This window comes from Prosopis cineraria, unplaced genomic scaffold (genome assembly GCF_029017545.1).
Source record: "Prosopis cineraria cultivar Desert tree isolate PC_DT_omini unplaced genomic scaffold, ASM2901754v1 PC5, whole genome shotgun sequence".
Classification (NCBI taxonomy): domain Eukaryota; kingdom Viridiplantae; phylum Streptophyta; class Magnoliopsida; order Fabales; family Fabaceae; genus Prosopis; species Prosopis cineraria.
Window position 1 is genome coordinate 25,850,301 of NW_026555336.1, and position 72,089 is coordinate 25,922,389.

The window sequence follows — 72,089 nt, forward strand, 5'->3', positions numbered from 1 at the left end:
AAAGTCAAAAGACAATCAAGTAGCAACATAAAACTAAAATTACAACATAAAGTAAAATGAGAAGAATCTAGGTTTAGAGAGCCCTTAGCTAAGTATAGAGTATGTGGACTCCATCTCATTCATCATCCTCTTAGGAATTTTCCATGATCTCTAGCTTTCCATCTCCATTGTTGAAATCTCCAAGTTCTTCATGAAGTAGCCAAACCTATGACCTCTTCTATAGTTGATATAAGTCTTCAATCCTTGAATAATTGGTAGGGTTTAGATGAGAATGATGAGAGGAGAAGAATGAGATAGGTTTTGTGTGATTTGGCAAAGAAATGAGAGAGATATAAATGGTTGAATGGATGAGAAAATTGATGAATAAGTGAGAAAGTGAGAGAAAATGTTTAAAGGTGAGAAAATTAGAGAGAATATGATTAGAAAAAGTGAATACATGAAATGAATGGCAGGAAAATGAAGGAAAGTATGGGAAACATGTCAAGTGGTTGTGGTCCTCCAAGTAAAGTGTAAATGGCCAAAACTACTTCTCATTTTTTGATGGAAATTGTGATAATTCCAAAGCTAGATTTGATCCAATATAATACACCATTTCCAAGCTTAGTTTACACATTCATGAGTCTTCTTATTCAAACCATAATTTTTCCTTGAGAGCCTCTTTGGCTTGCTTTGAACTATGTCTTCACATTTCCCATTTATTACACTTATGTTATAATTCAATCAAATAGTCAATTTATCACAGTATGACATTTATTTAATAGGACTAATGTAAGAAATATTTAATTAGACGTAGGTGAGAAAATGATTAAGGGAAAATGAATATAAAAGCTTTGCAAGACACAAGTCTAGAGATGCACACACTTGGACCAAAACCTAAAGCTAAATTAAAACCTCTTAAAGGGGCACAAAAAAAATGCCTTTTCTTAATAACTCCTAACATAGGATGAATCAATTAAAACTAATTTGAACAATCATCTTAACCCATTAAAAGATGTATTCAAATGCATAATCTCATAATTGTGAAAAAATACTTTTATGACCAAAATACCCTTAATGCATGTAATTCTACACTTAGGTAATGTTTAATTAAGAATGCAATATGAATGTTAAAGGTCATGTAAAGTGGTCCTCTTAAACTATTAAATGTGTGTAAATAATGAGTCTTATTAGTTGTTCTGGAATATTTACTGTGTTTGTATTAGTAACACCTTATTTAAAAGAACTAGCCATATAGGATGGTTATGGCCACAAACATCTTATATATGGTATAAAGTGTGGAAAAGCAATGAAGTATGTGTAAAAAGCATGATCATAGAGGGTGAGGTTCACCTAGAGAATGTGGGATATGTATCTGTTGATATGTGAGTGAAGAAATCCATATAGTTGGGTTAGCACCTGGGACATCCAGTGCATCATTTTAAGGGCTGTTGTAATGGGTAATCTGTTACAGCATTAAATTAAGACTATTGCCATGGGACATCTAAATAGTCTGGCAACTCCCTAGTGCCTGTGTAACATCCTGAAATTTTAAAAATTGAATTTATTTTAAAAAATAAAATAAAATATTTATAATTAAATTAAAATTAAGAATAGTATGATAAAGGTCCCGATTTTGAATTTTTCTAAGCAAAAGTTTAGTTTTACTTTATTTTTAACTATGGAAAAATTACCAAAGTTGACCCGAGCTTTTGTGCTATAATTAAGAAATGTTGGGCCCTTCCTTATATTTTTTTCCAAAGTATTTGGATTAGTTTTTTTAAGAGCCATTTCACACAGAAATGAAACAAAGAAAGTAAAGAAACAAAGAGAAAGAAAGTGAGAGAGTGAATAGGAGAAGAGAGGAGGAAGAGAGGGAGTTAGGCTTAGATTTAGGAGGCTTTACAATCATTGCAAGCTTTGCTACATGATAGGTAAACTTCCTACTTCAATCCTCTTCCTTCCCTCTTAATTTTTTTCAATTTTTGTAAGAGAAAATTTTTAGATTTTGATCCCAAAGGCTTTGCTCTTATAAGCTTTGGTTTCTTTGGATCCTTGGGAGGTTATTTTGAGTTTCTATATGGTGCTCTGATGTTTTGAGCAAGCAATTGGATGACAAATGGAGTTTTAAGGTAATAGTCAAACCCCAAGAAGTTGGGTTTTGCTCCTCAATGGTTTAAGCCTATTGATTTAGTTATAATTGTGCTATTTGAATCCAATAAGATTTAAATTAACCTTTGGTTTCATTATAAGGGTTAATGGTGAAAGTTGGTGACACTAAGTGAAGGTTTTTAATTGATTAAAAATTATGTGAATTGAAAATTAGCCTAGTGGTGGCTAATAAATGGTTTTAGTGGTTAAATGGTATTATGTGAATGGTTGGTTTAATATATAGACCATTAGAATAGATTCTGGCTCATTGACTCAAGTTGTGTAGTATAAGTTATAGTCTTCATTAATGCTATTTGCCATGAAAAGTGATATGGATTACTTATATGTTGTAGGGAATTATTGGTAAAACTTATTGAGAAGTTAAGGAACAAGCCAAATCCTATTTTGTATAAGAGGAATTCTTTTGGTACCAAAAGGTTGAGGTAACAGGGAAATTTATATTTCTTATTACTTTATTTATCTATTTTTGAATAAATATTATTACCTATCATGCATGACATATTTTAAAAGATTAAATGTGTTTTATAAGGAATTATAGCGTGCTACTTTGATTATAGTGCAAATATGTTTTCTATTTGTTTAACAACAATGTTTTTATGGAAACGAGATTGTTTGCATGTATTGTAATCATAAAAAATAGAAGTTACACTTAAGGAAGTGTAACTAAGTTAGGTACCTTAGATAGGCTAAGGAACCATTTAAGGGAGATTATAAATGTTATACTACATTAGAGTGTTGAAGTGCTCAATACTTAGAAAAGGTAGATAAGAGTAAAAGGCATGATCTCAGTGGGAGTTCACCAATGAGAAGGTGTAGACTTGTGATATTCTATGGCACACTGCCAGTATTGTGGGCTTAGTGTACTAAAGTGGTTAGTGTATTGAGTGTTCGACACCTCTCAATGAGGGAGGGAATCTGATATATAAAGTGTGAGGTTGAGTGCCTAGGTTAAGGTAGCCCTCACATGAAGAGTAAGTCGAGCTGGCTCTAGGAGGGAATTAGCTTCAATTGCTTAGGATTCACATCGAAAGGGCATAAGCGGTTCGGTGAATTAAATCATGCCTTAGATTATGTTTTGGGCCAATGGAGATACAAGTAGGTATAAGGTTTACTTGTGAGTTAAAGAGTGCCAGGGGGCATTTTATTGGTCATGAAAGGCTATACCGGCCTATGTCATGCATTCATGCATTTTAATTGGCTAAATTATATACTATGGTTATTTTATTATTCATTTATTCAATTATGGCTTACTTTGTAATAATTAATGTAGATTTCTATATTACTGAGACTGTGGTTGTCTCACCCCTTTCTTTTCAATATTTTTAGGTCCAGGAGAAGGAATCAGTGGTGGACGGGAAAAGGAGCAGAGCTAGGGATTATTTGTGAATTGTAAAGAACTACAACCCCTTTCTTTTGAGCAAATCTATTATAATGTATTAAGGATTAGGGTGCCAGTAAGATGTGATTATATATGTGTGTGTGTGAATATGTGTGAATTCTATGGCTTGTGTATGAATTTCTGTTTCCTTGTAGACTTATAGCTAGGAAACTTGGTTATGGTGTGTGGTTTTGATAGATTTATTTGGTAGACCAAGTTTCCACTACAAGCAAATATTTATTTTAGTATATATGTGATTCTACAAGCAAATACAAAGTGGTTTCATATAGTGTTTGAATTGATTTTTAGCCACTCTTGTGTGATTTGTGAATTTTGAGGACTTAAGGTTCATTTTGGGAAATGACACCCGGGTGGTCAAATTTTGGTATAAAGGGTTTTTCTATCATTTAAATATTCTATCAGGTATTTTTAGTCATATTTGATGTGTCCAAAGTATTCCCACATGTTTGTGACCATTAGGATGAGATTTGAAAAATTTTGAAAATGGTTTTTACCCAAAAGCTGTATTTTTGCATCCGGGTGTCTAAATTTTAATCTGACCATTGGATTTTCCTGAGATTTGGGTTCCAAGTAAAATTTTTTATATTTTTCATATGGGCTTTGGAATCACCTTGATCAGACATCGTACGGAGAAATAGTGCACTCTGAAAGTTGGTCCGAAGGTGCTGTCATGACAGCTATTAATAGCTGTCATGACAGCAAAGTTGCTGAATTTGCAATATGCACAAATTTTGATCTAACCATTAGATCTTTTTAAAATTTGGTACACTTGTAGTACCCTTTGAATGTGACGTGTGGGCTCTAGAATCGCTCTGATCGGAGGTCGGATGATGAAATCGTACATTATGGAAGTTGGTCTGAATGTGCTATCATGACAGCAAAAATGACAAACTTGTAATGTGTCTAATTTTTAATCCAACCGTTAGATATTTTTAAAATTTGGTGTACTATTAGTAATCATTAAGAATGACATGTAAGATTTAAAATTACGTTGATCGAAGCTAGACGACGGAACGACGCCTTCTAAATGTTGGCCTGGGAGGGCTATCGTGACAACAATTTAATGCTGTCATGACAGCATCTTTTTACCTGCTTTTGCCTAGCTTGCTTTCATACGCTATAGGTAGAACTTATAAAATTTTTTAAAGGTTTTAAATGTTTATTTTGTGATAGTATGTCTATTTAGTGATTTAAATGATTTTTTTTCCTAAGTTAGTTTTAGGATCAATTCCTTAACCACACTTAGTTTATTTGAATTGTGTGATTTTTCGATAACACTCGGGGCAAGTGTTACAGCCTGCTAGGGTATGGTTAGGAGTCAATGATGGCTCTATCACAATTGTGTCAAATTAGAGTAACTATAGTTTGTAGGTGGGATAGATTACTTTTGGCCAGGTGTTTCTACCATCGAAAGTGTGCTTGGGTCGATGAGTCATTAATCCAGTAAAGCTTATAGTTTTATATCATGGAGCTTTCACGTAGTTATACTTTTGTTTTATTACTTTGACATGGTTGTTCATGCTAATAGACATTAAATGAACTATATTGGTTACTGAGATTTTGATATCACCTGTGGTTATTTACACTTTTCAAGTTCTAATAGTAGTGGTGCTAGAGGGAAAGATTCTAATCAAGAACCGTGATTTTCTTGATAAAACCTTATAAGAATTGGTGTAATAAATTTGTATTTAAGTAGTTATGAATATGCATGTAAGTTTACATAGGAAAATGTATAGATGCATATGCATGTTTGGCCATTAATGTGATTGAAGTGTTGTTATCCTAGCCCAGTATATATATATAAGTGTGCATATGGTGAAAATGGCAGTGTGACCTAATAGATGTATATATGAGTTTATGGATAGACAGTATGTGTGATATGTGTAAAGTTGGCCAGTGTTTGGTGAAGTGAAATGAGATAATGTGTATATGCCTAAGTTTATGTAAAATGGGCAATTTTTAGGCCAAATATATGTACGTGTATTATATTACTTATATAATTGGTCAATCAGGTGTACCATAAAGTCCTTACTCATATTGGACCTTAGCATCCTAATACACACAAACAAATCAATCACCAAACTAATATTAGAGTAATAGCCCTTTATTTGTTTTCAAAATGCGAGATCCCGATTTCTTAAAACATATATTTAAAAAAGGGAAGCACAAACACAATCCTATGACTAAAAAAGGCACAACACTTTTCCTTTGGAAAAGTGCCATGCATTGCGGCATATGGTATAGGGCCACAACTCTATTTTTCTCTGTGCCATACACCACAGTGCATATGACAGTAAAATTTACTGTCATATGACAGTTTGGAAGAAAACTTTTGCCATGCGCCATTTCCACATTCGACATTCGATCGAAGTAAATCAAGTGCCCACGCGAAGCTTATAACATAATCTATCTAAAGAGATAAGTTTGGACTCAATCTAACACTCCAATCTAAAATTGGACACCCATATGCTAAAAGTCACATTTCTTTTAAAAACTTGCAGTCTAAGTGCTCAATTCTCATTCCTTGTCCTATTAAACCATTTTAGGCCTTGAATCAAGTCCAAAAGAACTATATACACCTGATTAACACTTCTAATCACATACTTCACATCATTTACACAAATTGACCTCTCAATGCCCTATACACAATTGTGGACTTATATGAGTCACAGACATACAACACATATACACATAGACTTATTTCACTTTTAATTATCCGACTCTTACATATAGGGTTTTGCCTTACCATATGGTCGAGAATCACAAACATACTCGACTCTTCCAAATAGGGCTCTGTCTTACGATTTGTGTTAAGTTCTTACATATATATATATATATACATAAATCACAATCAATTTCACATTCAACACATGTATACAAGTTACATATTAATATATACTTACTTGATTAGCATCTAAGGCTACTCACATACCCTTTACTGGGGCACCCTTGGCGAGATGCAATACCAAAACATACAAGCAAGTTTCCATAACACAGTTCATATACACATTCACTTATGCATCCTAGTTGGAACTTAAATTCTAAATTCAACTTTATACATTTATTTACACTAATTGTAGTCATACCACTACCAATCGATACTACTCTTTCCTCACTTCCCTTTCTGACCTTCTTGTGCTCTCTTCACTTTTGTAAAAAGGTAATGGAGTAAGACATACATCCCAGTAACTCAAAGGTAACCCCAATTACTGGTTTGTAAGCAAAATCATAAATAAGAGATAAAGTAGCATGTGTTTCATTAAAAGCAATATAATATGCATATACAAGAATTTATTCTCATCAATCTCATTATACTCATGCTAATGCATTCCTGGTTTAACCCTAACAGAGTAATGTCTATGCTCAAACCAGGACTTTTAGTCATAAGGAACAGGGCCCACCATACCACTGCTCAAACTAAGTAATCCTCTTCACATATGAGTAGTCTCCTAGGTCAGTCATGACAGATTAAAGCTCCACGCTTTAGATTATCAGGACATCCTAGCTTTATAGAGTAGGACCACGGCCTACTACCCTAGTCTAAGGTAACCTCATAAATCATTTCATATCCTAGGTTTATCATGGCGGAGTCAAGCTCTATGCTTTAGATCATTAGGATTCTCTTAGGTTTGTCCTAGCAGAGTCAAGCTCTACACTCTAGATCATCAAGATTTCCTGAACTTCCTCATAGTAGGGCTGTGTCCCCCTACCATAATCAAAGGTATACTCGTGAATGTGATACATGTCAATGCACATGTCATCTCAAATTCATTTCATACATTACTCACACCCATGCATGCATATCATTTCACAATACAACTATTCTATTAGTTCACAACACAATGCACACATTATATAAAATACTTGTAAATAATTTCACAAATGAACAAGTAAAAAGGTTACTCCAGTTACCTTTAACCCTTACTACTAAGGGTTACCAATCACTATGGATTCCCAATGATGTAGATTCCCACAAGCAATATCACAGGTGCTCAATCTACACAATATCGTGTCTTTGAGTCAATTCTCAACATTTCACATAGGTATTGATTTAGCTAAACTGAATCCCATAACACACAAAATAGTTTAATTAACACCTTTGGAATTCATAAATCCATTATCTATAGTCATTAGTCCTATAAGTTATTTAAATGACTATAACAACCTCTTAACACATTATTTCACCATTTTCTATCATTTTAACCTAACTTTTTAGGCTAAATGAGCCTAAATCCTTAAAGTTTAACCATTCAACTCTATAATAGTAACAAAACCTTAGTTCTATATTTGATAGCCCTTTTTAGACCTTTCTTTTAGATTCCAATACATTAAAACTTGTTGATTAGATTTCTTAATCGATAAAATTAGGGCAGCACGTTACTTACCTAACAAGTCACTAGTTGAAGTAGGCTCTCGAGCTCCTACAAATTGATGCCCTAACAGAGCTGAACTTCTCCTCCTCCTCATATATGCTTTTCTCACTTTCTTCTTCTGATTTCACGAGCTGTTCACATTAGCTTTAAGTGATTTTTAGGCAATGAGCCTCGATGTGTAGCATAGTGAGTTCAATCTCACTTGTGCTCAAATGTTCCACCCTAAATTGTCGTTCTACCCTTCAATCCATTAACAGAACATCCAAACAATACCAATTATCAACTTCATATCTAGACCATAATCAATCCATTAACTACTAATTTATCCCTAATTAGTAACTAGTTTTCTTGGATTAAAATTCAGGATGTTACAATTCTCCCCTCCTTTAAAGGAATTTTGCCCTCAAAATTTAAATACAACTATAAACTCACCTTATGAAACAAATGAGGGTACTGCTTCTTCATACTCTCCTTTGTCTCTCACGCCATGTCACTGAGAGATATTCCTTACCAAAACACTTTAACCAATCATATAGTCTTTTATGCAACTGCTTTTCTTTAACATCTACTAACCAAACTAATTCAGCCCAATAAGTGATATTCTCTTGAAGTTTTACTTATTCAAGCTCAATTACATGTGATGGATTCGGTTGATATTTCTTTAACTATGACACGTGGAACACGTCATGTATTCCAGACAATGGAAGAGGTAAAGTGATCCTGTAAGCCATAGGCCCTACTCTACTTATAATCTGATACGATCTCATATATCGAGGTGATAACTTTTTAGCTCATATGGACCTACCAATTCTGATCAATAAAGAAACTCTTAGAAACACATGGTCTCCCATTTTAAACTCTAATGGTCGATGCCACCTATCAACATAACTCTTCTAATGGCTTTGAATAGTAAGATCCTTTTTCCTGATCACTTTGATATTCTCTGTGGTTTGTTTCATAAGATCTAGACCAATCACGCTTCTTTCACTCAATTCAACCTAACATAAAGGCGATCTACACTTTTTTCCATAAAGTACTTCATAGGGTGCCATCTGAATACTTGAGTGAAAGTTGTTATTGTAGGTGAACTCAACCAAAGGCAAGTGGTTGTCTTATATGCTTTTCCATTCAAGGGCATATGACTAAAGCATATCCTTAAAGTTTATATTGTGTGTTCAATCTGTCCATTAGTTTATGAATGATAGAAGGTACTAAATCTCAACTCAATACCCATAGCCTTTTCTAGTGCACCTTAGAACCTTGAAGTAAACTGGCGATCTTGATCTGAGACTATGTTATTTAGTACTCTATGCAGTCTTACCACCTTTCTCATGTACACCTTTGCATACTTTTTCATATCGTAGGTGGTCTTAATTGGTAAAAAGTATGCTAACTTTATCAATCAATCCACAACAACCCACACAAAGTCACATCCTAACTAAGTTCTTGGCAAACCAGACACAAAGTCCATTGACATGCTATCCCATTTTCACTAAGGAATCTTTAAGGGTTGAAGCATCCTAACTTGTCTTTGATACTCAATCTTTACTTTTGAACATATGAGACACTGTTTCACAAACTTGGTAACATCCTTCTTCATAGTTTGCCACCACCAATGCTTCCTCATGTCATGATACATCTTAGTCACACTAGGATGCATTGTATACTTACTCTAGTGAGCCTCTTCTAAAAGTTTCTTTTTAATTCCTTCATTTGCAAGCATATAAATTCAGTCTTTATATAAGATGAAACCATCATCAATAAACTAGAAATGAGTAGTACGACCCTCTTCTACATCCTCTTGTATACTTGACAAAAATTTATCTTTCAATTGAGTTTCCCGTATCTCTTTCCAAAACTCATTGGAAATAGTTGTCGAGTGAACTACATTCGAGGTGTAATCTAATGCCTCAGGTTGCACCTCCAGTAAACATAGCAATAACCGGTGCTCTTGAACCATTAACCTAGCTGCATAGAACAACTTTCAACTCAAAGCATTTGCTACTACGTTAGATTTTCAAGATGGTATTTAAACTCAAAATTGTAATCTTTCGGGAATTTCATCTATTGTTTTTGCCGCAAGTTAAGCTCTTTTTGATCCATAAGATATTTCAGACTCTTATGATCGTTGCACATATTAAACTCTACACCATAGAGATAATGTCACCAAATCTTGAGAGCAAACACCATAGCTGTTGATTTAAGGTCATGTATGAGATAACTCTCCTCGTGAGGTTGCAACTATCTAGGCACATATGCAACTACTCGATCCTCTTGCATCAACACACATCCTATACCCTTCAAAGAAGCATCTGTATAAACCTCAAAGGCAACCATGGATTAGGAATAATCAACACCGGCATTGAGGTTAACTTTTCTTTAAGCTTCATATAAGCAACTTCACACCGATCATCCCATATGAAAGGTTGATCCTTTCTCATCAATCGAGTTAAAGGGATAGCAGTTTGTGAAAATCCTTGAATGAGTCTTTAGTAATAGCTTGCCAAACCCAAAAAACTTCGTACCTCAGTTATTGAACTTGGCTGTTACTATTACAATACCGCATCCACCTTATGTAGATCTACCAAAATCCCCTCAACTGATACCATATGTCTGAGAAATCTCACTTCCTGTGGCCAAAATTCACATTTACTTAACTTGGCATACAAGTGGTTATCCCTAAGAATCCTTAGTGCAATCCTTAAATGTCTCACATGTTCTTCCTCATCCTTAAAATATATCAACATGTCGTCTAAGAACATAACAACAAACTAATCTAAGAAAGGACACAATATGTAGTTCATGTAGTCCATGAAAATTGCAGGCACATCTATTAAGCTGAACAGCATCACCAAGAACTTAAAGTGACCGCATCAAGTACAAAACACTATCTTAGGCACATCCTCTACACTCATCCTTAACTAATGGTTACCTGTAATGTCTGCCTTGATATTACCAGAACAATATACTAACACACCATTGTGATAACCTGGATTAATTAAAATCCCAAGTAAAAGTTATCACAACCAAGGGTTTAAAAGTAATTATTTTAAAACATTAGAATTCCAAGAAAAACCCTATTTAAAATATTATTTGAGCTCAAAGTAAAGTTTAAAATTAATCAAATATGATAATGAAAGCATAGGTAACAATCAACACTTGAAAACAAGTAAAAGAAGACTAGAATTTCTCCAAAAATTGGCCTATCCGCTGCGATAAATGGCACAAAGGGATGAGTCTCTCATCGAGTATTACGCCATCACACAACTACTATATGCCATGGCATGCACCTACTATCATGATAGCATATTGCTATTATGGTAGCACTTTGAACTTTTGGAGCATCCTATTTTGCCATCCAACATTCGGTTTAAGTAGTTCGAGTGTCCACACGAACTTTTCAAGCCTTTTAACAAATGGCACCAGTCTTCTACCTAGATTCTCAATCGTTAAAAAGATGGACACCTAAATCCAAAATAGTCCGTTTTCACCTTAAAATATATTCATAGGTGTCTAACTCACTCCACCAAGTAGTATTAGCCCTAAAATCACATTGACTACCTCAAATAGACCACACATAACATACATGGCCAATCATATCACATAAATACCATTCATACTCAAAATGACCACCAAAACCCTAATTTTTAATATTAAAATTCATTAAAAATATAATTTTTAGTCATTTCAACATTTAGTTAACACAAGAAATCACTTCTATCAGTATCTAGGCCATTCACACACATTTAATCACAATCACCAAGCTTAGGCCAAGATGCATTCACACTCCACAATTCATACAAGTGATTATCAAAACAAATGAAATGCTCCTAAGTTGGCATTACAACATAGCATATTCATTACAAACCTAAAAAAGAGGAAAGAGAAGAGCTATACAATAATGCTCTTTGCTCTTCAGTCGCCCCTTCCTTTTCCTTGCCTCTACCGGAGCCCTCACTTATAAAATATAATCACAGGGTGAGATAAACATCTTAGTAATAGAATAATTCACTACTATCAATTCACATGCACAACTAAATGTGAGTAAAGCTAAAATACTTTAAAAATACTCTTTTAGTATATTCAACATATCATTTCCATGAATACAAGTCATTTACCACTAGCATGATCATTTTACCATCCGAGCCTTTATATCACCTTGATTGAAACCATAAGCTCTTGAACCAAGTGCACATTCATAATAGTCTAAGCTCACCTTCAGTGTAGGATCACCCAACCAAAGGTATCATATCCTACTTTTGAACTATGGTCTCCCTTTGTCACACATAAAATGAGGTGTCATTACTCCAATACCACATCACTAATGCTAAGGAGCACTAATCTCTAATGTTGTATCTTGCATGGATACTAAGGAGACATTCTCTAATACTGTGCCTCACTAAGCACTAAGGAGATACATTCTATATGGACTTCCATTACTCCTTCTTATAGTGAACTCCCACCCCCTAACATGATCATGCTCACATGTCTCATATATAACATATATATCAAATTCCTCAACCAATTCATATAAAACTTTCACCAACTTTATCATTTTCAAAATCATTTCACATGCACAAAAATCATATTTCACAATATACAATATTATCAAATCACAAGTAGTAAACATGCATATCTACTCACAAACAGTTAAGCAATATAATTAAATAGTATAAATTATTTTATTACCTCAACCCTTTGTCACAAAAGGGTTACTGTGGTTCAACATTAGCTCCACACATTCCTACTCATACAATAATGCTTGAACAATCCTTAAGCTACATAGTTAAGTGACAATTATCAATTGTCACTTTGAATAAACCCTAAATTCACTAGGTTCTAAGTACTCATAACTCTCAAATTCCTTATTTAACAATATCAACCTTCCAAAACACTTCAAAATTCCATTTAATATCTAAACACTCTATCAGAGCCAACTATCTATCTAAATTGCCCCAAAACTTAAATTCTCATATAAGGTTCATTTATACCCTAGCCAAAAATTTCAAATCTCCCTAAAACCCATAAACTTAAGGTTACAAGCTTGATTTAACTCTCCAAGACCTTGTCTCAGATAATGGGTTCATCCATTACCTAAGAACAAGAAAAAAAGCCCTAACCATACCCAAAAGCATCAAAATTTGCATAAAATAGAGAAGGGAAAGAAAGGGAAGCTTACTCAAGGTGTAATAAGCCCAATATGCCTCCAAGATGCCCTTAAGATCATGCCCTAACTTCCTTTGGGTCTCCTTTATTGTTCTCTCTCATTTTCCCTTCTTTCTTTCCTCTACTTTTAGTTGATCATGTATCTGATATACATAAATTTTTGTACATGCATGGTGGCGCATTGGCATATCAGTTGTGACACATGGCACAGAGAACTTCTTACACAAATTGAGCCTTTCTCCATGCCACAGCCTACTTGATCTCTGATCGAGCCCTCTTCTAAGGCTATCCAATGATCTAAAAACTATATTAGCCTTCCTTAACAACACCAAGCAATAATTTATCTAATTTAACCAAAATACTCTTAAAAACACTAATAATTCCCAGATTGAAAACTTTAAATGTTTTAATTCTCCCTTGTTTTTAAGAATTTTGTCCTAAAAATTCATAATCTCATACAATTACGTACTTGTGAGAATAATTGGGGATATAACTACCTTATTTTGTCCTCGATCTCCCACGTCACATCACCAAGGGTATACCTTTTCAAAAGACCTTAACCAAATGAATAGTCTTATTCCTCAACTATCGGTATTTCACATCTACAATTCACTCTGGTTCAGTTTAATAGGTTAGATTTTCCTGAAGTTCCACATCTTTCGGTTTAATAACATGAGAAGGATCAAGGTGATACTTCTTCAATTGACTTACGTGGAACACATCATGAACACTCGATAAAATTGACGGTAAGGAAATTCCATAGGCAGCAGGTCCTAACTTCTTTAAAATCTTAAAGGGACCAATAAACTTAGGAGTCAATTTCTTTTCTTTTATTGACCTCCCATGCCAATCATTGGCGTGACCCTCAAACACACATGATCATCAATCAAGAATTCCAACGGTTTAGGAGTTTGCATTTAAATTGCTTTTGGTTTACATTAATATGTATTATTTAGAATTTTAACATATCTTTTAAAGTTTTTTTGGGATCACAACCATTTTCAAAGATATTTTCATTATCACTTTTGTTAATTATGGTAAGTTTATGAGTTTTAGTGACTCCTAACTACCTTTGTATGATAAATGTGATTATTATTTGGTAATATCAAGACAGACATTATAGAAAAGATTTCCTTATTGCCAAGAGAAATATTCTCTTGTGGAAATACTCATTGGTATAGTGAGATATTTGTAGTGGTTCATAAGTACCCAAAGTAAACTTGTGGTTTGTACTAAGGTGGCAAGCATTTATTGAAGCTTGTAATATAGTGGAGAAATTTTTGAGAGATTTTAAGGACTGGATGTTGGCCTAATGGTTAATTGAACCAAGATAAATCATTTTTATAGTATCTCTATCCCTTAAAAATTCTCCATATTATTCTCAAAAATTAATAAATAAATTACTAAATTTTTATCTTCTTCCAAAATGGTTAAATGTTTCCCATTCTCTTCTTACAAGTAAATTTTATCTACAATTTTTCAATTATTTTTAAAATTATTTTAATAAAAAATAATTTCACCATACAAATTTTGTTAATTATCATTTTGAACAATTTTTTGATTTTTTAATAAATACTATTAAATTTTAAAATACAAAATATATTTATTTTAAATATATTTATATGAATTTTTGTATTTAAAAATTATTTTTAAAAAATTATTTTTTATCAAATTCATTTAATATAGAAAAAATTTAAAATCTAAAATCTTATAAATATGTATACTTTATTCTATTTATCATAAATTAAATATTATTTTATTTATATAATTTTAAGTTATACTATATATTAAGAAAATAATTATTTTCTTATATACTTCAAAATTTATTTTTCTTTTCTCCTTCCTATGCTGAAATTCTAGTTGCATAAATATTATTTAGAGTCATTTCAAATGTATTTTTATTAATTCATCTTAATATTCAATTTCATAAATGTTTTGGATTTTAATTTTATTTTCTTATTTTAATATAGTTATAAAATAGGGAAAATGACAAAAAATCATTTAAATTATGTAAATGACATATTGGTCCCATTAAATGGCATAATTCCCCTAGAGTTTCATATGATTTTTCTATCATTAGTGAATCAAAAGAAATAACCAAATTGCCCTCAAATAAAACAAAAATTTCAAGCATGAATGCAAAAAAACTCGTGTGCATTCTTGCCTCTGCTTTATCATCTTCTTGTTCTCCTCTTCTTCACTTCTTTGTGGTATTCTTCTGGTCCATCTCCTTCTCCTTCTCCTTCTCCTTCTTGTCTGTCATTTTTTTTTTGAGTTTTTGTACATGAGTGATTTGTTTTGTTGAGCTATTGTAGTGGGTATATATAAGCAATTATTCTTCCTTTGTTAGATATACTGTACGTGGGTAAATTTCTTCTCCTCCTTCAAAATGTCTCTTCCCATACATGGTAGTTGAAGTTGATGTGGGTTAATGTGAGTAATGAAAGTCTTCATTTTCTCTTCATGCGTAAGGCTAAATAACATGGGTATTGATGCTTACTCTACATGGATAAATGATAAATGATAAATGATATAACATTTTCAATTGTATTATAAATGTATAAACCAAAGTTGTGAATAACTAATACAAAGTTGTGAATATAAGAATAGTTGTTGTTGGATAAAACATAACATATATTTGATCATGATGTTTAGGAAATAGACATGTTGATGAATGATTATTTTATTGTTTTAGGTTAGCATGAGAAATTGCTTCTTGTGCTTCTAGTTTTGAAAATGAACTATTTTGTTATTCTCATATAAGGGGACATTTTGTAAAAAATATTGAAGATAAAATACAATATGATGGGGCGAATGTGAGGGGAAAATGATAAGAGAAGAGATGACACTTGAAGAATTTAGAATAACGATATCATCTTGTTCATGCATTGACACTAATTTGAGTGACATGAAATACACTGTGAGATTTAATGAAATAACCCTTATAGACCTTGTTGATTATGGTAGAATTGCTACCCTATTTGAGCATAATTTTGGAAGCAATCATGTATATATAAGTTGTAAAGGAAATGGCAATGTAGAAACAGCAATTAAGGAAGCACCAATGTAAGTTACTATGTTTAACTCCTCTAAACAAAGTTATTACTTGCTATAGAATAGTTGTTATTTTAGTAACTAAAGTTGTGATTGTCAATGTAAATGTAAATGAGACATAAAGTTAGATGGATTGTGAATACAATATGGAGCAATTCTTGTCACTTTTAGATCTAAACTATCCTTCTCCTACTAGTAAAGATCATGATTTCAAACATGTAGCCTATGAAAGTAGTGGAGAACATCTAACACACCAAACTTTTGAAGAATGTCTAACATTATCATATGGAGTACAAAGTGCACTTATACTGATACTAGAGCTTAATTCTTCTAAGTGGAGGGATTTGTTATCAGGTATAAGGTAGATCTTTCCCCATGCTAAAGCTTTTAGAAAAGCATTGTATAAATATAGCATTGCCCAAAGTTTCCATACAAATATGAAAACAATAGTACAAAGATGATGAGAGTGATATGTGACATTAAAGGTTGCCCTTGGAAGGTTATAGCATATGTAGTAGGAAAGGAAACTTCATTTCTATGTGTGAAGACATTTAAAAATGAACATATACATTATGCACAAGACAGTCTGATGGTTATTTATAGGGAAAGTTCAAGTCTAACATCATCTATTATAATTGAGGATATGAGGTCTCATGTAGACAAGCGTCCTAATGACATTAGGAGAGAGTTGCAAATAGAATATGGTGTGGATATGACACCCTTTTTGCGTATATTTTATGAATTCAATTGGCTTTTGTCTTGCATAGTGTGCAAAGATGACTATTATTTTTTTGGATTGTAAATATGACATAGCTAAAACATCTTATATATAGAAGATTCAACCCTTTCTATATTTTTGTCAAAAAGGTTATAGGGTATTTTGATGCAAGTTGTAGATCATGTAACTGACACCAAAACCTTTGATAGTTGTCACTTTTTAATGTTTTCTTATCATTTAGATTAATGAAAGTTGTTATTTATTGGATTAGAGTGGTAATTCATTTTTTGTTATTTAGTCAATTTATGGAGGGTGTTGATAAATTGTAATTCTTTGTTGCATAGTTGTGAATTTAGGGAAAAAATTGTTAATATAGAAATAAAAGTTGTAAATGAAAAGTTGTAAATCATCAACACCTGATACATGTCAAAACTTACATATTAAAACTTATGAATGGCTATTGAATTGTTGTAAATTTAGGGATAAAAGTTGTTAATATAGGGACAAAAGTTGTGAATGAAAAGATGAGAATTTCAACTCTTGATGCATGTCAAGAGTTGTAGATCAAGACTTGTGAATGGCTATTGAATTGTTGTGAATTTAAGGATAAAAGTTGTTAACATAGGAATAAAAGTTGTGAATGGAAAGTTGAGAATTTCTAACTCCTAATGCATGTTAGGACTTATAGATCAAGACTTGTGAATGGCTATTGAATTGTTGTGAATTTAGGGATAAAAGTTGTTAATATATGAACAAAAGTTGTGAATAGAAAGTTGCAAATTTCTAACTCCTGATGCATGTCAAGACTTGTAAATTAGAATTTGTGAATGGCTATTAAATTATTGTAAATTTAGGGACAAAAGTTGTTAATATAGGAACAAGAGTTGTGAATGGAAAGTTGAGAATTTCCAACTCTTGATGCATGTCAGGACCTGTAGATCAGGACTTACAAATGGCTATTAAATTATTGCGAATTTAGGGACAAAAGTTGTTAATATAGGAACAAAAGTTGTGAATGAAAAGTTGTGAATTTCTGATGCATGTATGGACTTACAGAGCAGGACTTGCAAATGGCTATGAAATTGTTGCAAATTTAGGGACAATAGTTGTTAATATAGGAATACAAGTTGTGAATGAAAAGTTGCAACTTTCCTACTATCAAAATTTCCTTACTGATTTTTTTTGGTGAATTCTTTTATTATTTTATACTTTGTTTATCTCCATTCTTTTATTATTTTTATTGAACTAAACTTTGCTTGCCAAATTTTTTTACTTCTATTCACATGCACCCTAAAACTTCATTTTTAGTACTTAGTTTTAGTCCAATAAAAATCTTATTTTAAATAACTTTCTTCTTCGTCACTTGAGCCCAAGCACTATTTGGTATTTCACATTTTCTTGATGAAATGTTATTATTATCTACCCCATTTTTCAAGTTATATGTTGCATTATTTGCCTGCCATTTTATAAGCTATTTTTCTACCCTAAATGTGACTAAGAATTATTCAACTGATAAAATCAACATCTTCATTCCTTAAACCAAGAAGTCATTATATGTATTAAGAAATATTCAAATATACATTACATCAAGAAATGTTGAAATAGTCATTATATTGAACATCCTATAAATACTAAAGTGGCTACCCCCCTTTCCTCTTTCTTGTCTTTTCTTCATCAAGTAATTTTAAGGCCACCTTAGTTTTTTATTTTTTGGATGATTAATCAACCACTATAATTGCTTAGAATTAAAGTTAGTAACTTCTTCCTGCATAAAATACTTCTTATGTTAAGAAATGGGTACTTGTCATTTTAAGACACAAATAGAAAGAATTACATCAAAGAAAATGCGAGAGTACATCAGTGAAGTCGACCAACATTGTGGGATCCTATGTTTTCAACCAAATTATGATAAGAACACTACAATCTTTTCTATAAATAAATAGCATATAAACAATAATCACAACTGATCAAACGAAACAAGGGCATTATATAAACAAGATAAGCTATAACAATAGGTAGAAAATACATAGATTATTTTATTAGGGTACTAGAGGCCAACTAACATTAGCTATTGGTTTCTTTCCGATCAAGTCTGGCTTCACCAATTCAATGATGTTGAAGAACCTATTTCACTGCAAAGAAGACAAATTCATACTGTCAAAACTATATACACTATAAAACACACCATCAAACTTGACTAATAGATCAATACACATGTATTCATCAATAATCTTTTTGTAACTAAAGCTCCATCCTTTTTCCTTTTCTTTCTCTTTGGTTCAATACTACAATCCCCTTTTAAGGAGTTAAGGACATAGAAGTTCATTATCTTTGGCTCTAGCAAGAAACACATCTAATGATGGTTCACAAGAGCTAAATCGAGGATGAGATCACATTTAGCTATAATATATCCTACATATTTAGGCAAGATCTCTCTCTTGTTCTTTGTAACCTTCTAAATGAGGGGATTTGATGTCATTTTCCACTACAACAACAATACAATATACAATAAGTTACCAAAAACAAAAGACTATATGAACAGTACATTTAATGTAATTTCACTAAAAGCTTACCATGAAATTAGCATTAAATATACGATGGTGGGCTAGACCTGAATCCTTGATATCACCCCATTGTTGTATGGCATAACATAATCATGAACTACAACCACCATGAAAATCATGTTATATGTACATTGTTTATTGTAAATTAAAAAAAAAAATTTAAAAATGTCTCACCCTATTACTAATCCAATACATTCCTCCCAAATATCAAAATTCATCATGGGTGAGATATTGATCATACATTTCAACTAAAATCCTAAAACAGGGAATAATAATTAACTGCTCCTAAACTGTTGCAAATTAATGAAAAAATATGGAATAAAAACTACTTACTCGTCACCTTCTTCTCTTTTACACATGTGTGATATAATTGAAAACAATTTTTTCTTTTCGTCAACCTTCATCTTTGTCCTATTCACCAGCTTCGATAGAACCTAAAGAGACCTAATAGTTGGTATTTCTTTTCCTTGTAGATCTCCTAAGTCATTGTTCACCATCATCTTCCTTAACTTGGATAGATACATTAATTGGAGATAACAAATTATCAATTTGGTCTTCTTCTCCTCCTTTATCACCTCTACCTTCTTCTTCATCATCATCATCTTCTTCATCTTCATCTCCTTTATCTTCTTCTTCTTCTTCTTCTTCATCTTCTTCTCCTTCATTACCTCTATCTTCTTCTTTTCAATCTTCTTTAGACTTAGAATCTGCCTTGTCTTCTTCTTCAAACTCGAATGCTAGCTTGTCTTCACTACCATATCCAACCCAATCATCTTCCTCAACGTCAATATTTGACTTGCCTTCCCCTTTTAATTTTCAAAATGCTTCCCTTTTCATGTACTCCTTTTTGAATGTAGATTCAACATAGGCAATCAAACTTTAATGGTTATCTTTAGTGGCCTCTCTAGCAGAAGCACCATAAAGCATCCCAATATTGCTTTCTTTCTCTTTTTGTAGTCTTTCATTGGCTTTGTTATTACTCCAATTTTGGATTGCATTTTTTAAATCATGGTTTCTTGTTTTGACCATAGTAAATGTTCAAAAATATATCTGCAAATAACATACATATAATTATCACATTATACTTAGTATGAACATAAAGTTGTGAGAAGAATAGCATAAATTCATCTATAAATACCACTAGAAAGTACAAGAATCCTCCAACATTTGTAGTGCCATATTTCTTCTTTTTCCTTATTTGTTTCAAATACTCTTCCAATTTGTCACACAAGTCATCTAATATGTATCTTGACCAATTGAAGTCTTTCAGTGCAATCTTGGTGCAATACATCACCTTAAGCATCAGCTCACTAACATTAGCATTAGTACTTGAACATAAAAGTATTCCCAGTGTGTATAATACAAATAACAACTCAACATTTTTAGCCTCTTCTTCAGATTTAATAAATGTCAATATCTTTTTATATGGCATTTTATAATATTTTTCCGTCAACCTCAAAAATGCTTCCCCTTGATCATCCACCTCTATTAACATCCTATCCCCACCATAGGGTAGTCCCATCAGTATATGAACATCTTCTACTTTCATTTCTTTTGATTTCCCTTAATGCGAAATTGACGGGTAAGTGGATCATATGAAGACATTAATTGAAAACAGAGGTCTCGAGGGAGCGTTTTCTATCAGATATCAAGCAACATCCTAAACTCGATGTTCTCTACCCTTGTTCTTAAGTTTTCATTCACTTTCAAAAACTCTGCAAGTTCCATAAACTTCCACAGAGCACATAGTGTAATGTCTACCTTGACATTACCAGGACAACACTCACACATCATTGTGATAATTCAGGTTAAATAAAATCCTTTAAAAAAGTTACCACAACTTAAAGGTTTAAAGATAATTAATTTAAAACATTGGGATCCCAAGAAAACCCTTTTTTAAAATATTTTTTGAGCTCAAACCATGGTTAAAAATTAGTTAAGAGCAAACACGGAAGCATGGGAATTTAATCACTTCAAAAAGAGTTGAAATAAGCCATCTTGCTCTTATCTGGTTCGTCCATTGCGGCGGATGGCACAGATGGACAAATCTCTCAAAGGCCTCTCACGTCGCGATGCAATAATCATGTGTCGCAGCACGCACTTGCTATCATGACAGTAATTTGCTGTCATGGCTTCTTTCCGAACTTCCAGAGTGCACAGTTTTGCCATTTGACATCCGATTTGAGCGGTTTAAGTGTCCACACGTAGCTCTTTGAGCCCTTTAGCTAATGGCACTAGTTTTGCACATAAACAATCATCCATTTAAAAGATGAACACTCAAACCTAAAATAGTTCATTTTTACAACAAAACACACTTTATGGCGTCCCACTCACAATACCAAATGCTATTAGCTCCAAAGACACCTTGACCACCTCAAATAGACTATACACCACATAACAATTCAATCATAACACCCAGTTGAGTAATCACACTCAAACCCCCAATTGACAATGACACAACGGGGCGGATAAAATTTAACACATTAATCAATTAGTCATTTTGACACTCAAAATACTTGAAATATATATATCACTTGTAAATATAACTTGGCCAAGTACATGCTTAATCCATAACATCAATCTTGGATTAAGATATACACACTTGTCATAAGATTCACACAAGTAATATCCAAATAATATCATGTTCCTAAATTAGCAATATTTAGTGACAATATTCGTTATAAAACCAAAAAGGAGAAAGGAAAGAGCTATACTATAATGCTCTTCAACCTTCAGATGCTCCTTCCTCCCCCTTGCCCCTACCAGAGCCCTCGCCTATAAAATATAACCACGGGGTGAGATAAACATCGTAGTAACCAATATAGTTCATCAAATGTTGATTACCACAAATAACCATGAAAAAGTATCAAAACTATAGTAATAACAAGTATACCATAATTATGAGATAAGTGTATCTTTTCTTAACAAAACATATAGTTTCACACTAGCATGATTTTCTAACCACCAGACCTCTAATACTCCCCGACATGAAACTATAGGCTCTCCTGGATCAACCACTTGTTGACTCAAGTACACTTTCAAAGGTAGAAATACCTGACCAAAGCTAATCTAACTAGCTTACGGACTATGGTTTTTCCCTCTTCACACACTTGTGATAGAGGCATTGTTGACTCCTAACCACACCCTAATGGGTACTAAGGAGTTGCCAGACTGCCTGGATGTCCCATGGTAATAGTCCCATATAATGTTGTACCGGATGTCCCATGGTGTTAGCTCAACCATATGGATTTTTCACTCACATATCTCCACACACACATATCCTCACATATCTCGGGTGAACTCCCACCCCTTATGATCATGCTCTTTCATAATTTTTACTACTTTTCATCACATTTCTACATCACAAACTTATATATATAGTATATACATTTCAATTAAAATCAATAACCATTTACAAATTAATTTTTCATACTAAAATCATTTACTATGTCAAATTACACACAAAACTCTTCAAAACTAAAACCTTATCATTAGTAATTACTTCTACACAATTATAAACACAATAATTTATATGGTTACCTTAACCCCTTTGTCACACAAAAAGGGTTACCGTGACTTAATGTTAGCTCCACATGTTCTATATGTACGATACAGCGTGAGTAACACTTAATCTACACAATAAGTGACAATCATCAATTATCATTCCAGATAACTTTGAATTCACTAGGTTTTAAGTGCTTAAAATACTCAAATTTCTTTTCTAACATTACCAACCATTCCCACACACTTTAACCATCCTATTAAACATCCCAACACACTAAATTCACTAATCAATGTCCCACATTGTCTCAAAATTCTTAAATTATATTTAGGGTTCGTCCAAACCCTTACCAAAAATTCTCAATCACCATAAAACTCATAAACTTAGGGTTAAAACTTAATTTAACTCCCCAAGATCTTAAAAAAACCAATGGGTTTAGTCTAAAACTAAGGGAACCGAAATCACAGCCCTCACTACGCCAAATGTTTAGATTTTCGCATAAAGGAGGGAGAAGAGGGAATGTATAACTTACCCAATAGTGATTCAAGCTCCAAATGCCCTCAAAATAGCCTAGGGATCGTGCCCTAGCAAACCATAAGCTATTCTTTGTCGCTCTCTCGTTATCTCTCTTTCTTTCTTTTGTTTTTTGAGTATCATTCCCGATCTGATAAGTGCTGATTTTGCACGTGCGCTGCAGCGCATTGACACACCCATCGCAACGCATGGCACAAAGTACCTCACAAAATTTTAAACTCCCTTTCGTGCCATGGCCCACTTGAACATCGACCTAACCCTCTTCTAAGGCTATCCGAGGATTTAAAAACCATATTAGTTTCCATAAACCTCACTGAATTTATAATTTATCTAAATTAACCAAATTACCCTTGAAATCACTAATAATTACTAATGAGAAAACTTAGGATGGTACACCTAGTGTGAAAAGGAACCTTGTATTTATTTTTCTAACATGTCTATTAGATTTTAATTGCCTCACCTTCTCAACATACTTGGCTTTTTTAGCCTCTTCCAACTCTTCCCAAGCCTTTAGTTCAAATTTTATTTTATGTTGCAGTCTCATTTTCTTATATTTATCTTCATTTTTCTTGAGAAAGTCCTTTTGAAAAGACTTAGCACATTCACCATCTTCTATATCCTAAACAATCAAGACTCCCTATTAATATTTTAAAATCTATACTAGTCACAGTAATAAAGGTCAAACAAAATCATACAGCAATAAAGGTCAAACAAAATCATACCAAATATCTCACAGTTCCAATTAATTTGCTTTCAATAATTAAGAGAATGATTAATTATAATTACAAAATGCAAGGAATTACCTATATATTAAAATAAGTCATGTAAATTCTAATTTTAAAGTATTAACATATATTTTAAAGTTTGAATTTAATTTAAAATTGAAAACAGGCATAAATGGGTTGTTAGAGTCTGATCACATTGTTACCAGGCTTAAACAATTTAGACTTATAAGCTCAATTACAACAAAATTTGCCAATTTTTAAGTTTGAGTCATAAAAAAAAAGCTTAAAAGAGTAGCTCATCAAGTCAATTCCATATTCTCGACTCTAACTCTAAATCTTCAGAGGTTATAATTTGCACTAATTGATATGAGTAATGTGAATGTCACTATTATTTTCTTCACATTAATTGGGCCAATGGAACATGATGGAGTGGTCAAATTTCACAAAACTTGAAAATTTCCCAGCACATACTTGAAAGAGGGAAGCTTTTGTCCAAAGTTTTTCCTTTATGTCAAACTAATAGTAGTTGGTGAAAAAAAACTAATAATATGTCCCAAGCAAAATAAAAAGTTAAGATTTTAGTGAGTGTGAAGCCAAAGGTGATTTTATCCAAAGTTTCTTCCTTATGTCCAATATTAATATATTTAAAATTTTAAGGCAAAAAAATGATATGAGAAGATATGAAGAGGCATGGAGTCAAATAAGATTACTCTACACAAGCTGAGCTAAGTGGCAAAAAGAAGGTTAGGGAAATTGGATCCTACCCCTTTGGTTCAATTCTTCGCATTAGAATTATAGGTAATTACATTTGAATATTTTAAGTATGATGGAAATGTAAAAAAAAAAAGGCAAGAGTTTGACCGAAATGAACACCTTAAAAAAATTTTGAAACTTTGAAATAAATCAGCCTCTTCATTTGTCAATGTAAAATAGGTAAAGAAAATATTCTTGCAACTAGCATTTAATTCATGGCATGAACCAAACTCATTATGGTGTACACTTAGTAGTCTAGAACTGAAGTAGTGGAAATTATGGGAATCACATAGCAACTCTAAACAAGAAAATAGAGTCTTTGCAATGGAGGAAAACATTCCTTTTCCATTCATGTCTGGTCCTCACAAATTTTGAAGGGTTTCAAGAGAATCCGATTCAAGTAAGGGAGATAATGAACTCATCGCAAGAAAAATGTTTTTTTATACTCTACATTTAGACTTTGATGAGAGTATAGGCTTCAAGAATAATGACTTCATCATGTTCACAAACACATGCCTTTGAATATCTACACTATACATATAGATATAGTAGTAGTACTGCCTTTTATAGACACATGAGCTTAGATTAAGACCCACAAACACAATCCTATAGAAGTTGAGAAGAGGAATAAATACCTTAATTAAGTGTGACTGGGGAGAGAGGGAGAGAAGCTACTGGACTCATTGTCGGGAATGCAAACACACCCACAAATCCACAATAACAGACCTACTACTAGGAATGTTGAGATGGTCAAAGCTACTGGAGGTAAAGCAAATCGAAGATGAGAATGCTGACAGTAAGGCTACAGCGACATTGCGACAGCGAGATGATGACAGGGACACAGTTGTAGCGACATGCAAGGGTGGAGAGATAGAGCACAGTGCACGACTAAAATGGGGGAAATGATGTTATTTTTTTTTAATTTGAATAAAGGGCAAAAGTGTCATTCCCTATAATTCCCTAATGATAGAAAAATTCTATGGAACTTCAGGGGAATTATGTCATTTCATGAAACCAAACTGTTAATTAGATAATCTAAAGGGACTTTACTATCATTTTCCCTACAAAATAATGTTAGTGACTTTTTGCAAGACTATTTTCTTACTTAGAATAAATTTATTAAACATTATAAAAGTATTGAAGGAAAATATGAATAATACAAAAGAGACAAAAAATTTAATCAATCATGGTGATAGAATAAATTTACGAATACTAAATAGAAATTTAGAAAATGAGAATGGTTAAAGTTAGAGAAAGAGGGAAAGAATAAGAGAAAGATTTAAATGACATACAAAACATTTTCTAACACTCTATAAATTCTGAAGATCAATGTTTTTGAACACAAACATTGAATTTTTATTGTTTACATTGAATGGGAAGCTCATTAAACAACGATAAAAATTTTTTGCATCTTTTAAAATTAATTTGCATCTTAATGTATTTCAAGCATGTATTAAAATAATTGATAATCCACAAATTTAAAAAAATAAAAAATATGACTCCGTCTCTAAATCTATCTCTACTTTGAGTTAGAGACACATTAAGAAACAAAAAATAATTTCATCTTTAATATATTTATTTCAATCATCTCTAATTCTATATCTAAATCAATAAAAAAATTATAAAATTTTAAAGAAATATAGAGAGGAAATTAGATATGGTTAAATTTTGTCTTTAAATTCATAAAAAATATCTCAAATTTAGTCTCTAAATTTTAAAAAAATGTAAAATTAATATTGGAGATAAATTTGGAGATGTCTAGTTTAGGGATAAAATTTATTTATCCCTAAACTTGTCTCTGACATTTTAAATTTTAAAAAATTAAATTTTTAATAAATAATAATAGACGTTGAGATAGATTTTAAAATGCTTTTTTTAGATGTGTATATAAGTTATTTCTAAATCTATCCCTATATTTTAAAATATTTTTAAAAATTAATTTTTTTAAAAAATATAACTAGTCTCTATTTTCTCTCAATTTTAATAATTTTTTGTAGTGACAATTCAATATAAACATATCAACTCAACCAATAAATTGATACGAAGAGATTGATAGAAGAAAGAAGAGATCAGAAAGTCATATTCATCTTTATAGCTCTAAAGCGATCTAGCCTTGAACCTTCATCTTCAAGCTCCCTTGTTCATGTTCCAAATTAAAGTCACGAACATGGTTGCGTTGATCTCCATGAATATTTAAGCGATGGATCCAGGCAAGATTAAGAAGGCACTGACGGTTTTAATGAGAGGAATAGAATGATGAATAGATGGATTGATTTAGTAATGAAATGATAATGTTATGAAGCTAGGAAAGTGAGGGAAAATGGAGAGAAAAATTGAGCAGAGAGAAAGTGAGAGGATTCGTGTAAGAGGAGAAGATGAGAGTTGTGAATCAATGTGACAAATTGTGAGTCTAAGAATGTAATCAAGCAAGTGGCTGAAAAATGCACATGCAAGTGGATAGGGAATTAGTAAATTTTGGAGGGAAAGTGATATTATCAAGGTGCAAGTGGATGGGCAAGTTGATATTCTAGAAGGCTAACAAGCAGGCTAAATTGAACACCATTCAAGTGTAGCACACTCTTTTGGGATATTTTGAACCCATTATTATTCTTCTTCAAAGAGACGTCCCCTTAGGCTTCCATTGTGACCAATTGATGTAAGTTGTACACACTTTATTCCTTCTTCATAATATGACCTAATAATGAAGAAATGAAATGTTCAATAGAAAATTGTATCTTAATAATATGTGACATATTAATTCAACTTAGGTCAAGATATTAAAATCAATTTATGCAATGTGAAATGTATGAATGATCCAGGTCAACCAAAAAAAAAAATGTATGAAGGAGACAATAGTGTAGAGAAATTCCCATGAATCCTCACACCAATCACTTAGTTTATGAAATTCAAACGACCCTTCAAGAAAACCTAAAATTGTTATATTTTCTTAATAACCTCTAACTAATAAAATCTACTCACCAAAGGACATCAAATCAAAGGTTTAAGGGAATTTGGGTAAAAAGTCCCTTTTCATGTAATGTTTTTGCATCTCTTTTTATAATTTTTGGGTCCTTTATTGTAAGTTTTTAGCCATCTCTTTTATTGTAAGTTTAAGAAATCATTTACTTATTTACCTAAAAGTTGAAATTATTTTATATTTGGTGATAATAATAAAAATTGATTATTATTTAGTGATTTTTAGATTTTATGATACTTTTGCAAATCTCTATTAATAAAAAATGACTTTTTATTTGGTTGTCTTGGAATTTTATAATATCTTTATGTGTATCTCTATTTTTATGACATTTTTTCTCATCTATACATGAGAGTATTTTCGCAAACTACCTAAAGTAGCTTATTAAAATAATTAGAAATATATTTTTAATATTTTTGATTATTTTCAAAAGTTTAAGTGGCTTTTTGTTTAAGATTAGAAATAAGTTATTTTTAAATTGGATATTGATTTTATAAAAAAAAGAAAAAATAAAAGTATACTTTTAGTCCTCTAAATTTATATAAGATTTTAATTTGATATCTTAATATTATAATGTATCTTTTTAGTCTTTTAATTCTAACACCGTTAATTTTAAATTATAGTTTTTTGTGTTAACCATTGTTAAGATGATAAAATTAATGGTGTTAGGATTAAATAACTAAAAATATAATTTATAAAAATAAGGAACCAAAATAAAATCTTGTATAAAGTTAATTGATTAAAGGTATACGTTAGCCAAAAGAAACTTATTTTGTAAAAATTTCAAAAAAGTAGTATTATTTTTTGATTGGTTATAATAATAAAAATTGATTATTATTTATTTATTTTTATATTTTATGATATATTTAAGGATTTCTATTTATAAAAATAATTTATTATTTTGTTATTTTAAAATTTTATGGTATCTTTATGTATCTTCATATTTTTATGATATTTTATGATTCTCTCTTATATACCACATTATATTATTTTTAGAAACTAATCAAAATTGCTTTATAAATGATTAAGAAATTAATTTGTTTGTATTCTTAAAATAATTAAAAGTTACTTTTTTCGTATTTTAATAAAAAAAAGCTTAAGCAAATGAGCCCTAAATAAACAAATAATATTTTATAATATATACTTTTAAAAATAAATGATTATTTATGAAAAAAGCATAAGGACTCTTTGTTTAAAATTAAAAAGTCAATCATTTTTAAATAGTTAGAAATTTGATATAGAAAAAATTGATTTTATAGATATTTTATAAAAGCAAAATAATTTTATATTTTTCACAATAATGAATAATGGTTATTATTTAGTAATTGCCAGATTTTATTATATTTTCATGGATCTTTGGTTATAAAATAAAAATTTATTATTTACTTATTTTAAAATTTTATGAGATGTTTATGTATTTTCATATTTTTTAAATAATTTATTTTCTCATGGTATTATTTTAAGAATTTATTCAAAATATTTTATTAAAATAATAAAAAATTTATTTTTTTCATATGCGGTTTAGTTATAAAAGTTTAAATGAATATATGATGAAATTTAGTAACATTTTTTTTTTCAAAAAGTAGTCTTTTCATGAAAAAATCTTAAATAAACTAACCCTAAACAAGTTGGGCCTAATTTTCTAAAATTTTACCCAATTTTATCAAAATATGGAATTTTTTTTGCCAAATTATAGAAATATAACAATAAAATCTCTTTAAATTACATAAATGACAATCTAATCCTTTAAAATACTGTAATTTTATTGAAATTTTTACGAACTTTAGTATTAATAAATTTTTAAGTGAAAAGTATATTTTATCCTTATTAAAAATAATAAACTCCAATCACAATTTTTATTTAAGAAATAACAATTTTTATTCTGTAAATTATAAGAATTAAATAAAAAATTATAACTTATTAATTATATTTTTTATCTTAAAATAATAAATTCAATCACAACTTTTATTTAAGGAATAACAATTTTTTTGTGAATCATAAAAGTTGAATAAAAAATTACAACTTATCAAATATAATTCTTGTTATTGAAAAACATGTTCTCAAAATAATAACCATAATCACAATTTTTATTTAAAGAATCGTAAAAATTAAATAAGAAATCATAGTTTATTAATAAAAATAAAATGATCTTTTTAACTTAAAATTTATTGATATAGAAGTTCTCAGAAATTTCAGCAAAATTATGATATTTCAAGTTATTAAATTTGTTATTTATATAATTTGAAAAATTTTATTGTCATTTTTTTTAAAAATAAATTCTCAAAATAAGATTATTTTATTTGAAAATTAACCTTCCAAACCAATAAATAGCTGCCACATTTGAGACCCTTAGTTTGGTTGGATAAGACGAATACATGTGATCTTTATCAAAAAAACAAAACAAACCAAAACAAAATAAAATAAAAATTAAAAAACTGCCTCAGTTTCGCCCAGAAACCAGAAGGCGGATGGATTAAAAAGGAAACAAAATCCTCTAGGCTTTATAAATAAACGATACATCATCTCACGAGAGATATTGACTGAGAGAGCTAGGGTTAGGGAATTGAGTTTCGCTTTCGCTTTCGCATCGAAGAGCTCGTAAAATTGTTGAGATCATGTCTTCGAGGAAAATTACTTTGAAGAGCTCCGATCTCGAATCCTTTGAAGTCGATGAGGCCGTGGCGCTTGAGTCGCAGACGATCAAGCACATGATCGAGGACGATTGTGCCGACAACGGCATCCCTCTGCCCAACGTGACCAGTAAGATCTTAGCCAAGGTAATCGAATACTGCAAGAAGCACGTCGAAGCCGCTAGTTCCGAGGAGAAGACCTCCGACGAAGATATCAAGGCTTGGGATGCTGAATTCGTGAGGGTTGACCAGGCTGTGCTGTTTGATCTCATTTTGGTGAGTTATATTTCCTCTGCTTGTTTTTTTTTTTTCATTTTTCCTGTTTTATGGGTTCCATAACTGTCCGTTGTTAGCATAGTTATTTTTTCCAATAAAGATATTGACGATTAGGGATAACGTTTACGAAATTGGGAGTTTAAAAAATTGCTTATCTATTTGCTCTGCTTTGTTTGTGATAATTTTGTGTGAAGAAGGCAGAACAATGATTAGTTATGATAGAACGTGGTGGAAGTAGGTCAACATTTATATTGTCCAATAGGGGGTTTCCCTGCCATGTCCAAGCCCAAGTACTTATTACTTCTTGGGTTGTAATTGCTGTTTTATTAGTGTCAGCTTTTATTGTTCGAAATACCCAAAGATTTCCTACTGACAGTCCGAATATCTTTGAATATGTCTTTGATTTCATCTGAGACATGACCAAAACTGATTGGAGAAGAATATGGTCCATCGATTCCCTTTATTGAAACGTGTGGGCGAGGGATATAATGATTAGGATGATTTTTAGTTTAAATCTTGTTTTCTTTAGCCAGCAGTTTCAATCTTGTTCGCAGGATGATAATTGCAATATTGTATAGAATGGAATGGTGGAGGGATTTAATACTCTTATTTGTCATTCAAAATTATAGTGCCACTACTATTATACCATAAGTGGCCTGTCATGTTTAATTGGTTCTCTCTTTATTTCATTTTCTCTTGCTCTCTCTTCCTATGTTTCCATTATGAATACCTGTTTCCTTGTGCAAACCACTTCATGTGGATCTGACTTCACTAACTTTGTTGCTTCCGCTTTAATTATCTATGCTTTTCACTTCTTGTTTCCATTGGGTTGTATTTTTGAGGATGGGGATAGCCATGGGTAGAGTTTGGCATCCCTAGAATGCTTCACACCTTTTTGAGGTGCTCAATCATTTAATTTCTTCATGAGAGACTAAAGCCAGCCTGGTAAATCAAAGTTTTTTTTTTTTTAATATTATTGGTGTTATATGATGTTAAGGAAAGAAAAAGTGGCAACTCTTGTCATTGTATTTGCCCCTCTGATCCTTGAAGAATGTGAATTTCATGACAATAAAGGAGTGCTTATGCTCCTTTTTCTTCAAAATTTCTGAGGCTCAAACTCTAGCTGGATTTTAAAATTGAACCTAAGCAGTAAGTATAACACAGCAACGTCCATCTCTGCATCCAATTCAATATTTTTTACTACATTTGGTCGATGGTGATATAACTTTCTTCTTCTCCTTCTCATTACAACAAGAAGTCTTATTTCACTAGGTGGGATTGAACTCTATCATCAACCGAATCTTGGGAAAAATATTGTTAACCAAAAGACTCCGTTGAACTCAAAATGGATTGGTGGATAGCATTCCATTCCCCTTCTTGCTTTTCTCTTCCATTTTCTACTAAACTGCCAAACATTGCCCCCTCCAACTTTGACATGCTTAATTTAGTCTGGGTTGCAAAGCGTTTCAGTTTTAAGATAAGTTTTAGCTTAACCAAAGTTGTAACAGACATTGGGTTTTGTTTTTTTCCTTCGTTGCTGATGATTGATTACCTGTTAGAGCTTATGGTCACTCTTTATAGTAAAATGGATGGGTCATGTTTGGAAGGCAATGCTTGACTTTTCATTTGCATCTGAAATTTGTGATTTGTACTCTCTTTTATAGTCCTGTTCTTTCCTTTTTGAATTCAGTAATTTGGTGTTTCCTTGGGGTATTAGCATTGTAGAATGACTGTGCCTATGTTTGTTATTCTCTACCTATTGCATGTACTTTATATAGCATTCTTATTTGTCTCCAGGAAATATTTGTTTTCACCGAATTACTGCATGTTTGCCCTGTGTTTTATAGCTATATTTCCATTGTTTTTCAGTATGAAATGAGGATATTACTAATCTGTGATGTGGCATTTTGTTTCTCAGGCAGCTAACTACTTGAATATCAAGAGCTTGCTGGATCTGACTTGTCAGACTGTGGCAGGCATGATCAAGGGGAAGACACCAGAGGAGATTCGTAAGACCTTTAGTATCAAGAATGATTTTACCCCTGAGGAAGAGGAGGAAGTCCGTCGGGAAAACCAATGGGCATTTGAATAAACTGTTTGACTTTTGGAAAAGTACAATCAAGGGTTTGCCAATGTGGGTGTGCTACTATATGCTTAACAGTTCATCTCGCTGAGTCTATATTTCTGTTGACTATGTTTACTTTTGAGACTTGGATTTCTTGTTAAACATGCGTAATTGTAAATGATTAGTTGAATGAATTTAATTTAAATGTCTTGGATCTCGCGTGGTTTTGCTATGAGGCGTGTTGTTTGTCGAATGCTATTAGCCTTTTTTCTGATTCATCGCGTAATATGCAGTATCTTGTACTATCTTGCATTTCTCAAATAGATCATGTAACTCATGGATGAGTAACATGTGCTGCAGATTAATAAGTAACGTTTTAACAAATCTTGTGAATTTCACTGGATTTCTTTATGATTGGAGGGTGCATGCCCCAAGAGAATGTAACACCTTTTCGAAGATATTTTAAATTTGTGTGACATCACTGTGTGATTACAAATTTTCAATTGAATTAGTTGGAAAAAAAAAAGTGTGCAAATAATCGGATTGCACAGGGAGCTGGTAGGCTTAACTCTAGCACCTTTCCTTGCAACATACTTGTATATTCACTTGAAAATAGAGGTAATATATGAGATCGAATGTCTTAATAATAATTAGAGCAACAAATCTTTTTAAAACCAAAACAAATCAATACTTTTATAATTTCTATAAAACCATTTTGGAATCGATTTTCGTAACCTTATTTGCAACATAGATCACAAAATCATTGAAACATAGTTTAAACTAGATTTTACCCCCCGACTGATAGGGATAATTATAATACTATGGGAAAACTGTTTGCCAAGGGTATTTTTCTATTCTAGGCAATCCTGCTCGAAGCACTTCAGACATTAAGTAAGGGCAGCTTTTCCTACCAATTTACATCAGAATATGAAAACTAAAAAAGGCTCTCAGTGTATGGTTATATGGCTCTAACTTGGGATAAAATGGCATCTACGGAAAAGGACTCAATAATGAAAATGCAAAGGTTTCGTACTTCCCACAACTTCCAGCATGTTATACTTATTAATCCAATCTTCCAAGATGTATCCAGGTGGGACTTTTGCAGGCAGAGAATCAGCCAAGATATAACAGAGAAATCAGTGTACATATCAGTAGGAAGGATTTTCTTCCAAACATTCGCTGCTAGAGGGCACTCCTTGAGGATATGGTTGATATTTTCAACAGACGCGTGACAGATAGAGCATCGTTGGTCACTTGTCATATTCTTACAGAACATTTCAGCATTTGTAAGCAATTGCCCCTTAACCATGTGCCATATGAATATTCTCACACGTTATGCCATAGGTAGTTTCCAAATTTTAGTAAATAGCTGCTGTATTATTCCATTCTGCAGATTGGAGGGCAATATAAAAGGATTTGACAGTAAATTTATACCATCAGCATTGAGATTCCAGGTAAAGCTTGGTGTTTCTGATTCAGCCACATTAATTTTAATCCCTGCATTCTTTTCAAGTGTTGAGCTTGGCAGCAAATGTTGGAAAGAGTCCCATTTCCATTGTCCTTCCTCATTAATAAAATCAAAAGTTGGTCCAAGTAGCTCTTGTTCAGGAATATCATCAAAGGATAAATTCTTTAGAGGTCCACAATTACCAACCCAGTAATCAGACCAGAATTTGATTTTTTTTGACAATCACCTGGAAGCCTCTTTATGTGAAACATAGTGTCCTGCCAACTTTTGGAAAGATTTTTCCAGAAGTATGACCAGTGCTTTCTACGAACATCTAGCTAGTTTCATTAGTAATACCATATTTTCCTTTAAGTACACGCACCCAAAAAAGGCTTGGTTCAGAGACTATTTTAAAAATCAGCTTTGACAGAAAAGCTTTAAATCATGCAAGCGTGATGCTAAATGCCTGACCTCCCTTATCTCTCATTTTCCAACCTTTACTGATGACTGAAGCTATAAGCTAAGGAAGAATGACTTTTAGGTCCAAAACATTGAATTAATAATAGAAAGTCCTTGGCAATTTTTTCCTAAAAACTAAATTGGAAATATCGATCTAGATAATTACAAATTTAGGAGTTTCAATTACAAATAAATATTTAAGTATCAAATCTAACTCATAGATTGTAATGAGAATTTCTATTTATAATTGTTTGAATTGATATTATAATTTCATGTGTAGAAAATTTTATCTAAGACTTAACTATCATTAATTCAATCTTTTAGGACTTAATTGTCATTTTCCTATAAGCTAATACATGGTCCAAAAAGGATCTAACCTACATGAATATACTAACCAAAGGTATAGAGCTCTAGATTAAACTATAGTTCCTCTCCTTAAAAGAACAAACTAGAAGGCATCCAGACATTCCACATTCTCATTACTTCAGTTGTATTAAATTCACAAAATTGGTAACTGTTATGAAATTGTACAATTTAAAAGCAGCTAACGGATGATGTAACAAAAGTTTCACATGTTTGCTTAACTGCTGAAAGATATGTTGCCAGGGACAACAAGCTTCCATCTCAAACATATGAAGCCAAAAAGATGCAATACTCTATTAGGATGAATTATGAGAATATATATGTCCTACTGATTGTATCCTATTTCATAATGAGTACGTATCATTTGATAAGTATCTAAAATGCAATGCCTCATGATACAAGCGAAATGGATATAGCTTGGTGAAGAAGTTGTGGTATTTTTCTATCATACTAAAATTCAAACGCTTGTATTGCTGTATAGCATTAGAGAAGATGCCAAATACTTAACATGGCATGCTAACAAGAGAATTAAAGATGGAAAGCTATGAAATCTTGCAGATTCTCTTCAATGGAAGATATTTAATCTTATGTATCCTGAGTTTTGGGAAGAAGATGGAAACCTACACCTTACGTGTCCACTGATAGAATGAACTAACATGGTATACAAAGTAGTACCCACAATACATGACCAGTGATTTGGATGTTTTATAACCCCTTATAGGGTTGTGCATGAAGCATAAGTTTATGGTGTTGTCATCATTAATTTTTGGGCTGTACTTAGCTTCGTTGATTAAAGATTTGAAGTAAATGTAGGAGATGGGTGTGGAGGTCTACGATGGATACAAGGAGAAACTTTTTTGATCAATTAGTGAAGCGATGAGAATTATGTTGAATCATGTATTTTAATAATTACAAAACTAAGAGAAGAGGTATTTGTTAGTTATTTAGACATCAAGATTCATTGAAGTGACAAAACCTCCAAGAACATAAAGAATCAAGAGAAGAAGAAGTTTTATAGGTTTAATTATTTATTTCTCTTAGATTCAATGTGAAAACTATGAAAGTTTAATCACATGTCATTGATTTAATATGGATGCATTATTTTAAAATCAACTTTGGGCTCATAAGTCCTTTGATCTTAAATGTCATACATTTAAAGTGCACTTGTGTTTAATTGTCCATTTCAAGCTTGATTTATGATGATCCACGCTTGAAATGATCATTATTGTACGTATTAGGACTAGTCATAATCAACTCAAGCTTGAATATAAAGTGAGTCACGTTTAAATTGGACCATATAAGTTAGACATTATATTGCATGATGTTTCAGGCTTGAATCAAAATTGATTCACACGTGATTTGTCACATTGGGCACACTGCATGAAGTTTCAAGCTTGAATTAGAAATGATCCAAGCATAATTTGTCATCTGTGCATGTGAGATGTCTTGGTAAAGCTTTTGTACTCCAACTCACATTTGAATGTTGTAATGTTTGCCTTTATATTACTAGAATAATACTCCAACAACACCACTGTAATAACTATGGTTAATTAAATTCCCTATATAAAGTTATCATAATCTGAGGGCTTAGAAGGTAAAAAGTAAAACATTGGGACTCCAAGAAAATCCTTTTTGAAAGCATGTTTGAGCTCAAATCGTGGTTTAAAATAAGTTAAACAAGAAAGCAGAGGCATAGAAACCAATTCAACATTTAAATTCAACAAATGGGCATTCTGGAAATTTTTTAGAAAAGGCCCTATTTGTTGTGGCGTAGGTGTCACCTTCCATGGCAGATGACATAGAGGAACTACGTTCCTCTCTGTGTAGTGCATTGTGGCGCAACCTTATTGTCATGACAGCTCTTTTGACCAAATTTCATGCACTATTTTGGCATTCGATGTTCGATTTTAGCAATTTAAGTGTTCACATGTAGCTCTTTGGACCCTCTAGCTAGTAGCACTAGTCTCACACCCAAACACTTAACCATTTAAAAGTTGAACTCCTGAACCTAAATTAGTCTGTTTTTAATTCAAAACACACACAAGGGTGTCTAAAACTCACAACCCAATGCTAATAGCCTTGGAACCACTTGGACTAACTCAAATGGATCACGCACAACTTGATAGACTAATCATATCACATCAATAACAATCCAAACACAAATTGGCCACCAAAACCTCAATTTCACAATAAATTCAAAACGGTGTCTATAATTCACAATAATAATCAATTTGGCCAATCTAACACATAAACAACACAAAAATACCACTTGCACTAATATCTCGATCTTTCACGACAATTTCAACATAGATACATCATTCTAGGCCGAGATACGCACTTTTACATATTGATTCTTATGCAAGTGATTACAAAATGACACATGATCCTAAGTAGGCATAACATTCATATGTTCAACCGTAAACAAGTAAAGCTTATATATGTAAAAAACATCACTTAGCATATTCAAACATAAGCATTTCCATAATCATAAGCGATTTCCATACTCTAGTATGATCATCTTACCATCCGAACTGTAATACTTGCCCCGAGTGTTATCTAAAAATCATACAATTTAAATAAACTAAGTGTGGTTAAGGAGTTGATCCTAAAATCAACTTAGGAAACAAATCATTTAAATCACTAAACAAATACACCATCGCAAAATAAACATTTATAACCTTTAGAAAAAATTATAGGTTCTAACTATAGCACACAGAAGCAAGCTAGCAAAAGCGGGGTAAAAAGATGCTGTCATGATAGCATTAAATTGCTGCCATGACAACCCACCCGAGCCAACTTCTAAGAGGCACCGTTTCGTCGTTCGATCTCTGATCGAAGTGATTTTAAAACTCACACATCATTTTTAACGATTACTAGTAGTATACCAAATTTTAAAAAGATCTAACAATCAGATTAGAATTTGGACACTCTACAAAACTGGACAAAGTTGCTATCATGACAGCACTTCTGGACCAAACTTTGGAGTGCATAATTTCATCATCTGGCTTCCTATCAGAGTGATTCTAGAGCCCACACGTCACTTTTAAAGACTACTACTAGCATACCAAATTTTGAAAAGATCTGATAGACAGATTGAAATTTGTGCATGTTGCAAATTCAGTAACTTTGCTGTCATGACAGCACATTTGGACCAACTTCCAAAGTACACCATTTCTTCGTACAATGTCTGATTGAGATTATTCTAAAGCCCACACAAAGATTAAAAAATGTTTTACTTGTGACCCAAATTTCACGAAAATCCAATGTCGAATTGAAATTTGGATACTCGGATGCAATAGTGCATCTTTTTGGTAAAAACTATTTTCAAAATTGAGCAAATCTTATCCTAATGGTCACAAACCTGTGGGAACACTTTGGATACGTCAAATAGGACTAGGAGTACCTGATAGAACATTTAAATAATAGAAAAACTCCTTATATTAAAATTTGACCACTTGAGTGTCATTTTTCAAAATAGACCTTAAGTCCCCAAAATGCACAAATCATACAAGAGTGGTCAAAAATCAATCCAAATACCATGTATTTATATAAATGCATGTGCTAAATATTTTCACTTGGCTCAAAGATCCTCATGGGGCCCACATACCCACTCTCTTTATCTAAAGTGTATGTTTGCCCTTAGCATACAATTCACAATGCAATCATTTTGCAATTGCGTGTAGAATCACACATATTCATATATATATATATATATATATACACCAAAATAAACATTTTCTTGTAGTCAAAACTTGGTCTACCAAATGAATCCATCAAAATTGCACACTATAACCAAGTTCCTAAACACAAATCTACAAGCGGCAAAAATTCATACACAAGCACACAATCTACACATATTCACATATATGTATAGTCACATCCTACTAACACCCTAATCCTAAATACATTACAATATACTTGCCCAAAAGAAAAGGAGATGCTGTTCTTTACAAATTACAAGCATACTCCTAGCTTGGCTCTTTTCTCCATCTACCACTAGATCCTTCGCTCAGACCTGTAAATGTTGTAAAGAAAGGGGTGAGACAACCACAGTTTCAGTAACAGAGAAATTGATATTCCTTATTACATGGAAAGCCATAGTCAAGTAAATAAATAATAGATTAAAAATAACATATAATTAACTAATTAAAATGCTTGAATGCATGAGTTAGGCTGATATGGCCTTTCTTGACCAACGAAATGCCCCTAGCTCTCTTTAGCATGTAGGCAAACCATATACCTACTGTACCTCCATTGGCACAAAATATAAACCAAAGCATGATCTGATCCACTGAACCGCCTGTGCCCTTGAGTAGTCGAAACTAACTTCCTCCCAAAGTCAGCCTAACTTACTATCCATGTGAGGGTTACCTTGGCCCAGGCACTCAACCTCTTACTTCATATGTCAGATTCTCTCCCCCATTGAGAGGTGTCAACACTCAATCCATTAACCACTTTAGTGTACTGAGCCTATAATACGAAAGGCAACACTGAGTACTGACAATGAGCCATAAAATATCATAAGACCGCATCTTCCATTTGGTGAACTCCCACTGACATCATGCCTCCTATCCTTTTTTACCTTTCCTGAGTATTGACCACTTCAACACTCTAAGGTAGTATAACACTCATAATTCATTCCATAAGCAGTTCTTTAGCCTATTTAAGGTACCAAATTTAGTTGCACTCCCTAAGTGCAACTCCTCATTTTTATAACTACAATGCATGCTAATAATTTTATTTCTATAAATAACATCATTATTAAGTAAATAGTAAACAGAGATGCATTATTATTAAAGTAATATCCCATAAACCCTTATAAAACACATTTTATTTGCATTCAATTATTTAAAACATGTAATGCATGCTAGATAATATTATTTACTTAAAAATAGCTAAACAAAGCAATAAAAATATAAATTTCCATGTTACGTCAACCCTTTTGTACCAAAAGAGCTCCCTTTGTACAAAAATATGACTTGGCTTGTCCTTTTACTTTCAAACAAATTCCACCAACAATCCCTACAATATATAAGTGATCCATATCACTTATCATGACAAATAGCATAAATAAAGATTATAACTCATACCACACAAATTGGTTCAATGAGTCATAATCAATCCTAATGGTCCAAATATTAAACCAATCATTTAAATAGTACTTCTTAACCATCAAAACTATTTATTAGCCACCACTAGGCAAATTTTCAAACCAGATAATTTTTAATCAGCCAAAATTTTTCATTTAGTATTACCAACTTTCATAATGAGCCCTTATAATGAAAATTAAAGTTTAATTTAAATCTTATTGGCTTCAAATAGCATGATTACAACTAAATCAATAGGCTTAAATCATTATAGAGTAAAATTCAATCTCTCGGGATTTAATTTGTGCCCAAAACACCTCTTTTCATTTAATTATCCACTCAAAACATTAGAGCACCATATTGAAACTCAAAACATCCTCCCTAGAATCTAAAGAAACCAAAGCTTATAAGAATAAAGGCTTTGGGATGAAAATTTAGAATTTACCTTTTCTAAAAACTCAAGAAAACCAACAGGGAAGGAAGAAGATTGATGTAGGAAACTTACCTATCACGTAACCGAGCTCGCAGCCACAATACAATCTCTCGAATCCAAGCTCTAGCTTCCCTCACTTTCTTCCTCTCTCACTCTCTCATCCATTCTCTCTCTCATGCTCTTTGTTCTTTTCATTTGTTTCATTTCTACATTTTCTATGTTCTTTACCCTTTTAAAAAAACTGATCTAACTATTTTGGAGAAAATTATAGGGAAGGGCCCAACATTTCTTATTATAACATAAAAGCTCGAGTCAACTTTGGTAATTTTCTCCATAGTTAAAAATAAAATAAAACTAAACTTTTGTTTAGTAAAATTCAAACTTTGGACCTCTATTAAATTATTTTTGATTTTAATTTAACTATAGATATTTTATTTTAAATTAAATTTGGGTCCTAAAAAAAATTTGAGATGTTACACGAACCTCTATATCACCCTGATTGAAACCATAGGCTCTATTAAACTAGACGTCATACACATTGGCTTTGAGAGCACCCTCATGAGTAGAATCACCAGAATAAAAGTGTTCTATCTTAGTTTCGGACTATGATTTCCCCTATCACACATAATTCAGGGTGTCGTTACTCTAACACTGCACCTCATTAATACTAAGGAGCATAAATCTCCAACATCGCATCTCCCATTAGTACTAAGGAGTTGATCTCCAACATCATGCCTCAATAGACACTAAAGAGATAAATGCCATATGGACTTCTACTATTCCTGCCTACGGGTGAACTCCCACCTCTTATTATGATCATGCTTACACTTCTCATAAATATCGCATATTTATATCAAAACTATAAATTATTCATAAAGTGAAACTGTCATAAGTTCATCATTTTGAAAATCATTTCTCATGAACAACGAAATCATTTCCCAATATGCAACACTTTCAAAACACAATTATGTAAGGTTACACATTTACTTATAAACAATTAAACACTTAATCAAATAGAGTGAATTATTCAGTTATCTCAACTCTGGTATAATCTTTGCTCCTCAAGGTTTACCCATGTATCAACACTCGATCAATATATAAACTACACAATTTAATGGTAATCATAAATTATTACTATAATTAAACCCCTTTAATCACTAAATTTCAGGTATCCATTATACCTAAAATCTCATTTTAACATAACCAACACTTCTAACACATTGATTAACTCCATTTAACACCTAAAAACTTAAATAACACCATTTCTTTACCCACATTACTCTCAAACTCTCAATTTTCACTTAGGATTCATCCAAATCCTAATCACTACACAATCTATAAACCAAGGTTTAGAAACTTAATTTAATTTTTCAAGACCTTAATTAAGGCAATCGGTTTAGTCAAATCCTAAGGAGAGATGAAATCAAGCCCCAAAAATACCTAAATCTACTAAAATTTGCATAAAAGAGGAAGGAGGGAAATAGGAAGCTTACCTGATGGTGTTTCTTACTCAAAATACTCTTGAAATGCTCCCAAGATAAAGCTCTAGAAGAACCCAAGTCCTCTTCCTTAAGTTCTCTATCAATTCTCTCTTTTCCCCTCTTTGAAATCATACACATTTCACATCTGATTTAACTTAGAAACTGGCCGTGTGCCACAGCACGATGTCCATGCACCATGTCACATAGCACAGCAAGTGCCACATGCCATTTTATCCACCCTCTCGAGCCTAATTAACCTGTACACCATCTTAGCTCATTCGACAAGCTATCTAAAGGTCCACAAACTATATTAGTGTCCCAAAAATATCATTAATTCATGAATCACTGATTTTTACTAAATTACCTTTCATAAATGCTTAAATTTGTAAGTTGAATACTCAGAATGTTACAAATGTTGTTTGTCACACACTTGAATTGTCATATGGTATTAGATTGCATTTAGAAGAAGTGATGATTCATGCTTGGAAGGAGAATTTGCATGCTTAATTTGTCACTTGATCACTTGAACTTAAATCTGATATAAAAGAGCCTAAAACCAATCAAACCAATTCAATCTTGATTTGTAATGTGCTTAAGCATGATATGTCACTTAAAGAAGCTAAGTGTTCCTATCATACAATCCATGCTTGAATGCACTATGGCTTTACGCATGATTTGTCACACAGTTGATGAAAATTTCATATGACAATCTGTGCTTGAAAGGCTTGATAGTTTAAGCATGATTTGTCATCTAGAATGGCTTGGAATTTTTGTCAGCCATTTCACGTGTGAGAGAAAGAGGGATCCATATGTGATTTGACATCTAGAATGGCTTGGGTTTTCTACTAGCCATTTGATAGGTGAGAGGTAAAGGGACCCATGATTGAATTGTCATATATACAAGATTGGAACTTGGCCATACTCCATTTCACACATGAATGATCCTATTCCATGATTGAAATGTCACGAATGACTATTTTCACTGTTCTAATGGTTTGAACTTTACCAAACTATATATATGATTCACTTCAAGTTTAGAGTGCAGAATTTTATTTATTAAGTGGGCCATTCTAATTGTGAACATTCTTGAAAATTTTCTTTTATGCATCAAAGATCTTGTATTCATTGATATAACAACTCTTTGACAAATTTGTGAAAAAGCTCTCATTAGTTCTCAAGCTTTAATTGTATTTTATCTACTCTTTATAGATAGTTATTCATAGGGATATTTTTCCTTTACAACTAAGTTAAAATCTTGGAAAGAGATTTTTCAAGTGAGTTGTAATAACTTGCTGATTGTAGCAAGTATTATTGATAAAATAGGACTAGTCAAGTCTTAAGAGTTGTGTAACCTCCTCTTATATCAACTCATTATAGGAGAAGATTACAGTATTATCACATCACTCACAATAAATAGTAAACCAAAGTTTGTTTGAAAAGCTTGGGCCCAAAAAATCATTTCATCAAACCATCCAAAACCACAATACAATTAGAGGAAAACATAGCAGAAGCAAATCATACATTTATCTAATACATAGTAGATATAACTCGCTAGCATTTCTATCTCAATTGCATGCATTTACATCACAAAAATAAGTTGGAAATTCGATCCGTATGCCGTAGTGTGTAGAACGTGTGCCGTGGCATGTGGCACAGAGCCACATGCTCAACTTTTCTATGTCATGCACTGCAGCATGTGTCACCATACGTCACGGTGCACCTGTCAAATTTTCTACTGTGATATTGATAGCAAAACTGATGAACTTCCGGCGTGCACCTCTTCACATATAACATTTGATTGGAGTGATTCAAGTGCCCACACGAAGCTTAGCTTGTAAGTTAACTAATGAGACAGGTTTGGACATGATCTAACGGTCAAATTAAAATTTGGGCACCTGGGTGCTAACAGTCACTTTTTTTAAAAAATTTACGCACCCAAGCGCTCAAATTGATCCATTTCTCTCATTAGACCACACAAGGCCTTGAATCAAGTCCAAAAGGACCTAATATACCTAATTGACAATAATATATCTTAATCATACTCATATATCGAATTTTGACCCTTCTACAGCCAATTTCCACAATTCACTAACTCTACACACTTTGCCATTTTTTGATATAACTTAGCCTACTTGGCTATTTCCAAACACATTCATACATATTCATGTTCATAATATAATCTTAGCCCCAAATTACTCATTTCATCATAATTTGTCTCTTGGGCTTAATATTCACCAACAATCACAACCACAATTACTCAAATCATTGCCCCTTATTTCAATTCAACATATATGCACACAATTAGGCTAGATTTCACACAATCTCTATTCAAACCATGTATATAACCCTATGACAACTCATTTACACATATATACACAGGTTAGCCAGTTCATTACACAAACTCTGAGTCCACACGGCTTCTAACAATTCAAGTCGATCTTGATTATCTTCCCTTGCTTTGATCACTGCTTGGTCCCGTAAACATGTAATCATGAGGATGAGATAAAAATCTTAGTAACAGAATAACTTACTTATATTGACTATGACATACAACAATATGGAAGTAAACATAATATATCATTCAAATCTCATTAAAATAATATTTTTATCACATGTCTCATTTCATTCTCAACTTTTCATCCATCATATAGGATTCCATAGCCTCTCATAACATATCTCAATGTCCTACTTAGCATGCTAGCATAATCACTACAAACCAAACCTGCAAATCACCTCGACATGGAACCATAGGCTCACCTTATACCAATATACACTTTCAGTGGCCTTGAGCTCACCTATAGTGGTAGATTCATCTGGCTAAAGATGTCCTAATGTACATACAAACTATGGTTTCCCTAATACATACAATGAGGTGTTGTTGACTCCAACACCGTATCACAAAGCCACTAAAAAGTCTCTTATCTCTAACACTGCATCTCAATAGGTACTAAAGAGATCTTCTCTAACACCATATCTCAATAGGCACTAAGAAGAATTATTTCCAACACCACACCCTATCGGGTACTAAGAAAACCTTACCATATGGTCTTAATCATCTTCTCCCCTTGGGTAAACTTTACCCATATGATCATGCTTTCTGAACCATTTAAAGTTCCTATGTACCACTTTATTCATTTCTTACATAACACACAACACACACACACACACACACACTATATATATATATATATATATATTTCATTTGAAATCACATGTCAATGCTCTATTTCAATCAAATTCCATTTCACACAATAATCACGCAATACTATAAAACATGTTCAGTTTCAAATCATTTTATGCACTACATAATGTAACATTTCAAGTTTTAATTCCCTGATTAATTAAACTTAATTAGGGTAATTAAGTAAGTTGAAGCGATATGTGGCCAGAAAGGTCTCATAATTATATTTAATGGTATTTTAGCCCTAGTTGTGGGTCTGGTATCGAGGTGGGCTACCCGAACATTAAAAGGAGAAGAAAAGGAAGAGTTGATGTTGTTGTGCCATACGCTGCAAATTGTAGATCATTAGCCACGGTGCACAGACATTTTTGAGTGAGGGAGGACCTCTTTGTGCTATGCACCATGGCGCATTGTGTGTTTGCCGTGGCGCATGGCCATTTTCTACAATTTATCAGGCGCGAAATGAGACAGAAATAGAAAGAAGAGAAAAAAGAGAATGAAGAGACGTGCCAAAGCTCTATTACAATTTACTTGTGAATGACTTTGGGAGTATTTTAAAGGCTACAAACACCTAAGGTAAGTATCACACTCATTAATCTTCCCATTTCTTCCACATTTATGAGTTTATGGTTAGGGTTTGATAGTGAAAGTAGAATTTCGGTCTATATAGGTTATGGGTCTAAATTTATTGACTCAAATGAAGTTAATGAGGGTAGATTAGAGTGTCTAAACCTAGGTACAATTAGTTTTGGTGTCTTGGGTTGTTGGGCACCATTAATATATAAAAATCTCATTTATTATGGGTGATTAGAAGTTTGTGATGCCATTAATGGGGATGTAATGGCTCATTAATGCTATTGAAGGCTAAAGGTAATTATAAACCTAATGGACAGGTTATAACTCTTGTAGAGAGAATGTTGGGCAATTTAGAAGTAGAAATTAAGGATTTTCATGCTTGGATTGGTAATACTGAAGAAACTCAACTTGGTTGATTGTAGTTTTGGCTCTTGGTCACCTATTGGATTGAAAATTCAAGTTTGGAAGCTAGTTGATTGAGGGGTAAACCTTTGACCTCTCAAAGGTTTGAGGTAACTGGGGTAAACTCTACTTTGGGTAGTTTTATGTTAATTGAATATTAATTGATTACTAAATGTGAATTGTGAATGTTATATGCATGGGATGGATTTTTGAAGTAAAACCATATATTAGTTTCTATGAGCGTATGAAAAAGCTATTTTGGGCTTGAAAATGCAAAATGTGAAGTCAAGAGGATTTTTGAAAAATGAATGTGATGATATGTAGAGGTATTTGTGTGTTAATAAGAAATGAATTTTGAAAAAAATGATGAGAATACACACTTGGGTAGCATATGGTCATAATCCCAACGTAATTGTTGTAATAATGAGTATATGAAAGCAAAAAAGCGAAAACGAGTGAGTATTAATTATGGCATGATCAGTGGCGAGAGTTTTCCTAGGGATTGAGAGTAGAAAAAATCCATATGGTAATTAGGCTGCCCTCTGATGCATGGGGTATAGCCTTGTCCCATAGTTTATTGAGGGACTGTCCTACAATTTGTTGAGGGACTAGAATCTAGCTATCTCCATCGGTTCAATGAGGAGAAGAGCCTAAGGTATGAGACACCCCACGGATTCGAGAATGGGAGAAGCCATGGTTCGAGAGTGAGTCCTGTGATCTTTAGTCAGGTCAAACCTCATGATTGGTGAGTTTGGGTAGTCCAGTCACACGTCGAAGCCCTAATCAGTGTTATAGCCCACGGTTTCAGTCTGAGGAAATAAGGATGATATAAGGTTGGTTGATCATTGTAAATATATGACGTGTCACACATATTAAGTGGTGGCAAGTCACATGAATAATAGGTCATGTCACATATATGAGAATATGGTTACAATGCACTTAGTTATGAGAGTTAGAGATGATATTTAATGATAAATGACAAGATATGATATATGCTAGCATGTTTTGCATACTTGATTTCCTTGTGCATGTATTTAGTTTATAATTTATATATAACTGCATAGGGTAGGTTTAACCTTGGTTACTGAGTGGCTCGACTCACCCTTTTCATTTAACATTTTTCAGGCTCTAGCTCAAGTGTTGAGAGGGAGAAGGCTAAAGAGGTAGAGAATTAGTATATTCCTACTGTATACCTCTAGTTTAGATTTAATTGTGTAATAGTATATGAATTATCAATTCTAGGATGCATGCAAACACACTTATACTATTTTGTTGTTGGAAAAGTTAGATTTGTATTTTGGGCCCTTAGTCTTTATATATGTTGGTATGTATATATATATATATATGTATATGTATATTTATAGGGCTAAAATACTAATGCAAGTGTATAAATAACGATTTGAACATATTTTGAATGATTTAGACAAGATACAATGACAAATTACCTCCCCCTCTATATTTGGTAAAATAGGGTTGAGGAGTAAATTTTTGTTATACTAAGGTTTCAATACTTGTGATGTGTTGTACTAGTAGTCCTAGATCCATTGGATATGGTTCAAGTGTTAGGAAAAGCTTTTAGCACTTATTGAGGGTTTTAGACACCCATTTTGTGTAAAAGTGTTAAAAAGTGGTTTAAATGTGTTTGGATATCCAACTTCCTACTGTGACATGTTTTGGAAGTGAAACCTATGCCATTAGCTAGTTTATGTAAAGAGCTTTTTATAGACACCTAGATCACGTCATTCAGACGTCGGATGGAGTATTGAGGCGAGTTGGAAGTTCCTCGATTCTGCTGTTAAATGACAGCAGAATTAGTAGAAATTTCATCCAACACGCCACGGCGTATAGCGTGTGAGCTGCAACGCGTGGCACAGAGAGCAACACACTGCAGCACAGTATACACGAGCTACCGTGCATTGCCCTGTATTATAGCACATGTTTTGTTTTTCAACTGTTTTTGACTTCTTTCTCTCCTCTGAGGTATCCCATGCTTCTGTAACTTATTTTTACTCTGATATGAAAGATTTTGATTGATTTTAACTTATTTTTATTTAAAAGACTTGGAATCCCTTGTTTTTAATTTAAACCATAGTAATTACCCTTTTGAGTTAAGTCTCGGATTACTAGGAGTTATATTGGTTAATTATAATTAGTGGAGTGGGAATGTTTTAACTTGGTATCAGTGTCTCTGGTTCTGAGAATTGGTCTGTGGTGTGTGTAAAATTATGGTTAAAGATTTGTTATGCATTGCATATAAAAAATTGGCAATATCCTATTACACTTATTATTTTCCTCATCGAGTTAGTACTAACTCCCTTTTTCCTTTTTAGGATTGCTTCCATCCTTAGGAGGGGAGAATATGGTGCAAATAAGAGCCACAAATGTAGGAAATGTATCAGAGAATGTGCAAAGACCAAAACAACAACCGATAAACTAAGAGCAACAACTAGGACCTTAACAGGGTAACAAAGACAATGCCCTAGATGAAATAAGGCATATGATAATGGACATCCAGAGAAGAATGGATGGGTATGATGTGATCCTCAGAAGAAGACCTGGGAAGCATAGCAAGACAGTTGAGAGAGTTGGGGTTGACTAAGAGGAAGCCCGACATGATGTGCACACTGAGCTGCATGGACATAGAGATGAAGAGTATTATGAGGAAAGTATTCCTGAAAGGCCGGTGCGACTAGTGCGGCCTAGGATGAGTGAGTCAGAAGGCTCCATTGATATGGCTTTAAAGCAATTCACGAGGTTGAATCCTTCTTCCTTTGAGGGTTTTGTGGAAGATCGAGCAGCTGAGAAGTGGATCGATAGGCTTGAGACCATCTTCTTAGTCATGACCTATACGACTAAGAAGAGGGTCCTTTTAGCCACTTTCATGCTTGAAGATGCAGTAAAGCAATAATAGGAAAGTATGAGGCCAGTAGATGGCTCACAACTAACATAGATAGAGTTTAAAAGGTGATTCTCCAGCCATTACTTCCATCCTCATTTCAAGCAGAGAAAGAGGTAAAATTTCACAAACTTCAACAGGGAAATATGAATGAGGAGGAGTTTATAGCAAAGTTCAATGAGCTATCAAAGTACTCCACCTACCTAAGTCATCATGATGATGAGTATTAGAAGGTTGAGTAGTTTCTTGATAAGATGAGGCTTGAATTCAGTCAGCAGTTAGCTGCCTTTGACATTACTTCCTTCAAGGTTATGTGTAACAAGTTTATAACTATTGCCAGAAGGAGTAGGGTGGTAGAAGAGAAGAAGAGAGATGGTCAAGGGAGATTCTCTTCCTATACAGGCCCTATGGGCAGAGTGAGTTAGAAGTCAGGTTTTAACCTAAGTATGTTTGGGAGGTACAGTGTTGAAGGAAGCAAGAAGAGCTTTTAGAAGGGGTCCCAAACTAGGGGATCCAACCATAGGAGCAATATCCCGAAGAGTATGGGCGGGGTCAAAAATCAAACTTCCCAGTAGGGATCTACGGCTCCATCTACTATGATGCCAGCTAGAGCTCTGCAGTGTAATAGATGCGAGAAACATCACCAAGGGCAATGTTGGGTTTGCTTCAAATGCAACAAGGTAGGACATATAGCCAAGTTTTGCACTTGCTCCTAATCAAAGATCCGCTATCCTAGGAGGAGTCTTCATTATGATTAGAGAAGAGGCTAATGCTTCACCAAAGCTAATTAGAAGTAAAATCTTACTTTGTGGTCACTAGATAGATACTTTGTTTAATTCTGGTGCCATACACTATTTTATATCTGATGATTGTGCTAAGAGACTAAAGTTGCATGTGCTTGAAATGCCATTTTCCATGAATCTGTCTATACTGGCTGGTGCATCTGTGAGGACCAGTCAGGCTTGTTTGAAACTAAAATTAAAGTTTGGTGATAGAGTCACTGTTATTGACTTGATCTACTTACCTTTGAGTGGCATTGATGTGATAGTAGAGATGAATTGGTTGTTTGCAAATGGTGCGACACTCGAATGTAATAGAAAGATAGTCTCCTTACCAATTTACACAGCAACATTTGTTAACCTTGAACCTATCAAGTCATTGTCAGTAATGGACTATGAGACTTTCAAGTTCTTGTCAGCCCTACAAGTAGAGAACTCAATGAAAGAGGGTTGTCAGGTTTTTATGGTCTACTGTTCTACACATGACGTGTATGATGGAGGAATTGACATGATTGGTGCAGTGAATGAGTTCCTAAAGGTATTTCATGACCGAATGTTAGGATTGCCACCAGAAAGAGAGATTGAATTCTCAATTGATTTAGTACCCAATATCGAGCCAATCTTTAAGGCTCCATATCGTATGGCTCCTGTAAAATTGGAAGAATTGAAAAGGCAGTTAGAAGAGTTGTTAGAGAAAGGATTCATCTGGCCGAGTGTATCACCGTGGGAATTGCCTGTGTTGTTTGTAAAGAAGAAAGATAGGAGTATGATATTGTGCATTAACTATAGGTAACTCAACAAAGTGACAATTAAGACAAGTATTCATTGCCATGGATTGATAACTTACTTGACCAACTTGCCGAAGCTACAGTTTCCTCTAAAAGTGACCTGAGGTCTGAATACCACTAATTGAGGGTTAAGGCAGATGATGTGCCTAAGACTACATTTAGGACATGATACAGGCACTATGAGTTCTTGGTAATTCCCTTTAGTTTGACAAATACTCCTGCCATCTTTATGGACACATGAATAGGATCTTCAGACACTACTTAGACAAATTTATAGTGGTTTTCATTAATGACATCTTGATATATTCTAGAGATAAGGAAGAACATGTAAGGCATCTAAGAATAGTACTACAAGTGTTGAAGGAGCACAAGTTGTATGCCAAATTGAGCAAGTGTGAATTTTGGCTACGAGAAGTGAAATTCTTGGGACATGTCATTTATGCTAATGGTATAGTAGTAGATCCATATAAAATTGATGCAGTATTATAGTGGGAGAGACCAACATCAGTAATCGAGATAAGAAGTTTCTTGGGTTTAGTCGGCTATTATCGGAGATTCATCCAAGGGTTTTTTCAGATTGCTTCTATTATGACGAAGCTGATGAAGAACGATTAACTATTTTTTTGGACGGAGAAGTCTGAAGAGGCATTTTAGACTCTGAAGGAGAAATTGACTACAGCACCAGTGTTAACTATTTCATATCCTAAATGGCCATATGTGGCCTACACCGATGCATCACTTAAGGGAATAATAGGCTGTGTGCTAATGCAAGATGATAGAGTTGTGGCTTACACATTGGGATAGCTAAGACTGCATGAGGAGAGTTATCCAACTCATGACCTTGAGTTAGCAGTGGTTGTATTTGCCTTAAAAATATGGAGGCACTATCTCTATGGTTCATAGTTTGAGGTATTCAGTGACTATAAAAGCCTCAAGTATTTAATTGATTAGAAGGAGTTGAATATGCGATAGAAAAGGTAGATGAAATTTTTAAAAGATTATGATTTTGAATTGAAGTACGATTCGAGGAAGGCCAATGTAGTGGTCGATGCTTTGAGTCACAAGACTATATATGTTACGAGGTTGATGATCCATCAGTACAAGCTACTAGAGGGTTTCTCTAATGAACACCAGAATAGTCCAGATTTCATCGTGTATAACTTGAATACAATGGTAATCACTAATGAATTCTAGAAAGACTTGAGAAAAGCTCAACCTAAAGACAAGTATCTGTTAAGGATTAGAGATAATATTGAGGCAAATAAGACTAATGACTTTTGGTTCAATGATGATGGGTTGGTAGTGTGTAAAGATTGAGTATGTGTACCTGATGATAAAGGGGTTTGAGAGACCATTCTAGCTGAAGCTCATTGGAGTAAGTTAACCATTCATCCAGGAACCACCAAGATGTATCAAGATGTGAAGAGTTGGTGGTGTTGGCTGAGTATGAAGAGGGATGTGACAGAGTACGTATCCCAATGTCTGACTTGTCAGAAGGTGAAGATTGAACACCAAATACCCTCAGGATTGCTATAACCATTAGAGATTCCCATATGGAAATGGGATTGTGTTTGTATGGATTTTATTATGGGATTGCCATGTACCTAAGCGAATCAAGATGCTATTTAGGTAATTGTAGATAGATTGACCAAGTCTACTCATTTCTTAGCTATTAGAGCTGATTATACCCTATAGAAGCTTGCAGAGGTCTATATTCAAGAGATTGTCAAGTAACATGGAGTGCCAAAAGAAATTATGTCAGATTACGGTCCAAGGTTCACCTCAAACTTTTGAAAAGCACTGCACGAGGCCATAGGTACAAAATTGAAGTTCAGTATGGCTTATCACCCTCAAACAGATAGTCAAACGGAGAGGACTATCCAAACTCTAGAGGATATGCTATATACTTGTACCATTAAGTGGAGTGGCAGTTAGGAAAAGCACCTACCTTTGGTATAATTCTCTTATAACAACAGTTTTCATACAAGCATTCAAATGGTTCCATATGAAGCCTTGTACGGCAGGAAGTATAGATTGCCACATTGTTAGATTCAGTTGAGTGAGAGAAGCATCATGGGTCCTAATTTGATAGATCAAACCACTGAGAAAATTGAGACTATCCGTCAAAAGTTATTGATTGCTCAGAGTCGACAGAAGAGCTATGCAGATAAGAGGAGGAAACCGTTAGAGTTTATGGTAAGAGACCATATATTTCTGAAGGTCACACCTATGACTAGAATTGGGAGGTCTATTCGTGCAAGGAAATTGACTCCCAAATTTCTTGGGCCATTTAAAATTCTTAAGAGAATTAGGCCTTTGGCATACTGGATTGCCCTACTTCCTCATCTATTAGTTGTGCATGATGTATTCCATGTGTCTCAATTGAAGAAATATCAATCTAACCCTTCACATGTGATTGAGCTCGAGGATGTGGAGTTATGTGAGAATTTAACATCTCAAGTAGAGGCGGGTTACCTAGACATCAAAAAGAGAAGAAAAGGAAGATTTGATATTGCTTGGCCACACGCCGTGGCATGTAGATCATCGACCACAGCGTACAGACATTTCTAAGTGAGGGAAGACCTCTCTATGCCATGCGCCACAGCGCATTATGCGTCTGCCATGGCACATAGCCATTTTCTGTAATTTATTAGATGTAAAATGAGACAAAAATAGAAAGAAGAGGAAAGAGAGAATGAAGAGACGTGCTAATGCTTTGCTAGGGTTTACTTATGGATGACTTTGGGAGTATTTTGAAGGGTACAAACACACAAGATAAGTATCATACTTATTAATCTCCCCATTTCATCCACATTTATGAGTTTATGGTTAGGGTTTGATAGTGGAAGTAGAATTTTAGTCCATACAAGTTATAGGTCTGAATTTGCTGACTCAAATGGAGTTAATTGGGGTAGATTAAAGTATCTAAACCTAAGTATAATGAGTTTTAGTGTCTTGGGTTGTTGGGTACCATTAATATCCAAAAATCTCATTTATTATGGGCAGTGAGAAGTTTGTGATGCCATTAATAGGGATTTGATAGCTCATTAATGCTACTGAGGACTAATGGTAATTATAAAACCCACTGGACAAGCTCCAACTCTTGTAGAGAGAATGATGGGCAATTTAGAAGTAGAAATTAAGGGTTTACATGCTTAGATTGGTAATGTTGATGAAATTCAACTTGGTCGATTGTAATTTTAGCTCTTGGTCACCTATTGGATTGAAAATCAAGCTTGAAAGCTAGTTGATTGAGGGGTAAACCTTTGACCTCTTAAAGGTTTGAGGTAATCAGGGGAAACTCTACTTTGGGTAGTTGCATGTTAATTGATTGTTAAATATGAATTGTGAATCTTATATACCTGGGATGGATTTTTAAAGTAAAACTATATATTAGTTTCAATGAGTGTATGTAAAAGCTATTTTTGGCTTGAAAATGCAAAATGTAAAGTTAAGAGGCTTTTCGAATTATGAACATGCTTATGTTATTGGAAAATGAATGTGATGATGTGTAGAGGTATTTGCGTTGTAGAGGTATTTGCGTGTTAATGAGGAATAAATTTTGAAAAAATGATGAGAATACATACTTGGGTAGTGCATGGTTGTGAGCCTAATGTAATTATTGTAATAATAAGTATATGAAAGCGAAAAAGTAAAAGCGAGTGAGTATTGATTATGGCATGATTAGAGTTCGCTTAGGGATTAGGAGTATAGAAAATCCATATGGTAATTAGGCAGCCATCCAGTACACGGGGGTATAGTCTTGTCCTATAGTTTGTTGAAGGACTGTGCCATTGTTTGTCGAGGCACTAAAACCTAGCTATCTCCACCGGTTCAATGAGGTGAATAGCCTAGGATATGAGACACCTCAAGAATTCGAGAATGGAGAAAGCCATGGTTCGAGAGTGAGTCATGTAATCTTAAGCTAGGTCACACCTCATGATTGGTGCTCTTAGGTAGTCCAGTCACACGGACGGAGCCCTAATCAGTGTTATAGCCTACAGTTTCAGTTTGAGGAAATAAGGAGGATATAATGTTGGTTGATCATTGCCTAAGTAAATATATGACATGTCACACGTATTAAGTGGTGGCAAGTCGCGTGAATAATGGGTCATGTCACATATACTAGAATATGGTGACAATGTACCTAGTTATGAGAGTTAGAGATGTTATTTAACAATAAACAACAAGAAATGATATATGTTAACATGTTTTATATACTTGATTTCCTTATGCATGTATTTAGTTTATAATTTATATATAATTGCATAGGGTAGGTTTAACCTTGGTTAGTAAATGGCTAGATTTACCCTTTCTATTTAACATTTTTCAAGCTCTAACTTTGGTGTTGAGAGAGAGAAGGCTAAAGAGGTAGGGAATTAGCATATTCCTACTATATGCCTCTAGTTTAGATTTAATTGTGCAATAGTATATGAATTGCCAATTCTAAGATGCATGTAAACATACTTGCACTATTTTGTTGTTGGAAAAGTTAGATTTGTATTTTGGGCCCTTAATCTTTATGTATGTTGATATATATATATATATATATATTTATAGGGCTAAAATACTAGTGCAAGTGTAAAAATAACAATTTGAACATATTTTGAATGAGTTGGGCAAGATATAATGACAAATTATCTCCCCATCTGTTTTTGGTAAAATGGGGTTGAAGAGTGAATTTTTGTTATACTGAGGCTTTGATGCTTGTAATATGTTGTATTGGTAGTCCTAGGTCCATTGGACATGGTCTACGTGTTAGAAAAAGCTTTTGACACTTGTGGAAGGTTTTGGACACCCATTTTGTGTAAAAGTGTTGAAAAGTGGTTTAAATATGTTTGGGTGTTCAACTTCTTAGTGTGACATGTTTTGAAAATGAAACCCATGCCATTAGCTAGTTCATGTAAATAGCTTTCTGTAGACACCTAGATCACATCATTCGGGCGACGGATGAAGAATTGGGGCGAGTTGAAAATTCCTTAATTCTACTGTCAAATGATAGCAGAATTAGTAAACATTTCGTGCAACATGCCGCAGCGTGTGGCACAAAAAGCAGCACACCGCGGCACAGCATGAAGGAGCCATGGTGCATTGCCCTATATCACAGCACATGTTTTATTTTTTCAACAGTTTTTGACTTCTTTCACTCCTTTGAGATATCCCATGCTTCCGTAACTTATTTTTACTCTAATATGAAAGATTTTGATCGATTTTAACTCATTTTTATTTAGAAGACTTGGGATCCCTTATTTTTAATTTAAGCCTTAATAATCATCCTTTCGAGTTAAGTCTCAGATTACTAGGAGTTATATTAGTTAATTATGATTAGTAGAGTGAGAATGTTTCATATAGCATACTAACATACAATTACAATAAACATTCAAACAAAGGAAGTTATTTGGTTACCTTAACCTTTTATCACTAGAAAGGTTACTTATAGATTTCAACTATTACAATAGCTTATCTCAACCTTCCTTTTTCTACTTACGTATCTAATATGCTAATATGAACACATTTGGCACATTTTAGTCATTTAGTCCATTTTGATTAAAAACTCATTTTTACTACTTAGGGCTATATTTATCTGTAAACTCTTTTTTAATTTATTCATTTTAGGTTAATTACTACCCAATTACTACTTTCCATCAACTCAATCAGTCTTATTTCACAAAAATTAGATTTTTGCCTTAAATCTCTCTCTCTGTAAGGTCAAATTGAGCTTACGAGTTCAAAGCTCTATTGTTTAGCTTAAAACCAATCGTAAAGGTATAATTTAACTTTCAAGAACCTTTTTATTACTATTGGCCAAGAATCAAACCCCTTAAATTTCACCGATCCAATTTCACTATAACTCTCTTTTAGAGAAATTTGTATAGAATGGAAGGTAAAGTTATATGTAGCTTACCTAAAAAGTAATCAATCCGAATTACCTTCCAATAGCTTGAAACACCTTGTTCTAGCTTCTCATCCCTTCTCTCTCTCTTTGTGTGTTTCTCAATATTTTCCTTCTAAAAATCACCAGATTTCATGACTTAAGAAGTAATTTTTTAGTCTATGCACCGCGACGCATGCAACATAAGCAGCAACAGGTGGCATAGTGAGATTTATTCTTACTACGCGCACTTGCTTCGAACCAAAACGTACTCCTATCACCTGTATCTGTTCATACAACACACTAATAAGTCAAATCACTAAGCAATCATCCAAATCTCTAATCCCACACAAATTATCATTTTACCTTGATTAACCACTAATCTCATGATTAAGAAATTTAAGATGTTACAAGTTATATTAAAGTTACAAGTACCTACTGAAGTTTGTGATTATAGTTAAAAATATCAAGGATGATCTTGAACACTTGATATAGACCAAGTTGTTGGTCTGTACCAGGATAAAGCTCTTGTGTCAAAGCTTTTATTTCTCAAATCTCTTGTTATTTACTTCTACTCTTCTTAGTTGTATTCTCTTGAATACATAAAATCATAAAAATCCATTGTCACCCAATTCCTCTTCCCTCTTGGGTGCCAGCCATATCAAACATTTGGTATCAAAGCTTGGTCTCTTGATTTCAGACTTAACAGTCTAAAGATCCTATGATTAGTTTTCATGATAGTGTTCTTCCTAGAGGTGCCGACATTAATAGGCCTCCAAGATTTAATGGTGAAAACTATATTTTTTGAAAAAGAAAAATAAGATTGTTCTTTGAGGTATCTAATCTGGATTTATGGGGGATTGTAGAAAATAGTCCCTATGTTCCTATCAAAATAGTAGAAGGGGATTACATAAAGAAAGTAAGGAGTGAATTCATTAACAAAGAAGAAAAGCTAGCACTATTAAACTCTAAGAAAAAATTAATCATTGTGAGTACCTTGAACTAACAATAGTATTTTTGAGTTAGCAAACTCTAAGGCAACAAGAAATATGGGATGCTCTTGAAATATGAGAGGACTTCCTATGGAATGGAAACCTAAAATCACTACCATTGAAGAAGTAAAGAGTGAGCCAATGAGATCACTTGATGTATTATTTGGCAGTTTTTTTGAACATAAAGGAAGGTTAATCATGTTGAAAGAAGATACAAAGAAGAAAAAGAAATTACTGGCACTAAAAGCTTCAAAAGAAAGTTTTGATTCTGGAATCAATAATAGTAAATATTATAATAAAGCAATGGCTATGTTTGTTAAAAATTTAGCAAGTTCTGTGGAAAGAAAAAGTTTAATAAAAGATTTTCAAACAAGAAAGACAGAGATTACATGCTTCAAGTGTAAATAGCTAGGCCACATTAAAGCTTATTGTCCCTTAACACAAGAGAGCAAAAACTTCAAATATGACAAAAAGAAATTTAAGGTATATCTCTCTTCAACATAGGTCAATAGTGATGAAGAGTCTGAAAAAGAATAAGCAAATCTCTGTCTTATAGTAAAAAGTGAAAAAGAACAGGTATGTGATTCTAACTTAGACTCTAAATGTGATTTTAGTTTTGAAGAATTAAAAATAGCATTTAAAGAATTGCATAATGAATCATTTTTTCTTTTGAAAAATCTTGCTCAAACTAAAAAGAAGCTTTGCATCTTTAGAAAAGGAAAATATGCTTTTGAAAATTGAAAATGAATCCTTGAATAAGAAGATATACCTTTTAGAAAATCATTATACTAATCACACACCTCATGTGTCTAAAAAAGAAGATTTGAAAGATACTCTTGCTAAATTTGTCAAAGGGAGAGAAAATTTGAACAAAATTTTAAGTCAACAAAGAAATGTTTCTGATAAAGCAGGTTTGGGTTACAAGTCTAAGCAAAAACAAAAAATATTACAAGAACTTATTTTTACCTACTATTATGACTAACTCATCCAAGGCTACTTGTTTTTATTGTAATAAGAAAGGACACATAACTAAGTCATGTATTCACAGGAAATAAAGGCTGAGTGAAAATATGAGTAAGTTTCTGAGGGTCTACTAACATATTAGGACTTAAAAAAATTTGGATACCTAAGAAAACTTAATGTTTGTGTAGGAACCAAGGAGAGTTACACATGAAAAATGGTAGCTGGACAGTGGTTACTCCAAGCACATGACTAGTGGCAGCTTTATGTTTTTATATATGGTAGAAATCAAAGATAGTGGTATTGTCACCTTTGGGAACAATGAAAAAGGTAGAATTTTAGGTATAAGTAAGATTGGTAAGAATTCTATTAACTTACCTTGTATTGATAATGTTTATCTAGTTGATGGTTTAGGATATAATCTTTTAAGCATAAGTCAATTATGTGACAAAGGTTATAAAGTATTGTTTAACGTTGTACGTTGCCTTGTAAGAGATGAGAAAATAGGAAAAATTGTTCTATACGAAAAAAGAGTTCAAAATGTGTACTCTATTAATCTCTGTGATGATGATTCTTTAAACATTAAATGTCTAGTATCTATAAATGATAAAAGCTGGCTATGGCATAAAAGACCAGCTCATCTAAATATGAAGCAACTTGACAAGCTTGTTAAAAAGGATATTGTCATTAGTTTATCAAAGATAAAATATGAAGCCGACAAGTTATGTGATGCTTGTATGGAGGGAAAGTAAGGTAAAACCACTTTTCATAGAAAAAATGTGGTGACCACTTCAAGACCTCTTGAATTGCTTCATATGGACTAAATTGGTCCAATAACGGTAAAGAGCTTAGGGGGTAATTTATACACTTTTGTTATTATTGATGATTATTTTAGGTTCATATGGACTATCTTCATATCTTACAAAGATCAAACCTTTGATTATTTTGTGGCTTTTACCACAAAAATATAGAATAAAAAGGATTTGAAAATTGTGAAGATAAGAAGGGGCTATAGTGGAGAATTTCATAATTTCAATTTCATTAAGTTTTGTGAGGAATAAGGTATAAGTCATGAACTATTAGCACTAAGAACTCCTAAGAAAAATGGAGTAGTAAAGAGAAAGAACAAAACATTTGAAGAAATGGCAAGAGTAATGTTGAATGAAAAGAAGCTGCCTAAAATATTTTTGGGCTAATGTAATAAGTATAAAATGCTATATCACTAATAAAGCTTATGTGAGATCAATCCTCAAGAGACCCTATGAGCTTTATAAAGGAAGGAAGCCTAACATCTCACATTTACATATATTTGGTTGTAAGTGTTTTGTTCTCAATAATGGTAAAGATAATTTAGATAAATTTCATTTTAAAAGTGATGAAGCTATTTCTCTAGGATAGTCTAATAGAAACAAAGTTTTTATAATCTTTAAAAAAGAACTTTTATTGTTGAAGAGTCTATTCATTTTAGATTTGATGAATCCTATTCAAATGAGAACATAAGATAAAACTATAAATCTTCCTCTCAATGATCTCTCACTAAATGATAAGGAAGAAAATCAAACCAACAATGATTCCATAACTAGCAATCTAATTGGGAAGACAAATGATCTTCCAAAGAATTGAAAATAGGGTAAATCCTATCCTATTACTGAAGTCATTGGAGAAGTTGGTGACAAAGTTAAAACTAGAGGCTTCACTCAAAGAAATATTCCATTTTAGTACATTTCTTTCTAATATTGACCTATTTGACATTAAAGAAGTATTATTTGATGAATATTGGCTTATAGCTATGTAAGAAGAATTAAATTGGTTTGAAAAAAGTCAAGTTTAGGATTTAATGCTTAGACCTAGTGATTATCCAGTAATTGGAATAAAATGGTTTTTTAGAAATAAACTTGATGAATCTAGAATTGTTGTTAGAAATAAAGCCAAACTAGTTGTAAAAGGTTATAACTAATAGGAAGGTATTGATTATGATGAAACCTTTGTTCCAATTGCTAGACTTGAGGCAATTAGGCTTTTACTTGCATAAAAGATTTTAAATTTTTTCAAGTGGATGTTAAAAGTACCTTTTTGAATGGACAATCAATAAAGAAGTATATGTGGAGCAACCTTCAGGATTTGAGGATCCATCTGTGCCTAATCATGTCTACAAACTAAAAAGCTTTATATGGTCTCAAACAAGCCCCTAGAGCTTGGTATGATAGGTTAAGTACTTTCTTATTTTGTAAAAATTTTAAAAGAGGTTTAGTAGATAAAACCTTTTTCTTCCAAATTGAAGAGAGTGATATTTTAATAGTTCAAATTTGTGTTGATGATATTATTTTTGGAGCTACTAATGAAGTTCTTTGTAAGAAATTTTCTAAAATTATGCAAGGAAAATTCAAAATGTCATGATGGGTGGACTAATCTTCTTCCTTAAACTGCAAATTTAGGAAATAAGAGATAGGATCTTCATAAGTTAAACCAAATACACTCATGAGATATTAAAAAATTTTGATTTAAAAATTCCAATCCAAGTAATATCCTTATGAGTGCTTCCATCAAAATGGACAAATATGAAAAGTGGAAGAAGATGGATCAAGCTAGATATGGACAAATGATTGAATAATTGCTTTATCTCACTACTAGTAGACTTGATATTATGTTCAATATCTATATGTGTGCAAGATTTCAATTAGATCCAAAAGAGTCTAATTTAAAAGTTGTGAAAATGATCTTTAAGTACTTAAATAGTACACCATAGCTAGGACTTCAGTTTTCTAAAGGAGAAGAGCCTGAACTAATCACCTACTCAGATGCTGATCATGCTTGTTATAAAATAAATAGAAAGAGTACAACTAGAATATGTCAATTCTTTAGAGGCTTACTTATTTCATGGTTCAGCAAAAAGCATAATAGTGCGACACTTACTTCATGTGAAGCTGAGTATTTAGCTGTTGGAATCTGTTGTGCACAAATAGTATGTTAAAGCAAAAATTGAAAGATTTGGAAATTCATCTCACAGAAATTCAAATTAGATGTGACAATACAAGTACCATTAATCTGGCTAAAAATCCTATGCAGCATTCAAGAACTAAGTACATTGATGTAAGTCATCATTATCTAAGAGACCATTTAAAAAAAAGGACATTGTACAAGAATTTGTTCCTATAACTAAGCAACTGGTAGACATCTTCACCAAAGCTTTAGCTGAAGAACAATTCACTATTATAAAGAGAGAATTGGGAATAGTAAATCACAGTGAATTATGATCAGTCTTTAATTTCAATTATATATTTTTCTTCTTGTCTTTATATCTTGAACATTACTACTTAAGCTTTAGAGTGTTTTCAATTTATTTTGCAGGATTTACCTATTATAGCTTGGTCAATTTATTTGATTTAAGGTGTTTTTAGAAGGAAGTTCCTTTTTAAGAGAGAAGCATGTTGTCTCTTGTTAGAATTGGAGTAAAGAGAGCTATTTTGGCACTTTAGGACATTTCAAGCATGATTATATGTAGCTCACATGCTTGAAATGCATTACAGAAAGTGGCCTCCATAAATCATGACAAATCAAGTGTGAGAGCAAGTGGCTTTCAACTATTTTTTTTAAGTCATGACAAATCAAGCCTGAAAGCTAAGAGCTTTCAAGCATGAAATGTCCTACTGTAAGTATCCTTCATTCATCCTTGACATTTCAAGCATAAAAATGTCCTATGATCATGCATGAATCATTTGAGCTAAAATGTCAGAATTTCATAACTCATCCATATAGACAAAGTAGGCATGAAAATATATGTTTCAAGCTTGAAACGACCGCATGAATCAATGAAGTGACAATTCACGCATGAATCATTTCCTCTTTCACGCGTGAATGGCTCATGTCTATATATATGGCCCTTGTCAAATCTTTCATTTCACTCAAAACTTAATGCTTAAAATTTGATTGACATAGCTCTCTCTAATTCTCAACTTTCTTCCTGATCTTTCTTTGCCCCTTACAATGTTCGAATTAATTTACCCATTATTTATAAACAACTCTTTCACATCCTAAATTCTTCCTAAACTCATCTAGATTCATGACCTAACTCTCTTTCCTGTATACATCTTCATTTTTGGAAATGGCAAGAATAAAGGAAACACGAAAGAAACATAGTGATGAAGTTATAAGAAAGAGAAATTTCATTGAAGTTTTAATTGAAGATAGTAGAAACTCTCAAATTTAGCCATTTAAGAAAGTAGAACTCCTAAAAAAAGGAAAGGCCTGTGACAAAAGCACCTCATGTAAGCCAACCTAAAGATGAGCTAACTCGAATTAGATGAGAATTGTCTAAGGGTAGAAGCAATGTGCCTCCTAGTGACATATCTTAAGCAAGTTTGAGGGAAGGGAAACTTCTAAGTTTAAAGCATGTATCAAGGTATAATCAATTTTTCACCTTTATAGCAGATGGGCATTTCACCAAGTATGATACATTTATCAAAAGTCATAATTTTGATATTGATGAGTACTTGAGTGAATACAAGAATCTGTTAAAACTCAACATTGAATACTCCCTAGAGGTTATCAAAGATTACTATGCTAGTTTTAGCTAGGATAGATTAAAAAAAAGTTGAAGGGGTTGTCTGATGTACTTCTCACCCAAAAGTTTAGGTTATATTTTAAGAATAAAAGTTGAAGGGGTAGCATTACAAGAATTTAATCGAGCCACTCAAAAGAATGCCCTTAAGTTTCACGTAGTAGAAGAGAAGTACAAGACTACCATGATAATAGAAGAAGTTCTAGAAGAGGCTTCAAAGCTAAGCTTCTCATTTAGGCTAACTAATTTTCCTTTCAAGCATCAAATGCTTGCTTATGTAGTGGAAAGATTCTTTCTGAATAAGAGGACAATATTCAATACTTGTAGTAAATTTGAAGTTGAGATATTAACAAGATTAATCAATAAGGAGAAGATCAACATGTGTCATTATATATTGACAAAGATTTTATTAATGTCTAAGATGGACACAAAGAAGAAGAAGAAGCAAAAGAAAGATAGAAATCTTCATTTTCTTGCTGTCATCTTTGCAATTCTCTAAGGATTTAGAGTTAATCATATTAAGGGATTGCTATAGAGCTTGAAGAGTTTAAGGACACTACACTCTTCAAGATGAAATTCAAGTTAGTAAGGAAAGACTTCGTTCCAAGAGAAGAGGGTGATTTAGTTACTGAAGTAGAAGAAAGACAAAAAGAGAAAGATGAAAAAGAAGGTTGAAGCTGCTAGAACATCATCCTTTCAGCAAGTCCTACTAATGCAAACTCCTCAAGGAGACATGTTCAATGCTTTCTTGTACAAGATATTAAATGGCATTGAAGGGAAGTTGGACCAAGCTGTTGTTCATATGAAGAAAGATATTAAAGGACTTGGTGAGATGATGCTTTATTTAAATAGAAAGCTAGACAAAATCATGGATATGTTGAAAATTGTGCCCTAAGGCTAATCATTAAACTATGAATATTACTATTAAATGAATTTCTCTTTTATTATCATATTAATTGCATGTTCACTATGATAACTATATCCTTGAATAAACTATAGTGATTGTTGTAAATGTTCGTAATTGGTTATCTACAAGGGATCATAGATGAAACAATGCTAGTATAACTTTGATTAATTATAGAGATATAAATTAAAGTCGTAGGCACTTGAAAGGATACAAGGTGCTAGACCGACCTGCTATGAGAAAGTTACATGGTACAAATTATAAGCTTATATCATATGTAACCATGTTATTGAGCCCCTTTAACTTGAGATCATCATGAATTCCTACATGATGACAACTGAACTTTGACCTAGTCAAAAGTCACTTTTAATCGGGTGATCACAAAAGTTATGATTGAATTTAGAGATATCATGTAGAGAAATGAGTTGTCGAGGTGAAATTTGTCCGTCATATTAATTAAGAGATATTATTAGGCTCTTATATGAGTAAGACTGAAAAAATATATGACCATACTATAATGAAAAAGGTTTTTTCATTACTGTAGACAGTCTACTTAGAGATCGAGAAAGTAATGGTCAGGTAAAGGAGAATGATAATTCTATATCTCATACTTGATCAAAATATCACGTGAAAAAAGGAATGTGATATAGTTATATGAGAGGTTACATTGGATCATCAATTATTATATAAATTGGGTAGTTATAATGTCTTGTTAGAGGTCACTTGTGACATGTAGACCAGTAGCATTATTGGCCTACTATTAACTCGAGCTATAATGTCTAAGTTCATTGAACCTGAAATGTGTCTAGATTTGATGAATGTAATACTTTGTCTAAGGTGAACGAATTATAATTATATATACATGTATTTGAATATTTATCTGATAAATATTTATATATATATATATTTATATGTATATGAAATATAAAATTCAAAATATAATATTATATATATTTTTGAAATATATATATATATATTTGCGTGTGTGTGTATATATGATATATATGATATTATATTACACTATATTATAACATTATGTTAGTTTTAAATTTAGTTTTATATAATAAATTAAATTTAATAACTAGCATAATATGAGAGAATATCATATTAGTTTTATAATTTAAATTTATGAAATAAATTTAACTAAGATATGATATCATAGATTTAATTTATAAGATAAATTAAATTTTACTTCATTGGCTCTTCCTTTAATTTATTTTAATATGAATTAATTAAGAATTAATTGCTAAGATATGATTTTTGAAATAATCGTGATTATGTTCAAAAATTCATAAGGGAAGACAAAAACCTTAATTTATATAGTATAGATAGGGATGAGCTTCCTTAGAGTGAGATGCTTGACAGCAACATTTCTTTTGAGAGCCACAAACACATCCTAGAGAAAAGAAAAGGAATGTCTGACTGAGACCACATGCTTCAAAGGCTTTTACATAGATAGACGGACATTAGTTACTTGGAGTGCTAACATTTTATTTGTGTTAGAAAGCTATTTGTATGAATACCTATAAAGGGAGCCGAATTGTACTATCAACTCCTGAGGTCCAAATGCTTGAGAAATTTGACATTCAAAAGGTACTTCTTCTATCTAATTTGACTTAAAAGAACTCAATCAGTTCACAATCACAATTGGAGTTTCTATATTTTAATTTTTCTACTGTGCTCCCCCAATCTAACAGGATCATCTGGGAATTTCTAGACCATAAGAAGGAGAAATAAGAAGAGAAGATGAAACTAGTCTTTAAGGTACTGAAAAGGCTCAATACATGAAATCTCTTCTACCTAAACCACTAAAACCAAATCTGTTTATGAACACTGTATTTTTTCAAGCATTTTTTTAATTAATAAAAATGATAATAAATAACCAAAAAATATATAAAAATATAAAAATAAAATTTAATCCTTTTTAGGATTATATTTTTAAAAAAAGATAATTAATAGGGTTTAATTTTGTTTTAACCTAAATAATCTTTTATTAGTTAGGATTTGATTTCTTTTATACAAAAATAAAATTTAATCCTTTTTAGGATTATATTTTCAAAAAAAAAATTAATAGGGTTTAATTTTGTTTAAACCTAGATAATCTTTTATTAGTTAGGATCTTATTTCTTTTAGTTCGTTAAAAAATAACCAAAAAATATAAAAATATAAAAATGAAATTTAATCCTTTTTTAGGATTATATTTTAAAAAAATATAATAATTTAACAAAATAAAAAAGGTTAAGTCTTGAAAAATCTCTCTCAAATTATTTTAACCATTCAAAAAATATTGAGAGTCAAATTTTGAGAGTTAACTTTTCTCTGAATCTTAATTTTCATTTTAAATATATGTGTGCGCACGCTGATCTAATTTTCAACACAGCCATAAAAGCTCTCTGAAAACACAAGCGGAAACGTAGAAGCAAATGCAGAACAAAAAGAAACAGAGCCAAACACACGCAAACACAGCCATGCAAACGCATGTCACCGCTGAGTTAAAAGAGAAGGTAGAGAGGAGAGACGGATAGAGGGAACAGAGTCGTGTGCAACTGAGAAGAGCAGAGTAGATGCACACACAGCCACTTTTGGCATGAGTAGATAAAAGAGGCATGCACGACAGAGAGGAAAAGTAAAAGGTAGGGTTGGAGTTGAGACTCGAGGGGCTATCGTTGTTATAACAAGCACACTCGAAAGTTGCAAGGGGGAGAAGCAAAAACAGAGCATCGAGACGAGAAAAACCGAGAAGAAAAAACCAGACAAAAACAGATGAGAAAAACTGGAGAGGAGAGGCACAGAAAAAAAGGAGCAAAAAAACAGAGTCACAGGACTTTCAGCTAGACGAGGAAACTCAAAAGGAGAGAAAAATCAAGGAAGGGAAACTGGACGAGAAACAGAGTACTAAGAAAGAGGAAGAGAAGGGCGAGATCGAGATGAAAAAACCAAAAAAAGAAGAAATAGAGACTGAGAGAAAGAGGAGAGCGAGACAAAGAAGAGGTTGGAGAAAGAAGAGAGACCGAAAGGAGAGAGAGCAGCGAGAGAGAGACACACTATAGAAAAAAAGTAAAACAAAGCACAGACGAGCACACGGCATAGATGAAAAAGAGAGAAAGCAGAGAGCAAAAGAAAAAGAAAAAACCCAGACATGAATGAATAAAAAAGATGGTGGCTTCAGCGATGGAAGGAGCTGACTGAAAGAAAAAAGGAGAGGACTTGTGATTTTGGCTACAGATTTTTAAGGTGGGAATGAACTGAGAAGAAGAGGAGGACGAGAGGCAAAGGAGGAGAGGTTTTTTTCTCTGTGCAAAAAGAACGAAGGCTGTCTTACATGTAGGAAAGATCAGCATTTCATTTCAGAAGCATGACTGGGAGCTAACTAGTTGTTTCCATCACAAGTGGGATTTGCTGGTTTTTTTCCTCCCTTCTCTACTCTGCTGTTGGTACGCTCTACTTGTTTTTTGTTTTATCTCATCCTTATTCTAAATTCTTGCAACAAATATGTGTATAGATTTCTACCATGAAAGGGATCCTCGATGATAATTTCTTGTATTTGAAATAAAAAAATTGAGAAATTTTGAAAGTTTAAGTATGGATAGGGAATATTTAAGAAAATATTTAAAGAAAAAATAGCTTTGTATCATTGTGTTTTCTTTTTTTAAATTATGTTGCATATCTTAAATATGCTCCAACACGTGTTTATTTGCTTTTACAAATTATGTTGATTTAGATATAATACTTTTCCATGATACTTTTGATTCTAACATTTGAAAAAAATTATTGTTAAGCTAAGTGATAAGTTAAATTCAAGTTTGTTTTTTTGCATGAAAGAGTATTAATCAACTTAAATTTGATTTCTATTTCTTTATTTCTCAAAGTCATACATATTTTGTGTTTAATTTCAATTTGAGATTAATTGAATAATTGTTGAAGGTAATTTTGATTTTAATGATATCATTTTCATATGGGGATTTTAAATGTGTGATTAAACATACAATTTTATTTTTTTATTATTTTCCAAATATAATTTTAATCAATTAAAATATTTGAATGGTATTGTGAGAGATTTAAAGAATTTCCATAGATATTCAGCTTAGTTGCCTCATTGTGAAGGTGTGAAGGATAATGAGTCCTCGCAAATGTCGTGGTTATTAACTTATATAATAAATAAATAAATAAAATTATAAATGTTTTTTAAATAATAAAATTAATGTATTAAATATTTTGGTCATGTAAGATTTTTGAATATCTATAGACCTCTTGAATAATTATCGTACTGTAAAAGTTAATAAGACTTTACAGGTATAGCGATTAAGATTTCTATGTTTAAAAATGTAAATTGTACAATTACGTATTAAAATATATTTAAAAAATATATATTATTTAATCCTTTATTGTGTGAGGATAATCATATTACCGTAAAAGTCAATAAGGCTTTGCAGGTGTGATGATCAAGAGTCTTTTAAAAAAAAGTATATATATGTATGAACGTAGTAAAAAAATAATGATATTATTAATATTTAAAAATTTAAATAAATAAACTAAGTTGTTAAACTCTTTTATTGTGTGAAAGTTTGGATTCTCCACAGATATATAGAATGATTGCATTATCGTATGAGCCAATAAGACTCTACAGGTATAGTAATTAAATTCAAATCATAAAACATAAAAAAAATTTAAACCCTTTTCTTTCTTTATTTTAAAAATTTAAAAATTGAGAAAATAATTAAAATTAAATTACTTTTTGCTATTTAAAAAACATATATCAAAATTTCAGAAATTGTTCTATTTGTAAAATGGTAAATTATTTTTAATTAATTTCTCTTTAAAAAATATTTTCACCAACAACTTTCAAGCCTAAACCATATAGACTTTGTTCCCCATTACAAGGTACGTAGGCCTCAGAGTCAGATTTTGAGCCAAGTCCTCCCTTATAAATAAATAAATAAATATTTCTCACTTAATTCTTATTATTTTCATATCAAACACATGAATATAAAAGGGATAATTAAAATAATTTTAAAACCATATTAATATAGTACAACAAACTTCAGGTAACCGTTCTCATGAACGGGTGTTGTGGGATGCCTAACACCTTCCCCACACTCAACTTATTTTCTATTTTTGCAGACCATCCTTATCCTTTTTTAATTGGTTTTCCAAGATTTTTCTTAAAATCTTGGTGGCGACGCCCGTTTCATCTGGTTCCCGCTACGAAGGCCGGAACCTCTGCTCGCGCATCGTCCGCGTCGCATTTTCCAGGTGCAATACTGTCATATCACCTTCTCCATTTGAAATGCCTTCCCTTTATAACCCTCCTTCTCAAGAATAAGAAAACCAAAATATTTTGGTCCATAAAGACCAAGAGTCTTTAATTCACTAACAAGAAAGACCCCACCAAACTTAATCTCATACTGAATCCCAAAGCCATCATGAAACATCGAAGCCTATTCACCCATTTAATGGTATCCTTAATCCAAACTTTCCTCCCTTACCCAATCTACTAGAACACTAACATTTGAGGACATCTATGAAGATATTACAGACATGAGCATTACTAAGCTTTTGGTGAACTCATTAAAAATGTTAGACAGCCAACCACTCCAGCTTCCATTCCAAAACCAATGCCCTCTCCTACTAATCTTCCAACTGCTCAATCAGTGACCAAAACCTTTCACTAAAAGAAAACCATTTCCAAATACAAACAAAATAAGCCTTCCTTATGCCAAGAATATTTACTAATAGAAGAGACTATCATTGAGGAGCTTGAAGATCTAGCAAATCACATAGACCATAAAGCTTAAACTCAACATATGCTTGAAGAGGAACTAACCATAGAAGGTCAGTCTAAGGAGCAAAAGGAGGATCAACCTGAAGATAGGGGAACTACTGACAGCTCAGATGAATGATTGGATCTAATCCCTACCATGGACCCTAATGATTCCATAACTTAGGCTATAATTCCTTCAACTTAACCTTTCAACTCAGATTCTCTATTTGATAGAGAAGTTTTGGAAGCTTATCTTCTCTCTTCACTCTCAATGATGATATTACATTCATTAGGCTTATATCAATTCATACTAGTTACACTTTTCACATCACATTTATCATTGAACTCCACATCACAAAAATTCATTGAACTTTACATCACAAGTATTCATTAAACTCCATATCACAAATATTTATTAAACCTACTCTATTTTTCACTTATTCGGCCAGAAAGCTAGTTTAGAGAGGATGACACCCTATAGTGTGAGATTTAGAGGAAACAGTGACTCACAAATGAGATTTAGGGGAAATAGTGACTCACTAGAAAGAGAGATTGAATTCTCCACTGAACTGGTGCTCAATACTAAGCCTATCTTAGGCTCCATACCATATGGCTTTATATGAATTGGATAAGTTAAAGAAGCAACAAAAAGAGTTATTAGAGAAAGGATTTATTTGATTGAGTGTATCACTTGGGTTCACTTGTGTTATTCATAATGAAGAAAGATAGAAGTATGAGGATGTCTATACATTAACAATAGTTGAATAAGGTAACAATAAAAAATAAATATCCATTGCCATGGATAAATGATTTACTAGATTAGCTTACTAGAGTGGCTATATTCTCCAAAAATGATTTGCAATCAATTAACATTAACTAAGAGTAAAGCAGACGATATGCCTAAGACTACCTTCAGAACAAGGTATAGGCATTATGAATTTGTAGTGATATCTTTTAGGTTAACCAATGTATCAACAATCTTTATGGACTACATGAATAGAATTTTCAGACCCTACTTAGACAAATTCATAGTGATTTTTATTGATGAAATCTCAATCTATTTAGTTGATGAGAAAGAGCATGCAAAAACTTGAGGATTGAGTTACAGATATTAAAAGAACATAAGCTTTATGCAAAATTGAGCAAGTGTAAAGAATTCTAGCTTCATAAGGTGAAATTTCTTGGCCATGTTGTTTCTATTGATGGCATAGTGATAAATCCTTACAAGGTGAATATGGTATTGCAATGAGAGAGATCGACCTCAATAACTAAGATTAGAAGTTTCTTGTGATTAGTAGCATATTACTAGAGGTTCATTTAAGGGTTTTCTTAAATAGGCTTTGCTTTAACCATGTTGATGAAGAAGGATAAGCCATTTATTTGGGGTGACAAATGTCAAGAAGCTTTTCAGCCTTTGAAAGAGAAGTTAAATACTATACTAGTGCAGAGATGGATGAAATTTTTGAAAGACTATAATTTTGACCTAAAATACCATTTGGGAAAGGCAAATATATTGACTAACACATTAAGTTGAAAGATAGCATATGTGGCTTACATGATGATGTGTAAGCAAAAATTACTTGAGGATTTCTCTAGTATACCCCAGAATGTACCAAATTTTGATATGTTGAACTTGAAAATCATGATAATTACAAATGAATTTTGGAAGAAGTTGAGAAAAGCACAACTGGAAGGCCATTAATTGATGGAAGTCTGGAAGAATACTGAGGAAAATGGTGTAATGCCTCCTTCTGACATTACAGTGCTGCATACTTCTAAATTATTTGCATACTTATTGAAAATGGAAATATCATAAAAGGTTGGGATCCCAAAATAGAATCTTTTAACAAAACCATTTAACATTCTTAAAACACTTACTTATGCCTAGCAGAAGCATATGGATTTCATATATATATATATATATCATATAAGGAGGAAAATAGAAGCAAAATAGTGATTTTAGCCTAGACTAGGCCATATGCCACGGTATGTGACACATGTGAAGCAGCATGTGGTATAAAGCTAGAAGTTCACATTTTACGACATGCATCATGAGATATGCACCATGCGCTGTGGAACATATATCAATTTTTTGTTGCTAAACAGCATATCTGATACAGATTCCTAATGTGCCCTGATTTCACATACAGTGTCTGATTAGGGTAATTCAAGTACCCATACAAAGCTTATTTCAAAATCTAACTCATGACACTAGTTTCATTTTAATCTAAATTTTATTTGAAAATTAGACACTTGAATGTAAAATAAC

At 32.6% G+C, this 72,089-nt stretch overlaps 2 protein-coding genes across 2 annotated transcripts; both read left to right on the forward strand.

Annotated features, from left to right (window-relative positions):
• Positions 1-30,431: 30,431 nt before the first annotated feature.
• On the forward strand, positions 30,432-33,113 carry LOC129312180 (SKP1-like protein 1A). Its single transcript, XM_054954804.1, has 2 exons — positions 30,432-30,816; positions 32,735-33,113. The coding sequence occupies exons 1-2, from the start codon at positions 30,526-30,528 to the stop codon at positions 32,906-32,908; spliced, it is 465 nt and encodes a 154-aa protein (XP_054810779.1). The 5' UTR covers positions 30,432-30,525; the 3' UTR covers positions 32,909-33,113.
• Positions 33,114-49,014: 15,901 nt separating this feature from the next.
• On the forward strand, positions 49,015-50,778 carry LOC129310794 (uncharacterized). Its single transcript, XM_054952707.1, has 2 exons — positions 49,015-49,206; positions 50,026-50,778. The coding sequence occupies exons 1-2, from the start codon at positions 49,015-49,017 to the stop codon at positions 50,776-50,778; spliced, it is 945 nt and encodes a 314-aa protein (XP_054808682.1).
• Positions 50,779-72,089: the final 21,311 nt, after the last annotated feature.

Coding starts and splice junctions, on each gene's coding strand:
- LOC129312180 (XM_054954804.1), top strand. CDS start 30,526: ATGTCTTCGAGGAAAATTACTTTGAAGAGCTCCGATCTCGAATCCTTT. Junction 30,817..32,734: donor TGCTGTTTGATCTCATTTTG/GTGAGTTATATT, acceptor TTTGTTTCTCAG/GCAGCTAACTACTTGAATAT.
- LOC129310794 (XM_054952707.1), top strand. CDS start 49,015: ATGAGTGAGTCAGAAGGCTCCATTGATATGGCTTTAAAGCAATTCACG. Junction 49,207..50,025: donor CTTTCATGCTTGAAGATGCA/GTAAAGCAATAA, acceptor TGTGGTCACTAG/ATAGATACTTTGTTTAATTC.